This window comes from Papaver somniferum, chromosome 7, assembly GCF_003573695.1.
Source record: "Papaver somniferum cultivar HN1 chromosome 7, ASM357369v1, whole genome shotgun sequence".
In the NCBI taxonomy this organism is placed as follows: domain Eukaryota; kingdom Viridiplantae; phylum Streptophyta; class Magnoliopsida; order Ranunculales; family Papaveraceae; genus Papaver; species Papaver somniferum.
This window is the reverse complement of record NC_039364.1, coordinates 113088837-113160731: the sequence shown is the minus strand read 5'-3', so window position 1 is coordinate 113160731 and position 71895 is coordinate 113088837. Positions and strand designations below refer to the sequence as shown.

At 37.0% G+C, this 71895-nt stretch overlaps 4 protein-coding genes and 3 long non-coding RNA genes across 12 annotated transcripts; 5 read left to right on the top strand and 2 right to left on the bottom strand.

Annotated features, from left to right (window-relative positions):
- Positions 1 to 15150: 15150 nt before the first annotated feature.
- Positions 15151 to 17897, top strand: LOC113298167. Its single transcript, XM_026546857.1, has 4 exons — positions 15151 to 15876; positions 16009 to 17023; positions 17275 to 17356; positions 17528 to 17897. The coding sequence occupies exons 2-4, from the start codon at positions 16182 to 16184 to the stop codon at positions 17735 to 17737; spliced, it is 1134 nt and encodes a 377-aa protein (XP_026402642.1). The 5' UTR covers positions 15151 to 15876; positions 16009 to 16181; the 3' UTR covers positions 17738 to 17897.
- Positions 17898 to 18843: 946 nt separating this feature from the next.
- Positions 18844 to 22149, top strand: LOC113298166 (kelch repeat-containing protein At3g27220-like). The gene is made up of 7 exons (XM_026546856.1): positions 18844 to 19244; positions 19343 to 19531; positions 20170 to 20399; positions 20863 to 21033; positions 21213 to 21318; positions 21486 to 21692; positions 21806 to 22149. The coding sequence occupies exons 1-7, from the start codon at positions 19056 to 19058 to the stop codon at positions 21968 to 21970; spliced, it is 1257 nt and encodes a 418-aa protein (XP_026402641.1). The 5' UTR covers positions 18844 to 19055; the 3' UTR covers positions 21971 to 22149.
- An 850-nt stretch (positions 22150 to 22999) lies between these two features.
- LOC113297262 lies at positions 23000 to 25071 on the top strand. The gene is made up of 3 exons (XR_003333411.1): positions 23000 to 23049; positions 24399 to 24446; positions 25008 to 25071. It is a non-coding gene; the product is annotated as an uncharacterized LOC113297262 (long non-coding RNA).
- Positions 25072 to 29382: 4311 nt separating this feature from the next.
- LOC113298165 lies at positions 29383 to 32811 on the top strand. 5 transcript variants are annotated; one of them, XR_003334039.1, is made up of 8 exons: positions 29383 to 29557; positions 29669 to 29695; positions 29964 to 30449; positions 30550 to 30647; positions 30987 to 31052; positions 31196 to 31936; positions 32053 to 32208; positions 32567 to 32811. It is a non-coding gene; the product is annotated as an uncharacterized LOC113298165 (long non-coding RNA). The 5 variants fall into 5 exon arrangements; XR_003334037.1 differs by having other exon boundaries at positions 32053 to 32811; XR_003334036.1 differs by having other exon boundaries at positions 31196 to 32208.
- Positions 32812 to 40487: 7676 nt separating this feature from the next.
- On the bottom strand, positions 40488 to 41580 carry LOC113295090. The gene is made up of 3 exons (XM_026543444.1): positions 41086 to 41580; positions 40793 to 40975; positions 40488 to 40631 (listed from the first exon to the last, which is right to left on the bottom strand). Exons 1-3 carry the CDS (start codon positions 41578 to 41580, stop codon positions 40488 to 40490), a joined length of 822 nt encoding a protein of 273 aa, XP_026399229.1.
- A 4815-nt stretch (positions 41581 to 46395) lies between these two features.
- LOC113298164 (ribulose-1,5 bisphosphate carboxylase/oxygenase large subunit N-methyltransferase, chloroplastic-like) lies at positions 46396 to 50133 on the bottom strand. 2 transcript variants are annotated; one of them, XM_026546854.1, is made up of 13 exons: positions 49603 to 50133; positions 49399 to 49474; positions 49023 to 49228; positions 48850 to 48936; positions 48638 to 48730; positions 48230 to 48384; positions 48031 to 48115; positions 47846 to 47932; positions 47630 to 47749; positions 47252 to 47353; positions 47000 to 47170; positions 46831 to 46927; positions 46396 to 46628 (listed from the first exon to the last, which is right to left on the bottom strand). In XM_026546854.1, the coding sequence occupies exons 1-11, from the start codon at positions 49966 to 49968 to the stop codon at positions 47003 to 47005; spliced, it is 1545 nt and encodes a 514-aa protein (XP_026402639.1). In that variant the 5' UTR covers positions 49969 to 50133; the 3' UTR covers positions 46396 to 46628; positions 46831 to 46927; positions 47000 to 47002. The 2 variants fall into 2 exon arrangements, with proteins under 2 accessions (XP_026402639.1, XP_026402640.1); XM_026546855.1 differs by having other exon boundaries at positions 46396 to 46572.
- A 1323-nt stretch (positions 50134 to 51456) lies between these two features.
- On the top strand, positions 51457 to 53413 carry LOC113292908. The gene is made up of 3 exons (XR_003331943.1): positions 51457 to 51692; positions 51813 to 51865; positions 52907 to 53413. It is a non-coding gene; the product is annotated as an uncharacterized LOC113292908 (long non-coding RNA).
- Positions 53414 to 71895: the final 18482 nt, after the last annotated feature.

Here is a 71895-nt window from a genome sequence, read left to right as displayed (position 1 = left end):
TACCCGTACGCGTACTTAAGTGGTTACTTTCTAAGATCGGTTGTACATGAACCTAAAACATTTATCAATAAGGAACGAAATCTTTGCAAACCGTGGCTATAATGTTCATGTATCGATTCGAGTGAATCAAACCGATTTTGCTTCAATTGTGTTCTTTTATAGATCCACGAGAATATAGCAATTGAACAACTCTTTAACTAGTTTCATTTGAGTTATTTGAACTAGTTATGGTTAAGATGAATAAGGTTGATATGAGAGTAAATCATATGGCTAACCTCGGTTAACTATTTGTGAACCAACATGGTGTACACGTTTGGGTACGGTTACATAAACCTAAATGAGGGTACATTTCATTTGTGTGTAACAAGCTAAGTTCGATCTAACGGTTAAAAGATATTATCTTGGTTGAATCAGGTTTTTCATCTGACAGTGAATATTGAATGCTTTGTTACCAAGGTAACTTGGATTGCAAACCCTGATTTGAAAACTATATAAAGGAGAACTCGAGCAACTGGGAAACCTAATCCCCACATCTCATGTATGCTAATAGTTGCATAACTAGAGTCGATTCTCCTTTAACCTTAGGCTTCTTCTCGAGACCCTGTAGGTTAACGACTTGAAGACTTCATTGGGATTGTGAAGTCAGACCCAACTATTCTCTTTGTAGTTGCGTGATCGGATCTTGCTGTTTCTATCGTGATTGAGTGCGATTGTAAAATTGGCTTGAGATTTATATCTCCGATAGGCAAGATAGAAAATTAATCACAAACACCTTCGTCTCCTCGTTTGTGATTCCACAATAACTTGTTTCGCTAGTCGATTAAGTTTATTGTGAGATGATTGATAATACTAGGTTGTTCTTTGGGAATATAAGTCAGGTCTATCAGTTGGTTCCTGTTCACCTTGATTTATCAAAAGACGGAACCAAAACTCTTGGGTATTTATGTGGGAGACAGATTTATTCAATCCTATAGACTTTTCTGTGTGAGACAGATTTGTTTATCAAGTCTTCGACTTTGGGTCGTAGCAACTATTAGTTGCGGGTGAGATCAGCTAAGGGAATCAAACGCGTAGTATCCTGCTGGGATCAAAGACGTAAGGAGCGCAACTGTACATTGAATTAGTGTGAGATTGATTAGGGTTCAACTACAGTCCAGTCTGAAGTTAATTGGTAGTAGGCTAGTGTTAATACAGTGTGGTGTTCAATCTGGACTAGGTCCCGCGATTTTTCTGCATTTGCGGTTTCCTCTTTAACAAAATTCTGGTGTCTGTGTTATTTCTTTTCCGCATTATATTTTGTTATATAATTGAAATATCACAGGTTGTGTGTTAAGATCAATCAATTAGAATATCTAACCTTTGGTTGTTGATTTTTACATTGATTGACACTTGAACATTGGTCTATGGTACCGTTCAAGTAATTACTCTTATATTCAATCGGGCTCGCAGATTTCCATTTGATGATTGCGGATTGAATTAAGAGTTAGAGATATTAAACTCTTTGATATACTTTATTCTAGATTGAGTCTGACTGTCCAGTTGATTCTCTAGAAAATGTTTTGGAGTAAGTACACTCAGATTGCCAAACGAATTGTTGGGTGTGGTTGTTAGACCCCCGCATTTTCAGTTAGTACTATTTATACCTGGCCCAAGTTAGGACTACAATTTTTTATTAATATATAGAGTTTGATCAAAGATCATATTAAAGTCTCCTATAGCTAACCATGACATTTCCTTAGCATTAACTTGTATACTTATTTTCTTTAGGAAGTCCCATGCTATGTTCCTATTGGAAGGGTATGGACTTTCATATACGCAAGTTAAGACCCATTTTGTTGAGTCAAAAATTGTTTTCACTATGATATTAATCATATATAGGTTCCATTGTATCACATCAAAGAAGAAACCATCTAGCCAAACTATCACTAAACCTCCTGCTTGGCCTATGAGTATACTATATAAAAATTTGGATAATATGAAACAAGAGATTTGACTGAATACTCTGAGATTTTGTTTCAGATAAAAATAAGATTTATGGCTTTTCTTGTCGAATTAAAAAATTTAGGTGATTTTGTGTAAAGGGATTCCCACATCCCTGAATATCATAGGCCAATATTTTCATGCTAATTGTTTGATGAGAAACAAACAAATTGATGGTGTGGATGTAAGAAAAACAGGAAAAAAATTATCAATTAATTTAAACTAGTTCTAGCAAATAATATTGTATAAACTAAGGTAATAACTATGTAAGTATAAATGCAGATTATTAGTCAGATCGAATTCAAAGGAATTAAGATAGAATGGAACGGAAATCGGTTCAGATTGAGATTTTGTTCAACAAATTAAAATGAAGGGGATCAGAAATGGGGGAATACATGTGTCTCGTCATGTTGTACTGTTGGGGAATCTAGTGAGAAGGGTACTAGGAGATATGATTCGTTTCTTTTTTTTTGTTTTGTGATGTTTGATCCATGTTGGTTTATTTAGAGAAGCTTACTATTATCGGTTGCAATAATGCATAGACCTTCAGAGGATGAAGAAGATGTAAAATCAGGGATTGAAATTTTGAAAGCCGATTTTGGTTGAGTAAACGGGGATGTAAATGATGTTAAGATGCAGTTATGATTAAAAAGTAATGAAGATGACATCGGGGTTTGAAAGACAGACGAACAAATGCATTTGAAATTGGGGATCTGAATGAGTCCCTAGCATTTTCAAAAGAGTGGAAAGAATAAAAGGAAAGCATTCTACGAAGATTAGCAGATTTTGGTGCAGTTCGAACTTGAATCAGATTAGTAATATCCTGAAGTAATTCAATAGCTGACTGTGATTTAGGATCGACCGATATGGCTGAGTCTAAAACTTGGAAAGTTTCCGAGTTTGCTGATCTGAATGACTCAGAATCAGATGAGGGCAAATGAATGAAATTTTCCAGCAAGTTAAAAGGGAAAGATCTTTTCCTAAGACTGAGTTAGACGCTATTTGCATATCTTCATCGATAATCACAGGTCTTAAAACTTCATTAGATTGTTCTACAGATGGGGAAAATATTGTTTACTTTTGATTATTGATGCGTGTCATAAGAGCAACAAATTAATCAAGATATCTCCCACTAATTAACTAGTAATATAGATGTAGTAAGGATCGTTCACACAGATAGCTGTGTAATTGATAGGTTATTTGTATCAGCAAAATAAAGTAAATAACAAAAGGGGGATTGGTTGTAAGATAAATAAAAATATAATAATAAATAAAAGATATGATCAAGGAATCTTTTGCCGTTACCAAGCGTTAACTGGATTAGAATACTTAAATTTATCTTCCTTTAGAACCATCCATCACCAACCGTGGAACAGAAACAAGCTCTGCTATACCCAAAGCTCCTTGTGTCACTGGATACGGAAGCGCTCGACTACCAGATTTTATCCATCTGAGCCACCATAAATAATCTCTCAAGGTGTAACCCAGTCGAATGCATTAGGGCTTGTCAATTTAGGTTCATCCTAGCATCATACGCATAAGCTCGGTAAGATTACTGGTGTTGTCTTCAGACACGATGGCTCCATAGAATCCCTTTGCGAGGTCTCACGTTCTCTACTTGTGTAGGAGGTGTTCGACTATTACACGTATATCACAACTCTCTGCTATCAATAGAATGATGAATAAAATAATCCAATTATACACTTGAACAATCTAGAAATAGTGAAAACAAACAATGATGATTAAAACTTGAAATAAATTTATATAACTAATAAAGTTCCATGCTTAGAACATTGAATTCATCCACGACAAAGTATTTAGCTAATCATATTAAAAAGAAGATGAAGAAGATGAATAATTGTGGTTTCCCTCTAAAGGGGTAAACCCTAGGTTTAAGTTGTAGAAATAAACTTTATCTTGTGATATATGATGTAGATATTGATCTCTTCTTTGCAAGGACTAATACCTATTTATATAGGTTTACAATGCTTGGCCTCCAAGTATCTTAGTCAGTTAAGGAACCCGACCCTAAGCTATGAAAGAAATACCTAAAAGATATATAGTTCATGAATTTTAGCCTTCATGGTACACGTACCAGGTATGCATACCCTCGTCTAGAAAAGTGTCCAGGAAATTTTTGGTATGTGTACCATGTATGCATACCCTCTGCCCACGAAATTCCTGAGTTACGATGGTACACGTACCCAATATGTGCACCCTCCAGTCTTCGGTATTTGATAAACTTGTTTTTCCGGTAACTTCTTCGTCCAAACTCGGAATGACCTCATTCCTTTTGCATTATATTTGTAATTGAATTCTACTCAAGCTGATGATGAGAAATCCTTTGTTTAAATGTGTTAAGCTTGGTCTTTGGCCTGTCTCTTGATTTTGAGCATCTTTGCTCCTTTTCGTCGCACTTCTTCCACTTCTCTTCGACTTTGGCGCTTGGATACTTGGAATACTTCTCTTCTTAGCTTTTTTTTAGCACTTTTTAGATCCTTTTTAAATGATTCACCTAATAGAGACAAATAAGAGAAAACAAGAGTAATAACAAGAATACATGCAAAAATAATATATAAAACAAGTATGGAATGGACATGAATTAAAATCATATGAATTATATGCACTTATCAATTATGCTCTCTGAATAACTCATTGAAAGAGTCTCTTACCCCTGGAAATGCCAAGTAAGCTTCAACAGACTCAGTTTTGTCGTGCCAATCCACATTATCTTTTGGATTTCAGATTTGAATTAAGATGTCATCTAACCAGAAGATATCATCCTCAAGATATGGAGAATTGACTGAGATATCGTAAATATATTTTAATGCTCTACCCTGAATGAGAGTACAGTTACTCACTTTGTGAACAAACCTTAGACAGGTAGAGAAGAACTTTGAAGGTAGATTAAGGTAGTTAAAGAAAATCTCGGTGACAGGGTATTTATCCACTTTGACTAGAAACTTCTCAACGAGCGGTTTTTCTATATTAATCCAAACTAGAACTCTAGGAAGACAATTTGCGGCAACAACTTCACTTCCCAAACATACATTACTTACTTTTTCTAGTTTACTAGCTACAATTCTTAGTCTCTCCTTTGTTCTATGCTCATGTTTTGCATTAGAGATGCTTGCCAAAATGGGTATTTCTTTCACTACCTCAGTAGAGATGCTCATACCAGGATACGTAGCTGTTACAGAAAGTACATTTCCAAAAGGATACCAATGACCATTCAGATAAATCCATTTTAAGTCATCAGAAGAACGAAATTGGTGATGAATATATTTGGGTATACTTCTCTAAGTTGGAAGGCTTTGTTAGTTCCCAAATATGACCTAGCACTCCTCTTATCTCTCGGGTTTATAAATATCAGTTAAGAAAACCCTTGCTAGTATGTTATTTTCCTTAATTCCAAAATCTCTAATAAATTCAGGAGGTGTTGGTAAAAGTCCTACATTGCTATGGTTTGCAAATATTTGTGCTAATGATAATTCACTTAAATGTCTATAAAGCTTATAATTGTCTCTCACTTAATGGAAGGAAAAGGATAAAGTAAGGAGTTTGGGGAGCTTAGCAAGCTGAAGAGAAAGAAGAGATGAAGAGGTTGAGTAGCTACATTTATAAAACTTATTTTAAGATGGATTAAGGTACAAGTATCCCGTTATTACTCTTCTGATTGGAATTTAACTTATAAGAAAAGTCATTACTCCTCCGATTTATTCGGTTCTCAATTATACTTGTATTTGTTCTATGTCGGTATTCATTTTTCTTCTCTTGTCATATTTCTCGGTATTGTACTTTTACCGTATGTGTCTCTGTATCATATTATTTTTCATCTTAAACCCATTGTATTTTTGAATTTTCACAAATAAAAATGTACTTTGTTATCAAAAATAAAATAAATAATAATTTTTTTTCAGAACTACCAAGTAAAGGCAGTTCTTAAGGGAATTTGCTAATATAGTTTTTTACACGGCCACGTGGATGAACAAACTCGTTTTTCCATTATGAGAAGTCTGCTCAAAATAAACAAATTTGATCATTATATTCCACTACTTATTTTTTTTATATTAAAAACAAAAATAAGGAATATAATCCAATAAAAAAGGGAAAAAACGGTTTTAAAGTGAAGTTAAAATATAATATGTTTTATTTTTTTCATAAAAGAGGCGTACCTTAAATACCTGTTAATATAGGCGATCTCAAATCAGAGTCGTTACAGAGTTTGTTTAAGGTCATCTTACATTCACCAAACTCAAAATATTTCCGCTGGTTCTTAACCATCATCAATCTTACTTTTACAAACATATCAACCACTACAGAGCTTCAAGTGGATAATACCACATCAATAGTATTAGAGCATACCGGTTGAACCCACCAAGCGTTGGTATGTCAAGTTTGGTTGTCACATTTTAGTGAACCAAAACTCATTTAAATAGTCGCTTGATTATATACTAGAGTCAACTTCGTATAGGCTAGCTTGAAAGTATTAGGATATGAGACATTACAAGTATTACATGAAGACTTGAAGAATGTGAAGAAGTAAGGAGTTATAACGACGACATCATCCTTCCACTTGAGGTTAGTAATATTTGACTTGAACTATTTCATTCCCTAACGTATCTTTCAAGTCGTGCGTATTAAAAACATAACTGTGAAGATGTGAATGATTATACTCTAGTTAGACATAGTATTAAGGAATATAATACGAAGTATAACGCTTATATTTCGAACTTCGTATATAAGACATCGACATAATCGTTTGAATGCTATTATGATTATGTATGGGTATGAGGTGAATATTTCATCCTAGGAAACAATGTTTTACATTCGTTTAAAGGAAGTAAATTCATGAACTTGTTTTGTGAATCGAAAGGGAAATCGCTAGGCTTATTGGTATCGTTATTCATTGCATATCTTTTGAACTACCAATATGTGTGATTAGTATAGTCACTCATGACTTGCTTATGTTCTTGGTAAAACTATTCACAAGGCTTGACTTTTGTATTGGTATGACTTTTATTAGTGAAACCGATCTTAAGTAATCACCTGAGATGGTATGATCGATTTAGTGTTATTGGTATGACCAAATCTAGGCAAAGAGGAACCGATCCTAGTAAGAGGTGCAACCGATCACAAAGAGGGGAATCGATCCTTGTAAGAGGTGCAGCAAGTTTCTAGTTATTAGGAACCGATCCTATGAACATGTGCAACACGTTTTTAGACATTGGGAACCGATCCTATGGACATGTGTAACAAATACAAATTAGATACCACATATATGTGGGAATCGATCCTAGTACCCAGTCAACCAAGTTTTGGTAACTAGCGTGACTAATTCTAGTACCCACATGGAGGTATAACCGAAACTTGTTTTGGTAGAACCGTGAAACCCATGTTTGATGATTTGATAGGATAATCAATCACATAGTTTTTGGAAGTTAGATGAACCAATTCTTAACTTGTTTGGAAGTGTGGCAAGTCGATTCCAAGATTGTAAGTATGAAATAGGACTTACAAAGTAAATATGTCGACATATTTTGAACATGTGCAGTAACGTTTATCTTTTATTGTTCAAAGATATTCCTTAATAGCTAAAGGAGAATCCCGGATCGAAAATAAATTGAGAATCTTTTAATTAAGTTTTAAACTTTATATTTGGAAAATAAAAATTAGTAATGTGCATTTACTAGTTGGAGATTTTATAAGAGATTTCGGTCAATATTTGGACAAATATTTTCCAGGAATTATGGAAACCGAATTTGGAAATATATTGCATATATTGAGAATATTTTCGGTTTTGGAAATTCCTTGGTATCCAAACTTCTTTGGTCTATAAATATCAAAGTTTGCATTTCGAGCAAACTAATCTTCAGAGCCAGCAAAACTACCTAGTTGTGTTGTTACTGGTGGAGCCGCCTATTCGAAGAGGAAAGTAACCTAATTAGGCGAAATCTCTTACGGCCGCTCGGTTTAAAGACTTCTTTGGGATTGAGAAGCTCTATTAGTACCGTTGGTGGGAAACTAGATAATTGCGGTTTATTATTAGTTTTCGATTGATTTGATTGACTAACAGTTATTGGACTTTGACTGCACCTAGTTTGTTTATGCTTGAGAATCTTCTCTTCTGATATAAGATTCACTCAAACTAGATCGAAGTTTCGACGTGGATCTTTAGACTGTTTATAGATCTACAGACGTCTTGCGATAATCCATTGTTAACAGACTCCGTTTTGTGTGTGATTGATCACAAGAGATTCAAGTTGATTGTGTGAAGGTGTTTATTGAAGATCTAAGAAGATTTGAAGACGAATAAGATTTCTGATTTGGGTTCATAATCTTTGTTGTGCACAATAATTGTTTCCATTAAAGAGGATCCAACTATAATCGGTTTATCCTTGTGGCAGATTGGATTGATTAGTTGAGCAGATCGGCATCAATACAATTCTTTGTGATTAAAAGTATTGATTGCAAAATCTTGGCAATTACTTTGGTAGTTGTTATTAGATATATCTAAAGACCTGATCATAAAGAAGTTTATTGAGATAAATTGAAGAGCCTTTTGTCGAACTCATATCACTTGGTTGAAAAGATTTGTTACCGAACAGATTTGTTGTTCCTTTACTGTTTGAATACGAACCAAAGGAATTGTTCCAAGTACGTGACTTACTACAAGTCGGAGGCGTGGGAATACAGACGGAACTAGGTGAACTATAGGTTTAGTTGCTTGGTCTCAACTATAAGAATTTGGTTTGATTTTGTATAGGGTCTTAATCCAGAGAGTATTCAATTCTGGACAACGTCCCGGTGTTTTTCTGCATTTGCGGTTTCCTCGTTAACAAAATCTTGATGTGTCTTTTACTTTTCTATTTCGCAATTATAATTGTTTTTATTATAATTAGAAGTAAAATACACAAACGTTAATTCCTATTTACTTGATAGTAATCCTATTGTGTTTGGTTAAGTCCGCACCATTTATTTATTGTCTCGATCTCGTATCCATAGACGATCACACGAAGTGTGAACCGATTAGTTGCATTGTCTCGACTCAGTCTATAGACAATCACTTTCGGAGAAAGGACTTATAGGTGGAAATTTTTTAGATTGAGGTATATTTGGGTACCCTCATCTTTCCAAATAGGCCAAATTGGTTTTATTTATAACCAAACTAGACTGATTTGCAGCACTGGACACATCAATGATCGAAACTTGAACAACCAGATATTTTAAGAACATGTAATTTAGAGGACGGATCCATATCAGGAAGCCAAACAATTAGTTTTTGTTTAGAACCAAATAAAACATATTTGCATCACTGCACATACCAATGACATGATCTTGTAAAAATCCAACCAAGTTTTACCTAATACATGTAAATCTAAGTAACATGAGCCAAAGTAATCAAATTTACAACACCTAAAGTAACAATGGCCTTTTGAATCGGTCTGAGTCGTTCCGATTCAGGAGGAGTCTTGGTAACACTTGTATCATTTGATGAACTTGATCTTGAACCTGTTGTTGTTTTTGTTGCTCCTGTAGTTGATGTAGAACTTTTAGTCGCAGTAAGTTTTGTTCTTTTGACAAGAACTAAAACCCATAACTTGATAATCATCTATTTTGAAGGACCTCAAAACACCATCATATTTAAAACTTGCAAACCCTCTGAGAGATCCGAAAATAATTGAATAAAAACCATTGGATATTTAAAAACTGATGCAAATAAGGTGAATGAAATAAACTAAAACTAGATAGGGTTAGGATGATTCAGATCTGATCAGAGAGAGTTTCAAAGTGTTTTCTCTGTTGCCGTCGGAGAAAAAAAGAAGAAGAAAAATAATGGATTTTCTCTGTTATTTTCTCAGTTTAAATACAAAAAAAAATAGATGAAATGGGATAAAGTACGTAAAGTATAATACAATAAGTATTGAGAAATACAAAACGTAGTCTGCGGCTGAAGAAAAACCCCTCGCGGTTGGGGAAGAAGCACCGGCGGCTGAAGAAGAGTCGCGCGGTTTATGATTAAATTGCATGGCTCTTTGTCAACCGCAGTTCGCAAAAGCAATAATTTTGATCATATATATTTTTTTTTTTTGCTGTTAGCCCATCCCCTAATGGGAGTAAAATTGGCAAATCTCTACGTTTTGAAGTTAATATTTTGTGGATACGTTCCTCTTACAAATCTCTACATACCTAGTAAAAATGAGCAAGTTCCCAAATATCAAACCTTACGATCTTAATTTCAACTGTTGAAAATCCACCAGTTTTTAACGACTAATGTTCAACGTAATAAATGATAGTATTAAAAGTCTCGAAATATGCTCATTTCTGGTGTGAACATAGATTTGTGTAAGGGGAACATATCCTTCAGATATCAGTTTCAAATCCGACACCGTTAATATTTTACTCCATCCGTTCTTAGAAAAGTGTTACTTTAGCTTTTTCAATTTGACTTATTTTTAGGCCAAATTAAAAAAGCCAAAGTACCTCTTTTTTAGGAACTAAGGCAATATTATTAAAAATATAACTCAAAATGTGAGATAGTGTGATTACAAAAGAGTGTGGATAGATCCTCCCTTAGAGCAACCACAGTGGACGATCAAACTTATAAATATAATCCAGCATCGAGACACAGTGGGAAGGAGTAAGGATCAAAAGCCGGACCAAAACCAAATTCCAGACTATATTTGGTCTGGGACCAAGACCAAAACCAAATATAGTCGAGCGAATATATAATCTTCGTTTGTTACTAGGCGTGTATATGAACTACGCTTCACATAAAGCGGATGTATAATCCTCGTTCCACGATGAGGCGCATATATAAACTACGCTTCAATGGAGCGTTGCTAAAATGTTCTCCCGGACAAGCGTTGCTGAAATGTATGCCCCATGACAGGCGGTGCTGAAATGTTCGCCCCAATCAGGCGGTGCTGAAATGAACGCCTCAATCAGGATTCTCAGTAGGTACTATATTTGTAATCCAGTTACCAAACAATGGGTGTCACTACCTTCTCCACAAGCAGCTGTAACATATTATCCGCGTGGTATAGAATGTTTGTCATCGACATCACTTGATCACACCAAGAAGACTACTTACAAGGTGGTGATTATCCCATATTTTGATCATCCAAAAACCGAATTCGACCTTCAAGTATTCTCTTCCGATACATGTGAATGGATTATGTACCGATTTTTAAGCGCAGAGGGAGTCTGTACATCTTATCGAACACATAATTGTAATGAGCATCTGTTTTGGTTAGATAATGACAAAGTAAGAATTTACAATCTCAACAACATAGATGACAAGAAACTTGGTAGTAGTGGTGGTGGATGGATGCAGTCGATCGAATTTCCTTCTAAGGGAAGTAAGAATGGTCGTTACACTTTTCACAAACTTGGGATTTCAGAAGGGTTCATTGTGTACGGTGCTGAAATATTCGCCCCAATCATGCGGTGCTGAAATGTTCGCCCAGATAGTGTGTGAAAAGCTCAGGGTAGAGTGTGTGAAGAAGATGCCGTGTTATATTGCCCGCCTAATTTCAGGCGTGTATAGTATACAACGCCCCATACGGTGTGGACTATATCCCCGTCCCTTGTTCGGGCGTGGACTATATAAACGTCCCACACCAAGCGCTTATATTTCCAACGCCTCACAACGCGCGTTTAGTAAATGTTCGCCTCTGTTGGACGAATGTTATACCACCGCTCCACAGCAGACGAATGCTATACCACCGCTCGATTAAATATACTCCACTATGATAGCGTCACACCACAGACTAAACACAAAATTTGGTCTTTTTTTTGGTCTTTGATCTTTAGTTTTGATCGCACCACTGCAGTTGCTCTTAGGAATCAAACAACTAAATTTTATTGGGCCGACCGACCGCGCGAAGCGAGGAAGGGAGGATTTTCTATATGGTCACTTTTTTGTAAAATGCAAGTGATCAACTGACATAAAAAGATTGGAAATGGTCTGGGCTGAAAAACCAAAAATGCCCACCTGAATTTATTTTTTATTTTTTTCCTTTAGACATTTTCATAAATAAACCGAAGAGGAAGGGCAAATAAGTATTATACATTTTCGTAAATAAACCAAAGAGGAAGGACAAATAGGTATTAGACATTTTCGTAATGAAACCAAAGAAGAATGACAAATATGTATAAGTCTATAAGAGTCAAATTGTATTATAATTCTTTATGTATCCTATTTTTTTCAGGGGTATAATTAACAAGCAAACTAGAATATAACATATTTAAATATCTGTGTCTTGGAATTTTACAAATTTTATTTCGCTTAAAAATTGTTAAAGAGATTTACACAATGAGTACAAACAATAATATCAAATTTAGAGTTTTTACGAAAAATTCGGAGGTGTTTATCATTTTAAGCACAATTTTCAAAAATTGAATGCATAGCCATTAAGCAAACCACCACAAAGGATGCATAACCCATTATGTAGCATACTTTGGTTTTATGCATCAACTAATTTTCCGTTACAACTAATAAAATGATGTCCTCTCTCAGTTTCAGAAAAAATGATACTTTCACTTTATGCAAACTACCACAGAGGATGTATAACACATCATGCATCCATATTTTGGTTTATGCATCAACTAATTTTTTGTTGCAACTAATAAAACGATGTACTCTATCCGCTTCAGAAAAGTGATACACTTCTGGCACAAAATTTCTTTTACAATCAATTGCAGCGGTGTTTTGTTTCTCTTCGGTCGGCCCTCCCCACCATGACAACACTGTTCTAGTCTAAAATGCTGATCTAAGAGCAGTTCCTATGGACTCAACAAACTACAAGTTTGTTCATTTTGCTCCCACTATGGACTCAACAAACATGAAAAATGGATGGAAAAACCAATTTGTTGGTTTATTGGGTTTGTTGAGTGAGGCAGTAGATCAACCGGGCGTTCAATGGAGAGACGCGCGGGCCTACAAAATACGCGCGGACCAATAAAATCCCCGGGCGTTTCTACCAAAATCGTCTGTATTTTTCCCCAAAATGCTCACTTCAAATTTTGTTTCCCAAATATTATTTTACTAATCTTTATCTCACTTTATCTTATTTTATCTCACTTTATCCTATTTTATCTCACCTAAATCCGATTTTTTAAACTTTAATTCTACCCTACCAAAGACTACCCTACCAAAGATTTTATATTAAAAAGAAATCGTAATGGGACCCTAAAAAAGAACCCACGATTGGGGATATAAATTACTTCCCCCAACCAATAATGTCTGCTAAGGGGTGTTTTTGGGGGGCAAAAATACTAGGATACCCTTCCCTCAAAATAAAAATCAAAAAACTTAAAATCAAAAAACAAAATCATATCCTCCATTTTCATCTTCACTTCTTATTAATCTCTTTCAGGGTTAGGGTTTTGAAACCTAAATATTTCCTATTCCCTTTCAAATTCTAAAATTTCCCCACTCCCTTTCAAATTCTCTTCTCCTTCTCTGTCGGCTTCTCACTTTGATCTTTTTTTTACATTCGGAAGTGATGAAGACCATGCAGGTAGTGATGAAGACCATACCGGAAGTGATAAAGACCATGCCGGAAATGATGAAGACCATGCCAGAAGTGATGAAGACATACCGGAAGTGATGAAGACCATGCCGGTATAGATGAAGACCATGCCGGAAGTGACGAAGACCATGCCGGAAGTGATGAAAACCATGCCGGTAGTGATGAAGACCATGTCGGAAATTTTTTTTTTACATCGCCAGAAGTGATGGAGACCATGCCGGAAAATGGTGCCGACAGTGCTTGGTAACTAACATTCAATGCCATAACTAAATGTCGGCATGCTCGATAGAAATCTATCAATGCCGGTGGTCAAGTGAATTTTTTTTCTCATTTTCTGGATATTTCACATCATGTGCCGGAAAAGAAATTTAAGCAACATACTATGCCGGAAAATGGTGCCGGCATGCTCGAGAACATCCTATCAATGCCGGCAGTGGACTGATCAAAACCAGAAAAATTTCAAAACGGAATAGGTTTTGAATTTCCAAACCAGAAAAAAATTCTACGAGGCGCTGCCCCTAGACCCCCGGGACCTGACCTGTCAAGTCGAACACAGCCGGGAGGGGCTACCCCCCCTCCCCCCGTATAGTTTTGTACCGACATAGTTTTTTGGTTGAATACCATGTCGGATATTGAGTGCGCCGGCATGAACGTAGTATGAATACCATGCCGGTATGGCTGCTTACCACTTCTATGCCGGCACCGAGCTTTTTCAGCTGCAAAAATAGTGGATTCAAAGAAAAAAAAATCAAATTATCAACCTCTTAGCAACAATTCTCTCTTCACAATCATCTTCCATTTTCACCAAAAAAGGTTCTCTCTCAAATATTTTTTCCCTCCTTCTACCATCACCTCACTCACCCAAATACAAATAAAAGTACACACTAATCTTTTAACAAAAACTTAAGATTTTTCCTTATTATAATTATGCACTAAACCTAAACCTGATTAGTAAGGGGTAGATTAGGAATTATGTAAAATATTAAGATAAGAGGTGACCCTGATTTATTATTTGGATCCAGGTTTTTTCTTTTTCCACTATCCCCAATTAGTTTCAATATCCCCGATCTTGGATTCCTAAAAAACAAAATTTGTTGATTTTATTCTGATTTACCACAGTGCAAAAACGTGTTTGTTCATCCACATGGCTCAACAAAAAAATCTTCGTTTCTTGATTGTCATATGATTAACCTAAGATCATAGCCATGAAAATCAAAAATCAAAATACCATTAAACTCATGAGTCATGACCCATAAACATAGTACTACTAAAAAGTCTAATTTAATATGGTGAATTGTATGTTGACCCAATTAAGGCTAGTTGGTCAGATCAGACAGGACCATTTTCGCACTCTCACAGCCTCACTCCCATTTTGATCTGAATTCTTCTGCCAGAAATCTAATTATTAAGTAATTACTTTAGACAATCACAGTAATGGACCCATCAACTCCACGTGAAGTACGCAGAACTGTATACACACAAGTAACCACCATACACGTGTTATTTATTAACGGCCAGTAGCTGTTACTGATATTTCAAAAATATTTGCATTTTCTTTTCCTTTAATTTCTCTCCCTCCGTTTTTTCATTCATATGGGAAACAGAGCTGGTACAGAGTACAATATGAATCTTTTTCATATTTACAGCAACTCTTTTCAAGATTCTTCATCGTGGGTTCAATCTTCAGTAAAAAAAGAAAGAAAATAAAGGCTCACTATTTCCAATGTGTTCATTTTTGGGCCCTTTATTTTATCTTACTGTAAATGTTCATTTTATTTTCTGGGGTTTTTTCCAGTCTGATAGATCTTGTTTTCACATCTTTTAACACTTTTTACAGTTCTGTAAAGTGTAACATGGGTTTTTAAGGTTTTTCATTCACTGTATAGAAACTTTTTACATTTCTGCAAAAAAACCCTTTTTCTTGGATTTGTGTTTAGTTGGCTGGTAGTTCTGCTCTGTTTTCTGTCTGGTTGTGTGTACAGTGATTCCTTTAATACATAGTGATTCCTTTCTCTTACAAAAATATTCATTGGTTTTGTTATCAGTGATTCAACAAGATAAAAATACAATCTGGGTCTATTAAATTTGCGTGGTTTGGCGATTCATATTAAGGATTTTGGAATTTGTGGTTTGATTATGCAGTGATGAGCATATAGTATTTGATTTAATTTCTGAAAGAATTTAAGAAGAGACCCTTCTCAAGGTTTCAATGCTTGCAAATTCTTTTCATGTTTTGTGCTTTTGTAACTAGTTGGACTTCGTGAGATCTGAGTTTGGGTGTGTTTACATTCAAGAATATTATATGGGCATTTGGTCGAGGATAATTGGTGTTGAAGTAAGCAATTCTTGAATCTACAAGGTATGTTGGTGTTAAGATTTCATACTTTCTCTGTTTAAGATCTTAGATAATTTGCGAGTAAGATTCACAATAAGATCTGTAACATATCTGTTCCATTGTCTAGTACTCATTTATTTGTCTATGGTAAGTCAGAACTTTATGCATGATTTAAGAGACAATGGAGGTATAGTTCCAATCTGACAATGCTATAGAATGATTTACCGAAACGGGACGGGAAAGTGGAAGAATGTTATACACCAAGTAGAATTTGAGTAGTACCAGTATCAAGTGTTGTTTGTTTATTTCGGTCAGATCGGTGTTACAGAATGAAACCTATGGGGGTGAAACCGATGGAAGAGAATGGATGTATTTACGGATCGAAAGAGGTGGTTTTAAGCAATAATAATGCTACTAATTTTGAGTTTCATAAAGGAAATAGAGTGAATCGCGGCAGTTCTCATCATCGAATGGCTTTAGGTAAACCGACTCCGTCGAAATGGGATGATGCTCAAAAATGGCTTAGTGGATTGTCAAGAGGAGAAAGAACTCACTCAAAAACCAAACCACGTAATTCTAATGCTGATGACAGCAGCTTGATTGATTCTGTCCCTCAAAGGGAGAAAGATTCTTCTCATAGTAGTGATGATGAACGGTGTGAAGATCCAAGAATTGCAATCCAAGATGAAGGGGAGACAAAAAATGTTGATTCGAATCAAACTATCTGGCGAATTAATATGGCTTCGGAAGAGGCAGCATCAGCTATCCGGTCGATCTGTGTGAGAGATATGGGGACGGAAATGACTCCCATTGCAAGTCAAGAACCTTCTAGAACAGGTACTCCAATGAGAACTCGGACTCCTGCAACTAGAAGCCCTGCAGCTAGAAGTCCTATCTCTTCCAGATCATCTACTCCAGAGAGATGTCAAGTAGGGGTACAATCTATGGATAGCTACCAATCTGCTCTTGCATCAACAGATACCAGAACTGATCAAGTCATGCATTTTGGTAGGGATAGCGGCGCGAACAGATGGCCAAACAGAGTAGAAGAAGAATCTCATGCGTGTCAGGTATACGAAAACAAGAATGTAGAGCAATCAAGAAAGCCTAATCCTCTAGAAACTCGGGCGATGGCTTGGGACGAGGCAGAACGTGCAAAATATATGGCAAGGTGATTTATCAGGATTTTTGTTCAAATAGTTTTTTGCAGCAACTGTTTCGACCATGTTCTGTACAACTGCTTGGTGAATCTATGATCTATCTAGTAGCGTTTCGTTCACCATATGGTACTACCCGCTGTTTTCTAGATTTGTATGGTTCATAGCTTTCGAAACTAATATCCAGTCAGACATCTTTCATAGCTAATTCCAGATTCCTTGTTCCAGCTCTGCAGACCTTTAGTTAACAGTGTGTAGTTTACAGGTGCAAGCGCGAAGAAGTGAAGATACAAGCTTGGGAAAACCATCAAAAACGTAAAGCTGAGATGGAAATGAGAAGGGTTGAGGTATTTTCATTTTACTTGCACTTTTACTTATTGTTTTTAATTAGACGTAAAGCTAAAAACAGTTCTTTCCTGTAACTCAGTTTAGTTTGTGCCCCAGACAAACTAAGAAAACAAGTTTTCGATGAAACTTCAAATAAATTCTCATGTGGCATTCTTATTCTGTATGTGTAGGTGAAAGCAGAACGGTTGAAATCTCGAGCCCAAGAAAAGCTGACTAACAAACTTGCGGCAACAAGAAGAATTGCAGAAGAAAAACTGTCAAATGCGGAGGCAAAACTGAATGAACAAGCTGCAAAAACTGCTGAAAAGGCTGATTATATGAGAAGAACTGGTCACTTACCTTCATCATTCTCCATTAAACTGCCTTCACGCTGCTGGTAAAGATGAAGTGTTTGAAAACAATGTAATAGTCAGTCATCTAATCATGTAATATCAACTACTAACTATTAATTCTTGTTTCTGTATTATTACTTTTCTTCATCTTTGTCTGAAAACCTTGTTCTTTAATTATTAAAATTTTGATTTAGTATTTGTTTGTTCATCATTTCTAAGAGCCGGTCATTATATTTATGATGATAAATTTTCACGTTCTTCCTCAACTATTCAGTACGAAATTTTAAATTTGATTCAAAGTTACTTCTTAAACAAATGTCTGTAAGAAGCTATTTATGTGCTTCATAAATCATAAGGTTTTTCTTCAATCATGAACCTTAAAGTTAAAATATCACAATCTGGTGTTTTTGGCATTCATAATGATTATGATGAATTTGGATAAATTGGATTAGATATGCTCCGGTCTCCCACAAAATCGGCAATGCCTTGGAATGAATCAATGACTTATGAGCAATGCATTGGAATCCTGAATCTACATCAAGGAGAAAAACGAGAAAATTTTTGATGGGGGCATTTTTTGAAGGGCAGAATTCATGGAAATCAAAGACATGTGTCAACACATTATTCGTCCCCCATGCCCCCTACAAAAAAACTCCCCCATCAAAAAATTTCTCGAGAAAAACCATGACTTCAACAAGGGTTGTGGGAACTAATAACCAAGGTAAATAAGTTAGCCACAAAAGAAACCACTATGGAGTAGTTAGTACCCAAAACTCCCATCTCATTCGACTTCTGTTTTAGATGAGAATAGAAAACACACAAATAATCATTTGTCTCTACGAGGCATTTTGTCTGCCTCTGTTAAAATATGGGCATCGACTCAAAACTTTATGACAATGAGTGGAGTGGCCCTCGCTAAGGTATAAACCGCCCCTCACGTTTATATAATGCAAGATTTAGATAACTCAACTCAAAACCAGCTGAATAATCTCAACATCCCAAGTAAAAAAAATTTTTACCCAAGCGCTCCCAAGTAATTTTTTCAAAAGGGTCTTGTATGGCTGTATATAACGTATATGGGCACTGCCGCACTGCGAACATGATAAAAACAAAAGAGAGGTCATTAAATAACATCTCTTTATTATTTTGTTAAACATTTCTGGATCATCTGAGAATAAAGCAGGAAAACAGAGAGAAAAAGAGAAAAATTTGGGTAGCGAAGTGGGATTTTGATTTCACCGACCGACATCAAAATACCATTAGCGCCCGCGCTTTCCCCTTACCCAGATTTATACTCCTCGTCTTTCTTAAAATCTCACACCATTTCTCTCTGGTTCATTCATTTAGGTATTCCAATTCCAATGAAATGGCGAGACCTAATAACAATACAAAGCATAGTTCAACATCAAAACTCATCATTCTCTTAGCTTGTGCAGCTCTTCTTGGTATTGCCCTCATCGTCGATTTCTTATGGGCTTCATCTACTTCTTATTTATCTAATTGGGTTATTGATAATGAATCGCCACCAAATATTATCATACCCAATTCCCCAAAGGTAAATAAATTTCTGGATCAATCAAACCCCATGTTTTTTATTGTTGTTTAATTTATTGTTTCTAACTGTGTTTTCTTTTGGGGTGGATTTTTTTGTAGAGTTATAAGAATAAGAATTCTACTCATAAAGATCCAAAAAGATTTCTATCAGCAACTTTTGCTGATATAGATGCACCACAATTAGAATGGGAAGAAATGGCATCAGCGCCGGTTCCTCGGCTCGATGGGGCAGCTATACAGATTAAGAATCTGTTGTTTGTATTTGCAGGTTACGCTAACATTGATAATGTGAGCGTTCTTACTTATGTTTAAATTTTCTAGGAACCAAGTAAAAAAAACATCATTTTTTGGCTTATTCATTGAGATGGTTTGATATAATTGTATTCGATGAAATTCCTCTTAGAAATATCGTTGTTTGATGGTTAAATTGACACACCATTAGTGATAACTTTGTCGTCTTGCATTGCTTGCACTTGTGATATTGTGTTTAAACATTTCTTGTCAATTTCTTTTAGAGAATAATATGTTTTAAAGGACATGTGTTGATTCAGAAACTTTAAGTTAGCTACTTTTTGTTTGCCGTTGCCACAATGCTTGGGTTTCCTGCTATTGCACTTTTCTTTGTATGATGTTGTTTATTTCGAGGTTTATAGATATGGAGGCATAAAAGATGTAACAACTGCAATGAGTCACCTTCCTGTTGCCTGTTTAGTCTCCAAACTGAAAATCGTGATACTTTTGTAAGCTTTATTAAAATTGAGGAAGCTTTTCTTCATTTTTTTTTTCACTGGTAGCAAGGCATGGTGAGACATATAAACAAAGTTAGTTGTGTTCGAAGCCCTAACACTTCTTTGACACATTATAAATTTGATTTGTTCCATAGTTCATACTAATCACCTGGTCTTACATTTCTTTTTATATTGCAGGTGCATTCCCATGTCGATATTTATAATTTTACAGATAATACCTGGGGTGGAAGTTTCCCAATGCCAAAAGAAATGGCACATTCACATTTGGGAATGGTAACAGATGGCAGATACATTTACATAGTCACAGGGCAATATGGTCCACAATGTAGAGGACCTACAGCCCGTACGTTCGTGTTGGATACAAAGACCAAAATATGGCGAGACATGCCTTCTTTACCAGTACCTAGGTAATGTCTCGATCGATTCCTCAAAGCACATTTAGTTCCTGGTTTTGAAACATTGCATGGTTTTAAGTAAGCACATCTAGTCTCACTATGAAACATACTTTAGCTTTTGCAAATATTTACAAACATTTATAATAAATCCAAAAGTTAGAGACACATATTTCAGATAGTATAGTGTTACGGGTTTCCCCAACCATGCTAATTACAAAGACTGCGTTCTTCAAGAGTAGGCATATTCTCATAATATATGTAAGACTTGGCAGGGTATGTTTGATCTGGTGATGCAAAATATGCGACACCTCCAGTCCTCCCTTAAAGACTGCTAAAACTATTACTGGCTTTGATTCTATTTCTTTATTGCTATGAGAATTTTTTACTAATAAGATTATAAGAACTAGTGAGAAGTATAATTGTTAAGTTTTGAAGTTCACTATTGGAAGGGAGAATTCTAATTTGATAATTTCAGATATGCCCCAGCAACCACACTTTGGCGAGGGAGGCTGCATGTGATGGGTGGTAGCAAGGAGGATCGTCATGAACCTGCACTAGAACATTGGACTATTTCCGTAAAGGATGGAAAAGTCTTAGAAAAAGAGTGGCGAACTGAAATACCTATACCCCGCGGAGGCCCTCACAGGTTTGCATTATTCATTTTTCCTGCCGGTCTTTTTTATTTTGCTGAGTTCTTACTCATTGTTTAAAATCTGTTTGATGGTATAGACTCTATACAGTATAGGCATGTAATTATTGGATAAAAATAATGATTCCTCTGGCGTTATCAAACTTATGTTATTTCATTTGAAATTCACCTTGCAGAGCTTGTGTTGTAGTTGATGACCGGCTGTATGTAATTGGTGGTCAAGAAGGTGATTTCATGGCCAAACCTGGATCACCTATATTTAAGTGTTCCCGTAGGCATGAGGTATGTTTTATGATGCCTCCTGAATTGTTAAATGGTTTGTGATGGGAAATAATATGTTTGGCATATAACCATTTCAGTACTCAGTTATATCATCTGCTCTACCTTCTCCTGTGATCTTACATATTTCTTTAGCTTTCAGCTCTCACCTATTCTTATGTTGTATCCAGGTAGTGTATGGTGATGTTTACATGTTGGATGATGAGATGAAGTGGAAGGAATTGCCTTCCATGCCAAAACCTGATTCCCATATAGAATTTGCATGGACTGTTGTCAATAATTCCATTGTTATCGTGGGAGGTACAACTGATAAGCACCCTGTTACCAAAAAGATGATCTTGACTGGTGAAGTGTTCCGATTTAATTTGGATACACAGGTATGGGAATCTGCAGTAAAGTTGTTATGTCCCTTTTCCTCCTTTTTCCCGCCTTTTATTCCCTCGTCTTAAATTTTGTTAGAAAGAAGAGCTGATGTTTGTAATTTTTACAGAAATGGAGTGTGGTTGGGAAGATGCCTTTCCGGGTAAAAACCACTCTTGTGGGTTACTGGGAAGGTTGGCTGTACTTCACATCTGGGCAGCGGGACAGAGGACTAGATGATCCAGCACCACGAAAAGTCATATCTCAAATGTTTCGAACAAAATTGAACTTTTGAGGATAATGGTCCCCATTGTTGTATACCTATTTTAGGTCCTCATCCATTTTTTTACTAGTGTTACCAGTCTAGGATATCTAGAGTATTAAATTACATCCACATTGATCACTTTGAGTTCCTGTATCATTTTTGTATAATACATGTAAGATGAAATTTATCTGGCTTACTCGTTCATAAAAGCGTCCGAGGCTCCCAGTAACGTCTATTTTTGTCCAAACCGTCTCGAGAAATGGGACATCTACTCTTTTCGTATCCTTTTTCTGTTTGTAATCCTGTCGCTCGAGACTTAACGAGGTGTTACGCAAGATTTTACACCATATCGATATGGGAATCATCAAATCAAACCGCGCGGTGAGAATACCCACCTTTGGGTGAGCGTCCCCGTCCCCTTGAAAATTCGCCATTCCATTTTTCCTCAAATTATACGAACGTAATATTAAATAACAATTTCGGTTAAAAAAATGGCATAAACACTTCGGAGAAAAAAAACATAAAATAAAATTTCATATCACGCCGAAAAGAGAAAACTGAAGAAACTAAAATCCTAATCCTTTAAACCCCTAAGTCATATAAGCCTCCACGTCGTGCGGTGAGAATACCCACCTTTGGATGAGCGTCCCCGCCCCCTTGAAAATTCTCCATTCCATTTTCATAATAAGTGATAAAACACCAAGGTGAACATAAATATGATATAAAATCTCCGGCCATAAGTTGTGATCCGTTAAAACTCCATACTAGACAAAATTGATACAAAAACCCCATATTTTTTATAAACTTTAAATTAGATCATTCAAATTTTCTATTAATTCCATAGCCACCCTCCCATGATTTTTTATTCTTCTTCTTTGTCGTCTCCTCCTCTTTTTATTTCATTTCTTTTTTCCACCGCCTCCTCTTCTCCGACCACTAACAACATCTCTTCTTCTTCCTTCCTCACCATCACCAAATCAACGATATCCTCCGTCTCTTTATTTTTTTCCCCACCACCAACACCACCAACAGTAGCACCTCATCCTTCTACTTTTGTACCAACGTAAATAAAATACAGATCGAGAATGCGAATCAGGGAAAAGAAAAAGGTGAAATCAAATTAAATCTAGAGATTTGATTTAATTTTCGTGTAAGATTAATGTAATTTTTATTCTCAATCTATCTATTTTTGAAGTTAAATGTCAAAAAATTGGTCACGAATTTCAATCGGTTTGTTGATTTGATGAATTAGATCTAGGGTATTGAAGAATGATGAAGATTCAAACTCGATCTTCGTTTTTTATTGTTTATAATCAATGAAATATCATATGGAGTCACCTTATGCTAGTTTTATTTGATAGAAGTGTGTGGGCTTCCAACTCAAAACCAATTGGCAATGAGTGGAGTGGCTCCACACCTTATATATTAGGATCGTAAGGAGGTAATAAGCAATGTGGGACTAAGATGTGACTAAGAATTTCCTTAGTCTCCACTTAGTCTCCATTATGCCCCCTCCACGTGTAGGGCTCTTGAGACCTCTACAACGTGGATCCCTGTATGGTTGCCCGTTTGGCTGCCCTGCCTTTTAGGTCTTCCGGGTCTTACACGGGTCTTACGTCGCATTCAGGGCCTAGCTCCGATACCATGATAGAAGTGTGTGGGCTTCCAACTCAAAACCAATTGGAAATGAGTGGAGTGGCTCCACACCTTATATATTAGGATCATAAGGAGGTAGTAAGCAATGTGGGACTAAGATGTGATTAAGACTTTCCTTAGTCTCCACTTAGTCTCCATTATTATTTAGTTGGTTTATTCCTGCATCAAATAAACAAAACCTACTGGAGATCAAATTAAATACAAAATCACGACTATGATCTCTCTATTTGGTTGTTCCAATTTTATGTATCCACGAATACCGTGGGTATCTCGTATTTTTCAAAGTGATAATTGGGTTTTAACAGGTTCATTCAGGTGGAAATGTATGAAAGTATTCAAGCACTTGTAAAAAAATGAGGATAGTATAAAATAAGTAGAGTTATATTTATTCGAAGAAGGATTATAACCATACATTAGGTCACTTGGTAGTTTTGGTACTGAAAAAATGCAACTACCATGCAATCCATGATCCATTTTATGCATAAGAAGCCACGTTTTATTAGAAATTTGGTCATCTCAACTTGATTATTCACTTATATGCAAATAAATCTAATATCTTTCCAATATATCTTATCTTCTTATATATATATATATACAAGCTCTTATTTTTGGTATTACTTTTCTGTTTATTCCTATTAACTTTTGTGTCTAGTAACTTTTGTGTGTAATTATAAATATATATATATATATATATATATATATATATATATATATATACAAGCTCTTATTTTTGGTATTACTTTTCTGTTGTGTCTAATAACTTTTGTGTGTAATTGAGTACTGCTTTTTGCATTTTCTGCAGGTAGATTGGTAATTGGGTTGTACGGCCAGACTTTCCCCAAATTAGTTGGTATGTCCTTCATTTTATTTGTTACTTTAGTATCTTGATCCTAATGTGATGCATTTGATGTTGTATTTGAAGTTGTACCTAAGGAATCATAGTTTATTAATTTCATTGTTTCCTTTTTCGAGCTTATGTCGATGAAACCAATCTTGTTGATTATACTGTGAATAGATACCGAGAGTTAACTTAGGGATCATTTATGTGTGAATTGTAAGGAAGTAAACTAAGGCAACAAGAAGGATGTTGTCGTGTAAATACTAAAAGAAGTAAAGGCAATAATAAGGGTTGGCTTCCTTTTAAAATGTGAAAAAACCGTGAAGGAAGTAAATGTTTTTATACTGTGTAAATAGTAAGCTTATGTTGTTATTGTTAAAATAATTTCCCAACTGTTTATATTAGTGTTCCATTTTGTTGAAACCAATTCTTGTTTCATCTAATTTTTGTTAGTTTTTGTGGACGAAACCAATCTTTTTGGTGATATGATTTTATTTTTTTTGCTGAAACCAATTTTGGTTTCATCTAATTTTTATTTCTTTTTTGTCAACCAAACTGATGTCATTGTGATAGTCGCGTTGGCATCAATAGGGATGGCGGCGTTGAGGATGTCGGTTGGCGGAGGCGATGAGGATGCTGGTGTTGGTGGTGGTGGTTGCGGTGCTAACAAAGGATGTAAAACCTCATTGGTAACATCTTATTCTTTACCCTCATGATATTAGACGAGATGGGAATGTTGATTTTGTGTTTGATATTTAATGAGCTTCCAAAATGTTGATTCTAAAGATTCACTTTCAGTTGGAACTCCTCCTCCTATCTCAATAAAGATAGTTATTTGATCACCTAGTTTTTGCGATTTTTGAGTTTATGAATTGTGTGTGTCTCGACGATGGAATACATATACATAATGGATCAGGAACTTATTGATCTAGTTTGGAAAATGAATAGAGAAAATATGGTGAGAAAAGATGGAGAAATTTAAGAGGAAAATAAAATGCAACAGGAAGTGCATGGCAGGTGACATTTTTATCTAACCCCTCATTGTATTTGTCGTTTGTCATCCAAACGTAGAAAGTAACACGGTGCGGGACACTTTACATATTTTAAAATGATGATAAGTTGCAGAATATGTATGTTGAATTATTTGGCGGAAACCAATTATGGTTTCATCTTGTTTATGATGAAACCAAAATTGTTTTCATCGTATTTATGATTTGGTTTCATCTAATTTTTGCTAATTTTTTCGACGAAACCAATTCGTTGGTGATATAATAATATTTTTTTTTTTGTTGAAACCGGTTTTGGTTTCATCTAATATGTACTTTTATGTCGACGAAACCAATCTTGTTGGTGATACTGTAATTTATGTTGAAACGAGTTTTGGTTGCTTCTAATTTTGAATTTCATTGCTTCTACTTGTTGTTTCTTTTACGACGAAACCAAATTTTGGTTTCACTTGATTTTTTCCTAGTTTATTTGGCTGACTTGGAATTCGGCGTGTTTGGTTTCATAATTGAAGTTTGTGTTGGTGAAGTGTCAATATGGGGAAAAATGATGAAACCAATTTCGGTTTCATCATTTTTTCTGTTTGGTTTCATCATTTTTTTGTTGAATATTTGATCAATTAAATTCATTTTTTGTGGCGGTGGCAACTGGTTGGTGGTGGTGGTCGGCGGCAGCAGTAGTGGCGCGACGGTGGTGGTGGTGGCACTGTGGTGGTTGGCGGCGATGGTGGCGGCGCGATGGTAGTTGTCGGTGTTGGCGGCGGTGGTTGGAAGAGGCGGCGGTGGTGGTGGAGCGATAGTGGTTGGAGGCGGGCGGTGGCGGCGGCAATGGTGGTGGTGGTTGGCGGCGCAGGTGGTGGTGGCGCGGTGGTGGTTTGCGGTTGTGGTGGGATGCGATAGTGGTGGCGACGCGTTGGTGGTTGGCGGCTGTGGTGGTAGGTGGTGGTGGCGCGGTGGTGGTGCTGCTGGTGGTGGTCGGCGGTATTGCTGGTGGTGTGTTGTTGGTGGTGATCATATAATAAAAATTAAAGGTGGGGTTGATTTTTGTTTTTATTAGAGTGATTTAAACTAGAAGGGTAATATAGATAGTTTATGTTAAATGGGATTTTTGTGAACAATTTGTTTTGTTGGAGTTTTTGTGCATGGATAGTGACACCTAGGGCTGTCAATGGGTACCCATTACCCGGATCCGGAACCGAACCCGGTATATTAGGGTCCGGTTTCGGGTCCTAAAGTTGGACCCATTAGCTACTTAGGACCCGGCGGGTAATTACCCGATTGGACCCGAATTTAAACGGGTCCAAACGGGTAATACCCATTGGGTACCCGCGGGTATCGGATACCCGTTTATTCATTCTTTTATTCATGTTTTTAGCAAAATTATAAGTATTTTTTCTAGTTTTAGCATTGATATTTTACTCATTTAAATTTTTTCTCTTACATTTAATCTTTACTTAGTACATTCATAAGAAATAATAATAATTTTTTATAAAAATTACTTAAATCCAAGCTAAAAAGAGAAATATATTAAGTTTTTAGGATTTCTTAAATAATTTTCTTTAGACCCAATGGGTACCCGGAACCGACGGGTACCCGGGTATTTAAACGGGTCTGGTTCTGTGTCCACAAATTTAAGAACCGGACCCGGAACCGTTAGGAACCGGACCCGACCTTTATAAGTAAGGTCCGGGTCCGGGTATAGTGATACCCGGGAGGACCCGGACCCGTTGACACCCCTAGTGACACCTTTGGTGTCGCGGACTATTCCACTTTTCCTCAAATTATATTATATGAATGTAACATTAAATAACAGTTTCGGTTAAAAAAACAGCATAAACACTCTGGAGAAAAAAAACATAAGATAAAATTCCATTATCACGCCGAAAAGAGAAAACTGAAGCAAACTAAAACCCTAACAGGGGGTTAGTCCTCGAGTGATTTCGGGGGAGTTGAGTGTATTTTAAATCTCAGGGATTTTGAGAGAGTTTGAGAGAGTGTAGGGAGTTTGAGAGAGTTTTGTGTTTTTGAGTTCAGGGAGTTTGGGGGAGTGTAGGGAGTTTGAGAGAGTTTATTAGAGAGAGTTTGGGGGAGTTTGAGAGATTTCACTCCTAACTCATTCTCTTTTAAGAAATAATAAACCCTTATTTGCAAATAACATTGATCTTTAATTAAAAGAAAAAAATAAATGAAAATGATCATATCTATGTATCAATAGTATGTTATTTTGTGCAACGAGATAATTTTTTTCCCTTCAATTTAACGGTCTCTATACAATTCTAACTCCCTTTGTTCACGAACATCCACTAGTGTCTTTCTTCTTCTCAAGTGTAGCTTTTACCAACAGTTCCAATAATTTCTCAGTCTCTCGAGTTGTCCATTGTTTGTAATTCGTAGTCACTTCCGTTTCCGGTTCCGTATTCTTATTCTTCCTAACATTCTTTTTCTTCTTGTTGTTTTCAGCAGGTTGGCTGGATTTTTCCATTCTATGGTGTGACATGTTAGCTACATTAGTACTTAGACTAATACTAGAACTTAACAAAGTAAGGATAGTAATAACACCAAACAGTCTAATGTAAACATGATAAAAAAATGTGATACTAGATTACACAATACTAACACGCGGAGCTACTTAGCCAAATTGTTAATCAAAGAAAATCCCTTAGCAACTCCTTGCAACAAAAGCACCGTATGAATTGGCTAAAACACGCCAATACGGAATGAAGTACGCCACTGTATTGAACTTTGGCATATAGAATAGAAGAGAAGTATGTGTCTAAATAAGATGACTTAACAAGTGATAGTGATTCTCAATGACACCCATGCAAAGTAGCAAGCCAATTAATGAATGATGACATAACAAATTATGAAGATAGCTGTAAAGGAATTCTGTTTCACCAAAACACAGTTTCAGATTGTCCAATCTTTGCAGTACTAATACTTACCTGATCCTCTTTAAATTTTTATGGTACACTTACAACTCAATATTCCATAACACACTCAAAAATCATAGCATTCCAACGGTTCATTAAAAAGATACATTACTCAGAACCCGACTACTTTCAATACGTGCATACAGAATTCAGTTCCGGATTTCTCACACTTTGGTGTACCTAAAGTGATCAGAACTTCATGAAATTTCTACAGTAGGTAACCTTCATATATACAAACATCATACTAAAATTTTAGCTTTGTCCGATAAGCGGAGAATGAGATAAATAGGAATCAGTCCCCTATTCGGGATTTAAACTCAGCAGACCATAGTCATATATTGTGCAAGCTTTGCAGTAGCAAACGTGACCTGATCCGCGTGAAAATTTTACTGTACTTCTATAACAAGGTAAACTACGACATACTCAAATTCATCATATTCCAACGGTTGAATTTAAAGATATCATTATAATCAAATCATGCAATTTCTTACCAAGATCTTTTGAACCACAAATTAGGATTTTGACAGAGAGAGAGTACCCACAAAAAAAAACTATACACACAATCAAAATAAACAATCATGGAGATCAAAGATATGAAAAACAATCAAAATAGTACACAAATCAAACTATTATAAACAATCATGGAGATCAAAGAAGAAAAAAAACATACCTGGAAAAAAACGTTTCCTCTTCTTTCTCCTATGGTTTTCTACGCACCAAACTCCTTCCCAAATCTCTACTCTTTTGAGAGATTTGTTGTGAGACCAAAATACACTAAAAACTCCTTCGAACTCTCTAAAGCAACCAACTCCCTAGTATTGTAGGGTTTTATGACTAACAGGGAGTTCAAGAGCTTTTTTTAAATTCCCCAGCGACTAACAGGTGTTTTCTAAACTCCCCCACGACTAACGGAGATTTGGAGAGACTCCCTCAAACTCTCTCAGGACTAATAGGAGAAAACCTAAATACATTAAAATCTCTCGAACTCTCCCACGACTAACCCCCTGTAAAACTCGCCTCCGCCTCCGCCTCTCTTGGTTCTTTTCTTCCAGAGCAAACTTCGTGTCTGCCTCTCCACCACTTACACATCTTTGTTCAAGTTTTACGGTAATCTTTTCATTGATTTACCCTTTTGATGTTACTAATCTCTTCTCGGATTTAATTTGTGAAACAAATGGTAATACGAATGGTAATCCCCAACCCCTATTCTCTTCCGCATTAAAACAAAAATTGGGTTTGCATTTCTTCTTTTTCTCGATTTTGATTTGTCTGTGTTTGGTTTTTTGTGTTTTTTATGTAGGTGCGATTTTATTCAAGAGATCAACCTGTAAGTTTTTTTTTTCCTTTAATCCTAACCCTTTTGTATATCCTGTAAGTTTTTCTGCGTCTTTTCTTCTTTCTATTCTAGCTGCGTCTCTTCTTCTTGATTTTTATGATTCCGTTTTTTTTTTTTTTTTGTTCTAATAACGTAAATTATGCATTCGGCAGGATTAGGGTATGATGATCTTTACTACAAAACCCTAACCTATTTTTCTGCCTTTATCACGATTTTATCATCACTCATGATATTTGATCTGTTTTCTTTTATTTTGCAGGGAACATTTGTTCTGCATAGGAGAGATAAATGCTAAGTCATATTAAAACCATTAATCTGTGTTGCAGAAGAATTACTTTCAGGAAAGATTTTGTAATCCGAAGCTTATTTTTTCACATACCAGTCTTTTTTTTTTTAACGTGGATCTAATTCGAAGTTGTTGCTGATTATCTAACATCATTGTGCATCTTAATCTTTGCTCAGTTAAAAACCCTGTCTCATAAAGAATTTAGTGCTTTTGTCGGTGACATTTGGTTAATCAATGGTATGATTTGGATATATAGCTGGATCTGTGCCAGGTGATGGATCCAGAGCTGTTGTGGGTTGAATTTGGTGCCATGAAAATACGTCTTACGCAATAGGAAGCTCAGCAACAAAGGAAATGAAGCGTCGTACGATTGCAGTTCTCTTGAATGTTATGTCATCATCTGGTAGTGTGAACAATTAATAGTGCCAATCAGTTAGTTGGTCCTGGACATGAGTTTAGGTATGATGTTTTTTATCTACATGCAAAAAAAAAAATAGTGAGATCTTAGTCATATTAATTTCTCTAGACTAATATATATCTGCATTTGCAATTTTTTCAGAGAGAGACCGCATGCTGGAGCTACCCTAGATGCTGCATAATCGTCTACGTATCTCTTACTTTAGCATTACATTTAAAAGGGGACTGGACGTGCTGAAGGTAACCATTTCTGCAAGTGGTTTTTGTAATTCATACAAGTTAAGTAGTCATTGTCGCATTCCACTGTTTCCGCAGTCCATTGTATCTTATACTTTAGCCATTCCAAAAGAGACCATAACCTTACTTTAGCCATTCCAAAAGAGACCATAACCTTCTGCAGGTTAGCCTCTCATTATGGGGATTGTGGGATTCAAGTTACACTATATGTGTTATTACCAATTTATCTTTCTCATTCAAATTATAAATCCTAGGTTATTTTAGTTTTCTTTTTTCATTTGTCTTTTTTTTTCCGATGCCTGTTCTATTTTGTTATTGATTTAATTTTTTTATTTTACGTAGGTGATGATAGGTTCTTATATGTAACATTGGTTTAAGATGCAAAGTGTAATTTCAAAGACAGACAAGGTAAACGCGTGGACACCCTATTTAATTTGGTGCCTACAAATTCGGATAACTAACATGCAAGCAAGTAAATCAATGTGAATATTCGTAAGAAATCATTGTGAACATATGAAAACACTATTTAATTTGTTTTTAATATGGTGTAGGATGATTGTCTAAAATCGGGATGGGTATTCAAGGAAAGTACGCTTCAAATTAAACTTTGATTTGTATGGATGATTATGAGTTGCTTATATTTGTTTTCTTTGAAGTATTATAGGATTATGGAAGCTCGGTAAAAGGTTTTTATAGACTCGCAGGGGTTAAATGGAGAACATAGTCTTCGGATGGCAAACCTGCTGGAATGTTCTACAACTTTCCTAACCACCTCCATATCCTATTTTTTTCTACCTAAGAAATATCAAATTCTCCACTTCACAGTACATCTATTTTCTCTTTTACTGCTACTGATGCACATAAAATTTGATTTGTTGCTTATCTGTTTTTTTTTCATGAAATGTAGGAGGCAGAGTTTTGCATCTTAGCATCTTAGGAGCACTGCATTAGATTATATTCGGTTTAACATTGTTTGTATGAAAGATTCCATATGCCCGTCAAACTTCAGGTCTAAGAACTCCTACACTAGGAAAGTCGTTGAAGTTGTTGCATCTACTGATGCTCTAGGTGAAATCTGAACTAGTTTTGAGCCTTTTTTGGAAAAATACTGAGTTTCAGGCCTTATTCATGTACAGATGATCATTCTTTGGGGACAAAATTTTGTATCTCCGGGCTACATTGTTTCGATCATTTGCTTATCTCCAGTCATTGATGCTCTGATTCGAGAAACTATAAGATTCGTCATGAGCAGATTATATTATGTAGGCATGTCTTTAATTTTTTTAACCTAGGTGGGTGCCTCGGCATTGCTCAATTGAACCAGAAATAAGATATTTGCATGTTGGTTATCTTTCTTCACGTGGTATTGAAATTATAATTGGTGCTTTTATATCTTATGGCATTGAAGTCACTCGGAATCATGAAGTTGTAATGCAAGCACGGAAGATCATCCAAAAACACCAACTACAGAAGCAAAAAAGATAAATAAAAAGTGGTACCAAGCTGTGGTAAGAATGCTGGTGTTGCCAAATATGGAGGCAGCATTCTAACTGGCGGTAATATGGTCAGTAAATATTAATGATGTATTTGTTGTCACATTAGAGATTAAAAGGTTAATAAATATTGCTTAGGCTTACTATTTTTTCATATTAGCGGAGGTCTAACATCCAAAATAAATGCTAAAATTGCAGAGATACTACATAGGTTTCAAGTATACATACCAAAAAACTAGTCTTTTCTTTCTTGGTTTGAGGTTATCTCATCTCAGTTTGCTTCTTATTTATGATCCACACTATTGTTGTTTTTTTCTCTTTTTGGATCAGCAATACTGTAGCATCCTTATTTATTTTTATTTTAATGAATTATAAAATTAGCAGTGGGCAGAGTTGTTGAAGTGTTCTACAATGCTACGTCTATTACAGGTGGTCCAAAACCAAACTTAGCACATCTTTCTATGGTGGAGCACATTCGCAAAGGTAATTTAGTATTCAATAATGGAAGGATAGCTTCAAGGCATGGACTACTATCCGCGGTTGAAGGCGTAAAGCCATAAACTACTGTCGCCAAATTTGGTTCAAGTTGAGTGCATAGATACCGTTTGGATTTAATGATGTGCTCAAGTGTTTTTAGGATAAGAACGAAATAAAAGAAGTGATATTTTTATCCAGTTCATTTTGTTCCAAAGATTTTTTTTAAATGTATACATACTATGTGCGGTTAACAATCATTCATCCAAAAATTAATGAAAGGCTAATTCTTATTGAAGCAAAACTACTGGGTTTTTGGTCTGAGCATTTGAAATAATTATTTGCAATTTCACTAAAATTTACTCCGTATTGAAGCTATACAAAATGCTCAACTAAGAATTAATCAAAGTTTATCCATTCTAAATGACGATGTACAACATGAGTCCGGTTTTGATTGTCTATAAAAGAGAAAGAACATAAATAAACACCTACTAATTTGCACACTTAGTACACCAAAATAAAAAATGCATCAGAAGGCGGCGAGCCGAAACCGCATGACACCAAATTAAAAATGTATCGAGAGGGGGTGAGACGAGACGAAGTCGAGCCACACCTAATCAAAAAATGCATCGGGGCGAGGCGAAGCCGAAGCCGAACCACACATAATCAATCATGTATTAATGTTAAAGTTGCGACAAATTATCTATCAACTAAACTATTCACAGGTAATTAATAAGGTTATAGTGGAAGGTTTGCAGAGCTGCCGGTGCGTAACACGAGCACAAAATCTAGTAGTTTAACTAAATTCAGGAACGACCTATTCTACCCGCATTTGGGAATGACCTACTCCTACCTGAATCTCCGTTTTACAGGTGAGTTGCATACTTTGTTAATGCATATACATCCAAATCTACTTCTATGAAAATGTGCTTGAAAGTTATTTATTCGTATTGTTTTCTAATTAATTCTTCTCTATCTCGCAAGAACAATATTACAATGTAAAAGTTGGTGTAAAAAAGTAAGGGTAGAAAGTGATCTTCGAGTTGTTCAGGATATTGGTCGACTACAATGAACCTACAAACTCTTGCAAGTGTGTACTCTTAATGATGGCAGTATGTAATGGTTGGAGGGACATGGAATGCCAGATGTTGTGGACTAACTCTTATTGTGGCGTTCACATGCTTCACAACTACGAACGTAAGAAGACCAAGATGGAAGTGCAGGGATTCAAGGACATATTACAGAAATCTCTTGAGTTTCAAGAAATACTTGTCAAACAACATCCTAAAAGGCTTGAAGGAGTTAACACTCTATTCATAAATCATATGTTCTGATGCCTATTGATGACAGTGAGTTCGGGAATGATGAAACTCCCAGTAGGATTTTATTCTTATTGTTTAAGGAGGAACACTAGCTTTTGGAGTAGTTTTTATGTGTGACATTAGCTATTCCAATAATATCATATTGCATGTTTAAAGTTTATTTAATTAAATTTTATTTTGGAAGATGACTCGCAATACCTAATATTCATGGATTATATATATGTATTGCTTATTTTATGAATTTGACCTTCTTTGCTATCATATTCTGGTGATTAGAACAAATATCTCATATGTTCTCACAGGTTAAGCTCTTAACTCTTGTCAAAAGATGAGTAAACTATTTTGAGAATTGCAGTATTGATCTCTCCACGATTACACTTTGTCAATATACTGCTACAGAATTTCGTAAGATGTTCTCTAGGAATCTGCTTTCCTCTTTAATTGCATAACTGTCAGGGAATAAGTGGTGAACTTTAATCTCTACGTTCGTACATGTCTAGGAATTTCTAATTTTTATGTTGAAGCATGCCGCATTAATTGCTCTCTTTATTCATAACTGGCCTAGATAATAGTTTTTGTCGATGATTATTTTGCTTGAGAAAATTTTGTATCTTAATGCCTCTAACATTAAGATCACGATTTTCAACTTCTTCTTTCGTAACTGGCGAGAAGAGAGAAAAATATTGGGATACCAATCTACTTTGTTCGTAACTAGCGAGCAAATTTGTAAATTTCCAATAAAATCCTTCTCTTGTGATTAGAGTAAAGGTCGCTCATGTTGTTCTTTCGGGAATGACATCAAATGGGGAGAGTTCTTTTGAGGTTGTGCCTAATTATCATATCTTTGTGGGGAGAACAGATATGGAAGTATAGGAGATGCTTGTAGCTATATATCTCCTTGGTGAAATCCCCAAGTTTCTTGGTGAAATCGTCCAAACTAAAAGTTGGTATGTGTTCTTTAGTCTTGATACTCTATTGTTTAAATCACTGCGATCCCTGTTATTCGCCTTTGCCAATTTTGTTGACAAAAAAGGGGAGAATTATTAAGTAGTATCTTACTACAATATATGACTTCTCGGAGCATTATTGTAAGGGGAAGTGGATTATGATTTATAGGTTTTACCTATTTTGCAAAAGATGTAATTATTGACTAGGGGGAACACCGCAGTATTGCTTCAAAGTTGTGGTGCAATTGAACTTTCGGGAAGGTAACAATATTATATTTCTTTAAAACAACCAACAAGTAGAGTGTGATTACCTCATTCTAACAAATCTCACTTTGACTATTCTTATAAGTTGTTATTGCTACGGAACTTCAACGACAAAGGTGTTGAATGAACACACGCATAACTATAGAAGAACTTGAAGTACGAAGAATTCAAGAGTTTGTTGAAGAACCAATGAAATCAAGTAGTAGATTTTGAGCTGAAAGATTAATTTATTTTGAATCCATATGTATTAACCAGGGATGTCAATGGGTACCCATTACCCGGAACCGGACCCGAACCCGACCCCGGTGGATTTGGGTCCGGTTCTGGGTCCTAAAGTTGGACCCATTAACAACTTAGGACCCGACGTGAATCTTAACGGGTCCAAAAGGGTAATACCCGTCGGGTACCCGGATATTCATCCTTTTATTCATTTTTTTAGTAAAATTATAAGCATTTTGTTAGCTTTGGCTATAATTTTTGTCATTTTTCATTTTTTCTTACATTTAATCTTTATTTAGTACATTAGTAAAAAAACAATAATTAATTTTTATAAAAATAATTTAAATTCAAGATAAAAAAAGAAAGAAATTAAGTTTTAAGATTTTCTTTATAGTTTTCTTAATACCCAACGGGTACCCGGGACTTTAAACGGGTCCGGTTCTGGATCCACAAATTTTGGAACCGGACCCGGAACCGTTAGGAATTGGAACCGACTTTTATAAGTAGGGTCCAGTGGTCCTCGGAAAGACCTGGACCCATTGACACCTCTAGTATTGACTAGTTTTGTCATTAAAATTGACAAATGGGGAGATTGTTAGAGCAATACTCGGTTGCCCCATAAGTTTTGCTATCTCAAGCTTGTTGTGAATGTTAGTTGAATAAAACTATATCTTGATTTCTAGTCTACTAAGTCAAGTCTCGGACTAGGTTAGGATTTGGTAGTTAAGTATCAGACATCACCCTTGAAGACCGAAGATCGACGAAGACATTGGGAAAACTTCATCAACAAGGTATGTGAAGACTGAATCATTCTATTTTACTCACTATCTTACCATTCTATCTTATGAGACTATGTCGTATGACTTCGAGTAGATTTACAAAGAAGAAATTTCGAGTCAAGCTTGTCTAGTTAAACATCTCGAAATATGACTCAAATATTGGATGTTCAAAGGTCATTAACAATATTAGTTCCAAAAAATTTATTGTTCAAGAATTATTTTGTGGATCAATTTGAAAATAACTCAAGCAATGATTTTATCATTTGGGAAGGTTCAAACATCAAAAGAGAGAAATTCATAACTTCTGATATTTCGACTCATGGTAGGTTGGCGAACTAGTTCACAAACCACGAATATCCGAGTTTCTGAAATACAGGAAGGTTGGTGAACCTGTTCGCAAACCTTAAGTTTAGAAAAGGACTGTTCACGAACCGTGGTGATCTAAATTTTTAATATTGGTGTAAAAGGCTAAGCAGGTTGTGAACCGAGTTCACGAACCATATCCATATGAGTTCACGAGCCAAGTAGGGTTGGTGAGCCCGGTTCATGAACCTTTGCACCCTGACTCGTGAAATGCCTATACAGTTCACGAACCATTTCACCAACGGTCTCAGTAAAAGTTTTGCAGATGCTTAAGGACTTATCTTTTAAATATGTTTAGCATTGCTACAACTCTCATAAACACCTCTAAGACATCATTGATCATTAAAACACTTGTGTACGTGTATCATGATCAAATTATTAAGTGTTTAAATGAGCATCAAATTGCTTATAGTTCATAAGGAATATTTGCCAAAGAACATTTATAGTACACGGTTCACTTACCCGGACCACTGTGTATATTCTTCTATGTGATTTCAAGACTAATTCTCACATGCTTACTTGAAATCCTAATTAGAGTTTCATCTAAACAAAGAAAGTGTTTGCTTGAATCTCAAGTTAACTTAGCTTGAATTTCAAGCAACCCTTAGTCTTAAACATCTATAAATAAAGACGTTCTTTCAATTGGAAAAGTTAATCCCTGAAACTTATGTGTCCTAGTTGATAGCTAGAGCCGTCCTCCATTGACCTAAGTTTCCTTTGTGAAGCGTTATTAGGTTTTACGACTAAAAGACTTTGCTTTGGGGATTCGTGAAGCCAGGTACGACTATTTCTTACCTTTATAGTTCGTGTATCCTGATCTTGCTTTTCTGTTATCGAGGTTATCATAACCTCTTTCAGGCAAGATAGATAATAATCATAAAGTTCTCTTCGTCTCAGGCTTGGTGAGTCCTTAAGATAGATATCTAAAAACTATTCTTAATTGATTAGTTGAAGATTGTTCTTGAGAGGTGGTAAAGAATCTAGGCTTCTCATCTAAGTGAGTGTAAGTGTTCCAATTTGTAAGGTTTACTAGATTATATTAGACTGGAAGAACTTCCAATGATAGCATCAAGTGAAGATAAGAGAATATGGACTGGCACTTTAAGTGGAGTTTTCACAGTGAGCCGTTGAAAGTGTTAGAAGTCACTATGATAAAGTGGACTGGGAAAAAATGGTATGGTATCCAGTCTCACATCCAACTACTGCTAGTAATGTTTGGAAGATGTTAAAGGGTATTTGTGCTACAGATGAAAAAAATGCAGGAGAGGGGTTATTGCTTAGCTTCTAAATGCTATCTGTGTGGCAAAGCAAGTGAGAATCTAGACCATATACTTTGGTACTGCAATTTCAGTCAGTTAATTTGGGAATGTCTTGGAAATATGTTTTTATTCTTGAACCCACTATCATATACAAATATAATCAATTTTGTTAAACAAAAGAGTAGTGCAGTTCAGGAAGTATGGATATTGGTTGCTTCAATTACAATAATGGAAATATGGTTCTTGAGAAATAAAATTGTTTTTGAGGAGGAGAAGCCAGATATTGACCGGTTTAAAAAAAAATCATGAAATTTACTAAAAAATGTGCAGTGAGAATGAAGGGAGTAATTTGGGAATGTAGTTATGATTTTCAGGTACTTAAAAACTTTGAATTGAAGAGAAGGCCAGTGAAAATGCAGAATATTATGGAGTTAAAGTTTTATCTTCCTGCTTTGAACCAGATATTATTGTGCTGTGATGGTGCATCAAGGGGGAATCCAGGGAATGTTGGATTTGGTTTTGCGTGTAGAGGTAGTGGAGGTGAATTCTTATTTGCTGAATCTAGCGGATTGGGAGTTGCTACCAACTTCATTACATAGATAATGGCAGTAATGTGTGCTACATAATGGGAAGTTCAAAAAAGGGTGGTGGATTTACTAGTAAACTCAGATTCTTTAACTGCGATAAGTGCTTTCATGACTGGAAACTTACCTTGGTTCATTCAGGCTAGATGGAGTAAGGTGAAAAGTTTTTCAATAAAAATTAGTTTCAGTCATTGTTATAGGGAAATAAACTTTACGGCTGATAAGTTGGCTAAAAAGGGAGCAGGTTTGGGGAGGGGGGGTTACTCAACAGTTTCAGAATAAACCAGACTTCATAAGTGCTTTGGAGAATCCAGAGCAAAAATATTATAGATTCTGTTAGAGTCTAGGCTTTCATTACTGGGTCTTGGACTATCTTTTTGTTTTTCATTTGATTTTGTCTTGTATTTTGAATTCGTGTAAGTTTGGAATTCCTTGAATAATAAAATTTTGTATTGATCGAGCAAAAAAAAAAGTGAGGTTTGCTAGCTTTGTTTATTGCAAATATATTTTCAAGCCTTGATTTTTGATCTAAAGGGAAATCAAATAGGCTTATCTATTAGAGGCAGATTGATATGAAACGTATTCACTTAGGTTGAAGCAACTCTTAGGCTGTAAAGGATGTCAGCTAAGGGAATCAATTACGTAGATCCTTGCGAGGTTCAACAAACATAAGGAGCGCGGCTGTAACTGAATCGTTTGGAGGGTGGATTCGGTTTCAACCACATTCCAGTCTGAAGTCTGATAGTAGGCTAGTGTCTGTAGCAACTTAATACAGTTTGGTTTTCTAATCTGCACAAGGTCCCGGAGTTTTTCTGCTATTGCGGTTTCCTCATTAACAAAACTTCTGGTGTCTTGTTCTTTTCCCTTTCCGCATAATATTGTTTATCTTTACAGTTGGATTTACACAAGTAATACGTATTCAATCTTAGTAGATAAGTCCGTATAATTGTGATCGATTACGAGACTTGTTTCTTGTAGAATTCGTATCTTGAAAGATAGATAACAAATTCATTACTTGGAAAATTCCAACTGAATTATTTTGATACAACTAGATTGATCTTTGATATTAATTTTGAGATTGTCCAAGTACTTTTCTTAACAATCAGGTTCACGGACTCCATAGTCTATACTTTCTGATTCATAAGAGATATAGATATAAACTCTATATGCATATTGTCAAGGATCAATAAGTTAGTTTTCTTGTGTTTGTATTAGATTTTGTCCATACAGGTTGCCAAACAAAAAAGTTGGTGGTGTACTTGGTGCCCTCTCCCTTTCAATAAGTTTTGGTTTCTTATAAAAAACAAATAAAGATAAATTCGAAGAAGGAGTTCTCTCATAATTTAAACACTTAAAGAAACTAATTTTGTAAACATCCAAAATATTTTATAGCAAAAACAGTTCTTGGTTTTAACTTACACGCATGTATACGCACATGTACTCACAGTTGGGCATAAGCTAGACCATGTGCCATTTGCCCTCCCGTGCCAGCCCACCTGTATTGAAAATTAAGCCCATTAGCTTATATGGATGATATTCCTTTTTAGAATATCCAATGTGAGACTAAATTTTTTATTTCATTCACTAAAAAAAATATAAGCAAGTATCCAACCAAGACCAATACATTTATGTTAAAACTCATTTTTTTCGACAAGAAACCCATCGACAATGATTTGGGACCACGCAGCCCCATCTTGTAATAAACCAATTTGTTACAGATGACTCTTTTTTTTTATTTTTTTATTTTGATCAGACAACCGGGGTTAAGGGGGACCCCACCCCAAAGACAGACACAAAACAAAATAAAAACAAGAATAAAAAGCAAAAAAACAGACAAGCGACTAAATACGAGGGTATAACTTCTCCTCTATATCCTCCCTAATTATCTCCTGCAGCTCAGGGGATAATTCCTCAACACTAACAACAACCCATTTAGCGGGGGATGATAACTTGCCAGAAGGTCAACATCTCTATATATTTCCCTGTAAATATGGGAAAACTTTAAAACCTCAAACTTAGATCTCAACTTTTTCACTCTTCTCCATATCTGAATCAAGATCAAAGGTATACCACAATCATCCTTAGTAAGCAAAAGATGTATAACCATAGAGTCAATATCCAGGTGAGCTTTCTTAATACCTATGACAATGGCCAGATTAAACCTAGCTCCACTCCTTGAAGCTCATGGGCGTTAACTGAAATGGAAGGACCACCTCCCTTGGCAGCAACAACAATTTCACCAGAATTAGTTCTCAGAATAGCACCCCAACCACCAGTAAAGAACTTTTTTGATCCATCAACATTGATCATAATAAAATCAGGCTCACGAACAAGCCAGGGCAGAAACATGATGGAAGGCAAGAAAAAATCACAACTGATATTTAGTCTATCCATGAAGCTTCTAGTTATGGACTATCATTCACTTTGCAGGAGATTGAAAGCACCTTGAGTCTCACATCATATAAAATAGTGTAACCAGCTTGATCAACAGAAGAGTACTTACTTGTAAAAATTCTGCTATTCCTGTCCCTCCACACATGGTACACAAAACAATTCAGAATCAGTTTTTTAATTCTAGAAACAAGACCTTGCCCACTGAAAGCATTCAAACACCATGCGATCTCATCCTTCCAGCAACTGCAAACATTTTTACTATAACCCATTTTGATAAGAAGTCCCATCCAAATAGCAGAAGCAAAAGAACAAGAATGCAAAATATGATCTTCGAATTCCATACCTTCCTCACCTCACAGAGAACACAATTTGCAGACTGCAATAAACCCCACTTGACCATTTTATCTCTAGTTTTAAGTCTCCCATGTAAACTTAGCCAAGTAATGAAAGAGTGTTTAAGAACATGAGAAGAAAACCAAACAAGTTTAGTCCATAGAATAGATTCCTTTTCCCTAGCTAAGGTCTTGTAAGTATCTTTCATAGTATACATTCCTAAGGAACTTGGCTTCCAAACAATCATATCAGGGACAGACTTATCACAATTCACTTCTTTCAGTTTCATAATTGTCTGAGGAAGATCATCTTCCACACTATCTGGAAAGTACCACCCTTCCTCATCCATAAAGTCAACCACCGTACAATCAAAACTATAACATAATTCATCGATAACATCCCTACTAACCCATTCAATCAACCTTCCATTAGGATGCCACAAATCAGTAAGAAAAAAAGTGCTCTCCCCATCACCAATTATATGCATAAAGAAATCATTAGCCATTTATCTTTGTTCAAGTATTCTCCTCCACACCAAGAAGAATCTTGGGGGATATTGAGAGTCCAAAAATCCCTGCCTCTAATGAGATATGCCCTTACCCAGTCAGTCCAAATAATGCTATTTCCACTCACAATATCCCACATGTGTCTCAGATTTGCAGCAAAATTTGTGATCTCCACATTTCTAACCCCTAAACCCCCTTCATTATAAGGGCTGCATACCAACAACTTATAAGATGATGTTTCTTCACCATTTCAACACCTTCCCATAAGAACCTCTTGCAAGCAGAATTCAACTCTTCATGGACCTTTTTGGCAAAAATAAAACATGACAACCACAAGAATATCATTCCACTAAGCACCACTTTAATCAACAACAATCTGCTAGCATAAGATAATTTCTTTGATTTCCAAGATTTAGCTCTTTTAATAACTCTAGATATTAATGGAAGGCAATCTTGGTAGGAAAGCCTGGAAGTAATAAGAGGGGCACCAAGATATATCACTGGAAGATCCCTCGTACTACAATCCAAACAATTAACAATATGGCTAAGATCCAAATCATTCACCACAGAAGAATATAAAGTAGTCTTATTTTTATTAATCTCAAGCCCAGAAAACTTACAGATAATATCAAGAGCATACTTAAGTGAAGAGGCAGCAGAGATATAACCCTTGAAGAACACTAACACATCATCCGCAAAACAAAGGTGAGTGAGTTTTGTAATTTTACACCTAGTGTGCATGCCATAATTACCAATGTCCACTTGATGTTGTAGAGAGAGGCTATGAATTTTCATCACAATAACAAACAAATATGGTGATAAAGAACACCCCTACCGAAGGCCTCTACTAGAAAAAAAATACCCATAAGGTGATCCATTTACAAGCACAACGAATTTCGCAGAATAAATACATATACAAATCCATGAAATAAAGATATCAGGGAAACCCAACCTCTTCAAACACAACAAAATGGCATCCCAACTCACAGTGTCATAATCTTTTCTAATATCAATCTTCAGAGAACGTCTAGGTGTGCCTTTATCCCTATGATAGTTCCTAACAATCTCATGGGCAAGGAAAATATTGTCTTGGATAGATCTACCTGAAATGAAAGCAGATTGATTAGAATTCACTAGGTCTCTTAAAATATATTTCATTCTTATAGCCAAAATTTTAGTTATGCACTTGTAGATGAAATTACAACAAGAGATTGGTCTGAAATCAGTTATGCTAGTAGGATTTTCAACTTTTGAATCCTAAGTTAAAAAAGTACTATTTACCTCCCCAAGAAGCTTGAATTTATTGAAGAAATTCTGAATAGCTTTGACAAAATCAGCTTCAATGATTGACCAACACACTTTGAAAAAATGACTAGCAAACCCATCTCGGCATGGGGCTTTAATAGAGCCAATGCAAGAAAGAGCATGCACAATTTCATCTCTGGATATATGAGCTATAAGTTTAGCAACATCACCTTCACTAACAAACTTAGGAAAATTAATAAAGTCAGCATCAAAATCATTAATAGCTGAAGAAGCAGACCCTTGAAACAAACTAGAGAAAAAAAGAAGTACACTCAAGAGAAATTTCTTTATCTTCATCCAAAATAGTACCACTAGCAATTCTTAAAGATAGGATATTATTTCTGCATCTTCTCTTTTTTAAAGAGCTATGAAAAATTGAGTATTAGAGTCTCCTAGGTCCATCCATTGAACCCTAGATTGTTGTTTGGGCATCGACTCCTCATGTCTGGCTAATCTAGCATAATTACTCACATCCCTTTTGTCGACAACAACAACTCTAGCACATAAAGGATACTTTTGAACAACAGCTTGAGCAGTTAACATCTCCCTCTTTGCCTCCACTACATATTAAGAAATATTATTAAAACTCTCTCTTCGTAACACAATCAATTTCTGTTGTACCTTCTTTAGCTTAGAATCAAGAATAAACATCGGGGTTACCATTCACTTTTTCACCCCCGTACTTCTCTCACAATATCCAGGAAATCAGGTTCATCAGTCAAGTATTTAAAAAAACGAAAAGAGGGAGGACCATGAAGCCGTTTCTCATACACAGAAAGAACCATAGAAGAATGATTAGAAATTCCCGGAGCTAAGAAATCAACTTTAGATTTAGTAAAAACAGAGATACCCATTCAAGATTCACCATCACTCTATCTATTTTCGAAACAATTCTACCAGGGCCTACCTGCTTATTCGACCAGGTATAAAAATCACCCGAAAAAGGCAAATCAAACAACCGCACTTCCTCGGTGCAACAAACAAAATCATTCATGGAGGATATATGATTATTGTTATTGCTACCAACTCTCTAATTAAAATTTAGTTTCATTAAAATCCCCTAACACAACCCACGCATTATCATAACTGCCGGAAAAAGCCATTAAATCATTCCAAAGGGCAACTCTCCTACTGCAATCATTATCCCCATAGACAAAGGTCGCAACAAATTTAAAATTTCTACAAGTAATTATTTACAGAAAAATTGCATGAGAGACAGAGTGCAACAAATTAATAGACATTTCCAGGGGATTCCGCCCCACCCAAATTATCCCAGAGCTATCATTATCATAATTGTCTAAAAACACCAATTCTTATTAATAGAGAACCTAATTCCACCTTTATTTTGAGCTTGAACATGAGTTTCTACAATACCCACCATGGATAACTTAATCAAACTAATAAACCTATCTACTTCATGTTGTTTTAGGGGGTCATTATGCCCTCTAATATTCCAACATCCAACTTTAAACATTTGTTAAGAGAGCAAGAGGCCTCTTAGTAGACCTAGATTTCTTAAGACTAGATACAACTGAGGATGTACTCCCTTTAGAGAAAAATTTACCTGTAGAATCTCCCACAACTGTAGAATTAAGACCCGCAGAAGCATTCCCAGATGAAATATTAACTCCAGAAGTATTAGCTGAATTTAAAAGCTTGCCAGAACTGTCCACTGCAGGAGGTTGAGTTGGCTTATCTATTTCAATCAGGACATCAAACTTATTTCCAGTAGTTATAACCACACTATGCTCCTCCTCCGTAAATACATTTTCCTTATTACCCTCTGGAGAGATAACTCCTTCCTCCATACTCGCATGATCAGAATTAAAATCAACTTTCCTTGAAGTATCAATAGTAAGCTTTGATGCAGACTTCCTATACCCTTTCACAACCCAAGCCTGTTGATTCCCAGCAATACTAGGTTGTTTAGGCACTTCCAAGACAACTTCCTTTGGTTTAACCCATGGACATTTAACTGTAATATGACCAAATGAATTACAACTAGTACATTTAGGAGCCTTCCAAGGATACTCCACATTAACATCCACTGCATGTTTACCTTCATAAAAAATTGGAACCAAAGAAGGATACTCACAATCAACATCAATTTCAATCGAAACTCTGGCAAAACTCATCCTAGCTTTAGTAGCTGTAAGTTTATCCATCATTATTGGTTTTCCAATTACACTAGCAATCTTAGAAAGAGCTTTAGAATTCCACATGTGTAAAGAACCTTCCTAAGATTAACCCAAACAGGAACTGATTTCATCTCTGCAATTTCTTGCTCAATTAGAGGATGTCATGGACGGACGAAAAAAAACAATTGTTGAGAAATATAAACATGACCATATTCAATAGCTGTAGTACGATCAAATTCATCATCAAACTCAAACACATACAGAGACTCACCATGGATTGTCATATGCATTAAACCCTTTGTTCTCCAAGCCCTCTGCAATGTATCGTTCACTAACATATAAGGTAATTTCCTACCCACAATAGTTACAATCACTAAGTCCTTACATGAGCAAGGTCCTCTTCAACATCATCAAAAACAATATCATCTACCTTCTTACCTTCAGCCGATCCAGGGTCTTCAAAATCCAGAGAAGAATCAGGGATTAACTCCTTTTTAATAAAAAATTCAGACCAGACAATTTTCGCGCTGAAAACCCTAGAAATTCCAGAACCAGAGCCTCCTGAAACATCTGCCTCTACCTGGCGGGAGGAAAAAGGTAAAGAAGAACCCCCTTTAGCATTAATAGAACCTCCATCCTCATCCATGGTGAAAGGTAAAACCAGAAATCGATCGAACACAAGGAAAAAAACGAAACCCTAATTTTCCGCAGATAAAGACTTCGTAATTTCAATTTCGTGACTCATTACAGATGACTCATTGGGTATGACATACTCACGTGTAATCACAGTAGTTTAGTAGCTTAATAATAGAAATGATTGAGAAAAAAAATCTCATTTTCCTACCACCCAAAAAGTTAAAAAGTACAAGAAAACTAGGGCTGGTGAATTTGAGATATGTACGAAAATTTTCGCACATGAACTGTCCTGTGCCTTTGAAAGCTATATGGGAAAATTCGAACACACACCCCTGAGGATTTGCCTCCATGTCATGTGTGCTTAATTTGGATTCAATGGCGCTGTTGCAGATAGAAATCTGCATAATCATCGAGCTTGCATCATGATAACTGCTTTGATAAATCCATTGTTTTTTTTTTTGTTTTGATCAGTGATGAATCCACTGTTCTTGATAATTTGCCCCTAACCAGTAATCTGATATTTTGGTTTCATTCTTTTCCTTGACTAAATAATCTTTTTCTCACATACCTCTCTTACATGGTTCACGACCAAAAAAGAGGACAGCACATTAGCCAAATCGCCTTTGTTACAAGGCAATCATAATCACCAACCCGGTCGGTTTCAGGGAAAAGATACTGCACTTACGATGTCAGATGTCAGTCATGTAAGTGTTACTAAACTACCTTGCTCGAGCATGAGAGAAAAAACTTAATTTATAATACAAATCAATTTGTGTACAGATTGAAAGGCGAAGGATTAACAGCCATGGCAAATTGACAAAATCATCTGAATATAATGTTTTCGAAGTTCCGGCCCAAAGTTCCATGACTTCCCCCTTCACAAAATGAAGTCAGACGATCTGCTAGTTGACCCTATTAATTTGGCAGAAAACCATTTGAAGCATTTGGCAATGTTAAAAAGAAAAGTCCTGTAAGAGAAGTGAGATCAGCTTGCATCTAAGTGTGAATGTCTACCGCATAAAACAAAGCTAAATAGGAAAAAAAAATCCTATCAATAAAAATAGAGAAAGCTCTTTCTTTTTCATTTCACTTTCCTCTGGTCATTTGTGGCAAAAATCAGAATCAACTTTTTTTCTGTTTTGTTATGAATTTCTAAGGTGTAAGCTTTACCTAGTTCATGCCCACTTTCAAATCGCCACAAAGTTACAAAAGCCTGCTCTTTGTTTACAGGATTATTCACAATTAGGAGCTTGATCGTCTGACATTTCTGAAATCCAATTATAAAGGATGAGAGAGGGAGAGACAGACATAAATAAATTACCTAAGGGAGAGAGAGTACCTTTTATTTTAGTTGAGGGGCGTATGGAGCAGGGCAGGGAGATATAGTATCATCGGGTAGCTGCTTTATCAGTTCAACTGTAGCATGAAGGCAGGCAGTTAGCATCTTCTTTTCTAGTTTGACAAGCTGGGTAGCAACTCGTTTCTTAGGGTCCAAGCTGGAATCTGTCAACTGATAAATACAAATAGATATCAGTGAAGGTTCGACAAAGGAATAACATGCTAACATTAGAAAACTCAACAGGGTCATTACCAAGGCTTCATCTTCACTTAAGGTAGTGGGATAGCCAGCTAAACGAGCTGTAAAATAGTGAGAAAGTTGATCCAGAACTGCACGTTCCATACATGGGCTTATCTGTCAAAATAATTCTTCTGGTTAAACTAAATCACCGGATTCTAGTGAGCATCCACAAGAAAGAAACCTTATTCAGAAAAATTGGGTAGCTTACAAAACCGTATTAATGTTGAATAGTGGGGATGAGCGAATAGGGTTGCTTCTAGAATGTAAGTTGATTTGCAATTACGACCCCAACATTCTTACAGAATGCTATTGTAGGTTATTATTCAGGGAAGTTGGGCTACATAAGAAAGTTTAACAAACAACAGTCTGATAGAATCATAGTTAACTTACTGGACATACAGGGCCTTGAGAAGAAATCACGGACTCCATCTCGGACGGATCTGAAACATAGCCTAGTCGAAGGTAAGGAAGCATATCGTAAACTGCTTCTTTTTCTTTGCCAGCAGAGACCTGTGACAGGTTAGGAAATAGTCTCAAAAATAAGTTCAAGCGTGCATGGATTCGCTTAACGAAGAAACAGAAAAGGGTAATGGTTAAATCCCACACCTGAAAGACTTGTATGGCCAGTTTTCCATTTCGCTGCGCAACCATTCTCTTATCGTGGTATTGAGGATCCTCAGTGCTAAGGGATGCCTGGTTCAAAAAAAGCTTGTAAGAACCAAGACCTACAAACTCTTAATGTACAAAAAGAAGGCTAACGACAAAACTATCAGGATGAACTCAGTTTTCACCTCAACCAAAATGCGGTCATAGGGGTTATCTTCATCAACAAAGCCATAGTTTACTAAAAGCTTTGAATTAGGCTGTGGTCCACACCTACAGGACAAACCAGCTTCAAATATCAGAATAACACCATAGAATAACCACTACTAACAGAACTGACTATAATAAAGACAGAACTAAGCAATCATGTGAAGGGAGATAGCATACCAGATAAAAATTGGCTCCCCAGCCTTATATGGGCGGTCAACCATGAGCTGAACAGCACCTTCCCCAGCAGTAAGCATGGCCTTGCAATTGCTTTTGTAAGCCAACAGTGGTGGCCCTAGAGGAACCAAAGCAAATCTTCGTGCCAAACTAACTTTCTGCTCCATTAGAAAGTTAAATCTTAGTTCACGAACCTTCGCTATTCATTCCACTAAAACAAACTCATCATGTAAAAAACTTGAATAAACGTCCCTTGGGTGTTGTCATGGTTGTTCTAAAATAGTTCAGATAAATGAATTATGTAGGATGGCTGGACGTAAGAGATGTAACAACACGACTTAAACCAATATAATACTTTGCACTGAAGCTATGAAGATCTTGAATATCTCAGCCAAGAACACAAAACTTTACCTGCAAATGAACTACACAAGACTGAACAGCAACAAAAGCTTGCTTGAAAATCTCATATGGAAAGGCCTCGGTAGGTATATCATATGGGTATTGCTGCAAAATTGAATTAAAGCCACATCAGGTTTAAGGTATTCAATAACATTGAAACAAGCACTACGGAGTAGTGCAAATTTGAAAGCAAAGTGACTTTTGTGAGGAAGCTACAAAAAGACCTGAAATAGTGATCCTGACATAAACCAGACAGTGTCAAGCTCATTATACTCTCTCTTAATCCCTTCTTCCCGTTCAAGAACTGCCGCCTGAAATTTTATCACCATAAAAATCTCACCACTTTCAACCTAAGCATTTGTAACCAATGTAATATCATGAGAACAACTAATTATACCTTTGTAGGGCTCCCAGTCAAGTAAGCCAGTTCATCTTCTGACCATAGAAGTGGAGATTCCGCAGCTAATTGACCCCTCCCTCGTTGGCGATCAAGCTCCCTGATGAAAGGATACCAGAAAGATTTCTTTTTCTGCTTCTTCTCATACATGAGATACAATGCCAAGCAAGCCAATTCTGACAGCTTGTTCGTTGTCAACAATTCCGCTACATGAAACAAACAAACAGACATTCATTCAATCAAAAGCAAGATATCTAATAAAACAGTAACTGTTAAATTTTCAATTCACAAACATCCAAAATTCATTATACATTGCTAATAAATCGTCAAAAATCTAACTTTTCCATCAATTGGCACTTAAAAGGGAGTACTTCACCAATTGTTTCGTTTCCAAGAACTCTCTCAAGGGTAACAACCAATTCATCCGGAACCGAAAACACCATATCTCCTTTCTTCAAACATAGACAAGCCAAACCACATTAGAATAACACACAACCATTTCTGGAGTATAAAAACAATTCTTGTTGTAAAGTCAGCAGCCACCCACGGCCACTTGTTAGTTTTGCAAACAAGAATTTACCTCAAGATCTTCACTAGCAGCAACATAATGGATAGGCCTGTGTTTCTGAGTATGAAACTTGCAATCTTTTTCATCAAGAACAATTTTACAAGGGGGTAAACCTTTACTATGCATCCAAGATTTCAAATCTTCATATTCATCAATTGATGTTGATGATTTCTTAATAGTTTTCCCATTGTCTTCTTCTTTATGTGATCCAGCAATCAAAGTATCAGAAGAAGAAGCAACTAAACAAAGATTTCTCCTTTTCCTTTGATTGTTTATATAGATTGATTTTGATGAAACCCTATATGGATGAGGAGGAGAAATGAAACGAATTGGGGATGATGTACACCTAATTTGATGATAACAAGTAATATCCATCATGGGTTATGGATGAAAAACCCTAATTCAGTGAGTTTTAGAGTGAGGGGGATTTTCTGGGGGAGTGAGTGGTTGTTAGGATTATTGTTGGAGATAGTTTGTACAATAGAGGGAATAAGAAAGTCTTGGACTTTACCCTGGGGAGGGTGGGAGAGAGAGGGAAAACGATTGTTCTCTCACCTCAACTCGAGCAATCTTCTTGAGTAGTTGAGTTACAGGCCAATGTCTGATTTTTAATTGGATCGGGCTGATGGGCCCGGTTACCTGTCACGACTCACGATGAGAACTGGTTAGTGAAAAGAGAACTTTCTTGTTTAGTCCAGTAAATCCGACCCGGATTAATGGCTAGTCCAGCGAGAAAACATATTTATTCGCTAGTCCAAAAAAGTTTTGAAAAGAGTAAAATTACTCTGCTAATCCTAACATATAATATTATGTATATTAATACATATGTTATGTCATATGTAGTAATAACATATGTAGTATATTAGTAGTAACTAGTATACTAGTAGTAATATGTAGGAACTAGTATACTAGTAGTAATATGTAGTATGTAGTATACTAATAGTAATATGTAGCAACTAGTATACTAGTAGTAATATGTAGTATGTAGTAATAACATATGTAATATGTAGTATACTAGTAGTAATATGTAGTAACTAGTATACTAGTAGTAATATGTAGTATACTAATAGTAATGTGTAGTAACTAGTATACTAGTAGTAATATGTAGTATACTAGTAGTAACTAGTAATATGTTATATATTGATACTACATATATTGATACTACATATCAATATGTTATGTTCAATACTGTTATGTTATGTATTGATACTACATATCAATATGTAGTATGTTATTTATTGATACTACATATTGATATATAGTATGTTATGTATTGATATTACATATCAAAAAATTGTTATGTATTGATACTACATGTTACTACTAGTACTAGTTACAAGTATACTATAGACTAGGATACTAGTTACTATACTAGCATACTAGTATAGTATACTATACTAGTATACATACTAGTATAGTAAAGTAGTTACCTAATTTACTAGTAACAAATTAGTAAGATATTTTTGTTACTACTAGTATAGTAGATATTAATATGTAGTATCATCGTATTGATATTACTAGTATGTAATAACATACTACTAGTAACATTTACATGTGTTGATACTAATTAGACCTGGAAGGGTGTTTTAGGTATTTAGAAAATACACTTTATAATTTCCACGAAGTTTTTGGACTCGAGAGTAAATAACCTAGTCCAAAAACATGTTTTTGGACTAAGAAGTAAATGTTTTTCACGGGTGGACTAGCCATTAACTGGGTCATGAAAAACTGGACTAAACAGTAATTCCTACTAGCGAAAACTACCACCACACCCATTTTCAGATTTTTCCCACCCTTAAACCCACCGTCAGAAAAGTTAACAGTCGCACCCATTTTTCTTAAACAAATTTACGAGAGGCCCATATTTTCTGAAATTGTGTTTTTTTTTTCAAATGGAAGTAAAGTTGTGTGTTTCCTCTTCAGGAAGAGAAGCAAGAATTTAGAGGTCTGATTTTATCATAGAGAGAGGAACTTACTTTTATATAAACAAGGAAACTCTAGGACGACGACGACGACAACGTTAACATCCTTCTTATATTCTTTCTCTCTGTTTTATTCCATACCCTATAATCATAATATCGTTACCTAGAATCATCAATCAGGTAACATTTTGATATCAATTTTCTGTTTTTTAGTTGTGATTTTGAGTTATAGCTTCGAAATTTGATACATTTGGGTTTAATATGAGGATCTATTTTATTTATTTTAATTGATTCGAGAAGATCAGGAAGAAAGAAAGAAGGTTACAAACTCTCTTCAGATTTGTCTCATTCAGGTATAAAGAATTATCCACATATTTTTTTGTCATCTTCAATATACTCATATTCTTCCGATTCGGATTCTCCCTTGCACATATCGGAATTGGGAGTGCTTATGTAGATATCCACTGGTATCAAAAAGTTGATTTAGAAGGATCATATTCTTATTATCATTTATTGCAAGTCAATTTTCTTAAGTCGATATGTTTTGTAATGCAAGTGGGATCCAATTACGAGAGTGGGACATTTTTTAGCTTTCATTTTCAATTGGATCCAAGCAATTTTATCTGTTTCAATGCATGAATACTATATGTTTGTCATTGGTTCTCTAAGAGCAACTGCAATGGACGAGTAAACCCAAATTTTCAGTCGAGTGGGCTGGCGTAGTGGGACGGACCATCGATCAAAATTTGATCAAAGAGTAAAATCCAGACCAAATTTGGTCTGCGATCAAGACCAAATCCAAATATAATCGGGCGTTGATATAATCTCCGCTACACATCGGGCGTTGATATAATCTCCGCCATTCATCGGGCGTTGATATAATGTCCGCTACACAAGGGGCGTTGATATAATGTACGCCTGAAACGGGGCGTTGATATAATGTACGCCCGATGGGGCGTTGGTAAAGACAACGCGCGAAATGGGGCGTTCATATACTTAACGCCCCACTTTCACAATTTATAAAACTTGCATGAGGCGGGCTTTATACCTCCGCCCCATTTTTTTTTTTTTTTTGTTTCTGAAGCGTATACTATACCAACGCCCCACTCGCACGTTATCTTTATCAACGCCCCATTCGGGCGTTATCTTTACCAACGCCTGATCCCAGGCGTAATGTTTATCAACGCGCGACCAAATATATTTTTTTCCCACTACGCCACATGACGGACTAAACCCAAATTTGGTCTTTTTTTTAGTCTTTGGTCTTTGGTTATACTCGCACCACTGTGGACGCTCCAAGGGAGTTTATTTGATGCTTAAGATAATAGTTAGTTGCATACAGTATATGAATATCATAGCTTATTATTTATGGTTATTTCAATGTAATCGTGCAGTTAGTCATGGCTGAAATCGATGAAGGCAAATCGGAATCGGAGAATTTCTCGATGGAATTTTATATCCATGATTACATACTTATATAGGGGAAGGTGACTCAGAAACAGAAATTGCTTCTCATATACCAGTATGTCCAGTGATTGTGTTTGTCAATTCTAGAAGTAGTGGACAACTAGGTGGTGATTTGCCTATAACTTACGACAACCTACTAAACAAGCATCATGCATTTATTAGTTTTCAGCCTGTAAACAGGTGCTTGCAGATAAGTGGAAAACGACATTGATAGTTGTTTTTACTGTTCATTTTCCTTTGGTTGTCATCTTTATAAAAGTCTCTCTTTTGTTGACACCTATATCAAATTGTTCAAGGCTCTCTTGTTGTTCCTGTTGGAAATTTAATCTCTTGTCTTTGTTGGGTACTGGAATTGTCACTTGCCTAAACTCGAGAAAGTCTTCTGTTGTCAACATTATAGTAAAATATTTTTGAGAATGTCTTTTTCTGATCTCAGAGCTGGCCAAATGGAACCTTTTTCTTTCATGGAACTATGATAGTAAGTTGGAGAAAGCTTATTATTTGCAACACTAGGCATGGTATGTTTCTGTGGATCAGTGGAGTGAGTTAGGAATGGTGGTGTTGATGTTGGTTTCAATGGGTTATGCATTTAAAAGAAAATTGAGCTAAAAGGATGCTGCAGTGGCAAGGCAAAGGAGATGGAAGTGCAAATGGGTTTGCTGTGCATGTGACGTGCATTTAAAAGAAAATGGAGGTGTGAATAGTGATGCATAACAGGTTATGCATCTACAAAATTTGTTGCATAACTTGTTATGCATTCTCGAAATTGGTTGCATAACACGTTCTGCGATTTTTTTTTTTTTTTTTTGCATAACTTGTTATGCAGTCCAGAAAACGGTTGCATAACACGTTATGCAACTACTTTTTTCTTAGTATTGAAACCAACAAAAAATAAGGCTGCATAACTTGTCATGCACCTACAATAATATCTACATAACATGTTATGCAGTCGTGAAAATGGATGCATAACCTGTTATGCATCCGAAAATATGAATGCATAACACATTATGCATCGAGAAATTGTTGCACAATCTTTTATGCATCGAGAAAATAGATGCATAACCTGATATGCATCCGTTAATATGGATGCATACTGCATTATGCATCAATTTTTTTATGTACGCACTAAAATCAACCAAAACAATGGTTACATAATTTGTTATAGATGCATAACTTTGTTATCCAAATGCATAATTTGTTATGCAGTGGAGAAAATGGTTGCATAATTCGTTATGCGTCTGCAGAATGTGTTATGCATCTTTTTTGGTGGCTGCATAATGGTTATGTATCAAGTTTTCGAAAAAATTTCCTAAAATGATGATTACCTCCGATTTTTTCGTGAAAAAAAAAAGTTTGATATTCTTGTTTGTACTCGTTGCGTAGCTCTCTTAAAAAGATTTCCAACGATATAAAAATTTGTAAAATTTTAAGGCGCGGATTTTTAGATATGCTATATCCAAATTGCGTTGCCAATTATATCCCTGATGCATAATCCGTCATGCAGACATTTTTAATAATTTCATATAATTATGGGTGTCACATAAATAATTATGCGTGTCACGATACCTAAAATTAATTGTGAACCTGACAATGAGAATATTATTTTTTTGGGCCTGCGCCTAATTTTCCCAACTGGTTAAGAGTCTTAAGGCTTGAACTAAAACCCGTTTTGAGGGGCTACTATGATATTTTTTCTTTTTTTTTTGTTCTATTCTAAGAACAAGAACAGGTTTTTTCGTTGTTGTTTTTTTCTCTTGATACAAATAGAAATTTCATTAAGATTAAATCATTTCTTCATGTATGTCAGAAGAAGTTGAGAATACAATTAGGTGGATTATCAGTCCATTCTTTAGTAGTAAGTTTTTGCGTTCTACCCACCTTAAAAAGCAATCTTGTTATAGGGGAGGCAAGTTTTATTAGAGGGGCAACAAGCTAATAAGACAAAAAAGGGTCATTACATGGTAATTCAAGTGCCCCTTATCAAAAAAATCTGGAAATGACCAATTAACCCTTATTGTTGATAATCAAGATTAGTGATGATAATCAAGATTAGTGTTGATAATTAATTTTCACTTATAATAACTCTAAAATCAGATTTTTAGAGTTAAAAAAAAAAGTTTAGAGGAGAAGAAAAAAAAAACTTTTGTGATATTTGTGAAACCCTAGATTTTGATTCACTCAACCAAAATGAGTGATTCCAGTGGCAAATTTGAGATGGGTGAATCTCTATACGGTAGAGAAAACAAATACTACATACCTCTTGATGGAGATCCTGATATGGAGTATTTTTTAGATGGTAGAGATGTTTTAACCCAAAGTGAAGGTCAATCTCAACCTATTGAAGAAATTAGCCAACAAAGTGAAGAACCAGAGCCTGAAAATGATCAAGTATGCTTTTAAATTAGTTCCCATTAGCTTTTTGTCACTCAAAATTATCTAAAGTACGTAAAAAAATCGAAACTTTAAAATTTTTCAGAAGAACATACGGTTGGCTTTTAGCTAGTTACCAACCGTAACTAACAGTTACGGTTCGAAAAGTATCAAATACCAACCGTAACTGGTTCAATTTGGGTAAAAACCCAATCGTAATACCAGTTACTGTTGGTATAAAAATTTCGATACGAACCGTAAGTGAATTACGGTTGGCTATGTCCTTCAGTAGTTACCAACAGTAACTCATCATGTGCATGGCAGTATTTACTGCACCTTTTACGGTAGGTAATATGTGAATCGAGACCAACCGTAACAGGAGTTACGGTTTGTTGTCTATGTTTTTCATCAACCGTACATTTCTCTGTATGTTTTCATTTTTATTTCACCCTATTTACGGTTTGTTACTGGAAGAACATTACCAACCGTAGATGCGTTATGGTTCGTGAATGATTGTAGTTACCAACCGTACCCCTGTTACGGTTTGTGTTTCCTGTGTCGTAACAAACCGTAACTTTATATATATTTTCGTTTTGTTGCCTCGTTTAGACTAATGTGGGTATATTGTTTTCCAGATCGTGGAAGTACCTCCCCTAATGGATGAACAACCTTTAGCAAATGAACTTCTCACCGAAGATTCTAGCTTTCACTATTTAACCAAGGAGACATGGGAGGAGAAAGATGATGCAAAGCACTGGGCTAGAGAACGAGGCAAGTTGATTATGTGTATCATAGTTTGTAATGGTACCACTAGTGAAAATGCCTTTCAAATGGCTTGTGAGTGTAGTGGACAACATAGAAGTCACGCAAAAAAGGGTACCGTGCATGTAGCAAAGGCAAAGAGGAAGAATACTACTTTCACTAAGAAGACCCGATGCCCCTTCAAGCTTCAATTTTAAAAGGAACGCGGCAAAAAGGTGGTTTTTGGAGAAAGTTGTATGCGGTAGTCATAACCACCCTATACCGGACAGTTTGCTATCACATGCTTATGCTGGACGCCTTACCGAAGAAGAAGAGAAGATCGTAGAGTCTTATTGTTATCTACACCCTAAATGCTTATATGTAAAACTGAATGTGAAAACAGTTCAGTGAAGAAGCAAAGATTGTCTATCTGCCAATAAAGAAATAATATTTCGCGTAAAAGATAAATGTGCCATGAAGAACAAGAAAGGTTGGGATACTCAATCCTCAGTCATGATCCAAGAATATATTAGTAAAACAAAAGGAAGAAAATGTCCAAATTACTCATACTCTGAATACCAATGACACAAATTCGTATGAAGCCCATTGATATCCTCGCTCACTTAAAGGAAAGAAACCCACAAAATGCTTCTACTTTGGCTAACATCTACAATGCAAGAACAAAATTGAAGGCTAAGAAATGGGAACAAAGGAACGAAATACAACAATTAAGGCATTTGGGGGAGTCGCATAACTACTCGGTTTTCCACGATGAAAATGAGAAAGGACGAATAAGACATCTTTTGTTGGCTCATCCTGAGTTTATGAAGTTGGCACGATGCTCTCATCAAGTGCTTCTAATGGATTGCACATACAAAACCAACAAGTTTGAGATGCCGTTGTTGAACATTATCGGGCAAACTTCTACGAATGCTCCTTTTAGTGTTGGTTTTTGCTTCTTGAAAGATGAGCTCGAAGAGAGCGATGTGTGGGCACTAGAACAAGTGAAGTTATTCTACGTAGAGGGATATACTCCAAAGGTGATTATTACCGACAAGGAACAAGCTTTGTTGAATGCAATAAGGAGGGTTTTCCCGGAAGCTCATAACCTTCTTTGCACGTTCCACTTGTGGGAAAGTATTGAAACTAAGTGCACGCGCCTTGTCCGTCCAACCAAAAAAAGCGAAATGGATAGAATAAAGAAACTACTGTTACATAAACAAGAGGAAGCCAAAGAGAAATTTAAGAAGGATGACAAGTTGGAGGAACTAAAATGGGATAGTTTCAAAATGGAGTGGAGAGCCTTGACCTATTCTATCACCGTGGATGAATATGAGGATAGAGCTCGTACGTTAGTGGCTCATTGGAAGAGAAGTTATCCAAGTATTGTGAAGTATTTGTTGGATAATTGGTTGGATCCGCACAAAGAGAAGTTTGTAGCGGAGTTCACTAACCAATATAGGTACTATGACAACCAAGCTACAAGTACGGTGGAGTCATCTCACAATCGGTTGAAGAAGAAACTTCATAGTTGTAATGGTGGGTTAGTTACGTTATTCGAAGCCATGGATTCGTATTTCCACCGTGATCACGATAGAGTTACAAAGTCTTTTGAAAAAAGCCGAAGCAAACAACACACCAAATGGTTAGACAATGAGTGGCTAAGGGGAATTACATATCAAGTTTCGCACCGGGAAATTGATAAGATAATGTATGAGATACAACATTATGAATTGGGGGATTATGAAGAAGAGTGTGTTTGTCCAAACATGACAAGTTTGGGACTCCCATGTCGGCATGTTATAGACACATACCAAGACAAAGTGATCCTGATTCAAGATGTTGATCCCTTTTGGCAACAATTAACATCTTGTGAAACAATTTTTGATCAAGAATTTGAAGGAACGTTTGCCGATACCGAGATTGGAAAATCTCTAGCCGAGAAATATGCTACACTAAGCCGAGGCCAAAGGAAAATATGGTTGAGTAACTTGAGAGATTTCGTATATCCATAATTTAGGTATGATATCAACGAACCACCAAAGGGGAAGAGTAAGGGGAGGCCTCCTACCAAAAAAAAGAGGTACGCAGGAAATAAAAAAGCAAGGGAATTGGCGGAAGAATCAAAGAAAAGAGATCCTTCGGGTTATGAATGGTTGAGAAATGAATATGAATCGGAGGATGAGATGGAATAGGATGAGATGGAAGAGGATGTTCAAGGTAGAAACAAACGGAAAAGAGGTCAAGCGGATAAAGGAGAACCAAGCCGTCAAAATGTACGTGAAAAATGTATCGAGCTTCCTACTCAAGAAAGCACAACAAGCAAAATTGATATTAAAGGAAAATGTCCGGTATTTCGCTCTAAAGTACAAGAAAGAATCAAAGTTGTTGTTAAAGGAAATGGTTGCAAAGAAAGTGGAAAAAAAGATGATGGAGTTAAAGGTAAATATTCCTATGTCGGTCCCGAGGTTTTCTCCCAAGATAGTTCAATAAAAATACTTGTTGGTAAAGTTGGTGTTAAACAATTAGCAAAGAACAATGGAAAGAGTCCGATGGTTGAAAAAATTGCGTCAAGTGGTGAGAAGGACAAGGAGACGATTCATCTAAAAGGAGCGCCTAAACCACCACCTAGAGACGAGAATAGTCGATATAGACGGAACCATTACATTCTCTATGAATATTACCTTCGTTTTTTCCCCGACTATATTCGTGGTTATATCAAGGCTACGGAGGATGTTCATGGTGATGGGAATTGTGGTTACCACGCCTTCGTGGATCAACTTTGACCCTTTGAAGACGCGAAAGGGTGGGGTTGTGACCAAGTTACTTATGTAAGGCAAAAATGCTTAATGGAACTACGTGGTTACCGCGACTTCTATAAGCCGATGATGAGAGTTGAAAGAGACGAAACCGATGAGGTGCTAAATGAGAGCTTCGTGGAAATGGAAAGGCGGTTAACCGACAATATATGTTTGACAAGCCAATATTCGATGTGCATGCCTATATGTGGCCAACTACTCGCCAACGCATTCAATTGCGTCATTCATTTAATCTCCAGAGACATGAGTCATACATTTGCACCAACAAGAATACCGTTTGACGAAGATTTGTCAATAACAAAAGCAGTTTTCATGGGGCACGTGGAAGGAAATCATTACATCGGCCTCCGATTGCATGAAGGAAGCCCATTACCATCATTGTGGAGGGAATTTGGTTGTGACGGTGAACTCCCCAAGACTTGGTGCAATCGATTTGAGAAAAGGATTGAATTATGGAAGGCCATAATGTTGTCTATGCCGAAGCAATTCATAGTTATGACCGAATGTGATATGATTAAAAGTGACAATATCATATCTATTTGATCCACATTATGAATGAAGTATTTTCTTCAATTAATATATATCAAATCCAAGTATATTGAGTTAATATCAAAAGGAGGAAAGGTTTCAGGGTTATTTACGGTTGGTAACTAGATTCAATTACCAACCGTAACTATCTTCAGAAACAAATTTTAACTGCCATTGCCATTTACGATTGGTCTCGATAATACAGTTACCAACCGTAACTAACTCTGACACCAAATACAAAGCAATTATAAGTAATTTAATAATACAGTTACCAACCGTAACTAACTCTGACACCAAATACAATGCAATTATAAGTAATTTAAAACCATTAAACCATGTTCATTACTAAACCAACACTACAACCATTAAACCATTACAAATATAAATGACATTACAACTCATTCATTCATGCGACTTAAAAGGATACTAATATCCGGGTCTATGAGTGCGATAGAAGTCTTTAAGGATGTTGAAATGAGGTAAGTATTGAAAATTCGACCTTTTCCATCGTCTCCATTCTTGAATAGAGCTCTCTAAAACTTCAGCGTCAGTTTCACCCCTTAATCGTATTTCACCCATAATACGAACTAATGCCATAAATCCTTTAACGCTATCCCGAATAGTTCCATATCGAACATACAACATAATTCCATCGCGGTTATACGGGTTACCTGTTTCGGAACAAAAGTTTTCAAAAAGAGTCCTCAAATAACTTGTACTCACAAAACTACATCGAATTCATTCTTCTCCTCTCTTTGGATAGCATAGAACAAAGTTGCGGCAAATACATAAATCTTCTTCCAAAGTGAATTCAGGGTTTAGATCCATAATATAGTTTAAGGTAAGAGATGATTCATGTGGAGGTGTAACTTCTAGCAAGGAGGATAAGCATATATATTTAGCAAAAAAAAAAATCTTCAATAACGGATCTATTTTTTGAAAATGAAGCTGTTGATGGTCTCAACGGCTATATTTTCAAATTGCACAAGGACATGTCAGTGCAAACAATTATATTTTTTGTGGGGAAAGTAAAGTTACGGCTGGCAACTATAATCAATATACGAACCGTAGCTCTGAAGAATTTTGAATTCCAGAGTTGCGGTTGGAAACTATTTAGAACTTACAATCCGTAACTCTGAAGAAAACTGAATTCCAGAGTTATGGTTGATTACCCGTATAGGTTACAAACCGTAACTATGCCAAAAAGAAAAAATACAGAATTACGGTTGGTAACATAAATACTTACGAACCGTAATTGGTGAGATCCCAAAATTATAAGTTACGGGTTTTTTTACGGTTGGTTAAGGTGAAAGAGTTACGAACCGTAACTGAAGATACGGTTGGTCTCGATAATTGGTTACGAACCGTAACTTATCCATAACTTCAAATTCATAGACAATATCCATAAGTTCAAATCCATAACTAACACAAATAAGTTCATAAGCTAAACTCCATAAGCTAATATCCATAAGCTAAATTCCATAAGCTAATATCCATAACTAACACACAACTATTAGTTTGTCATAATATCCATAAGTCGAAATTCATAGCTAACCACACACAACTAAGATAAATCCATAACTAAGCATGGCGGCCACCACGACCCCTTTTATTGGTGCTACCACCACCACGAGTTTTAGGACCATCACGACGACCAGCGCGACTTCCGCGACCACGACCACCTCTTTGGATAGTGCCCACACCGTGCACCTCCTCTTCATCATTTGTCTCTTCGCTGCTAGATGAAGGTTGACGACAGCTACTACTCGCACCTCCAAGAGAGTTTCTACTCCTCTTTAAGCCTCTTTCTTCCGTGACCAACCCCTCATACAATTCTTCCATGTTTGGATTATGCATGTTCCTTATTTGCTCTTGCAAGATCTTTTGTTGAGGAGCTTTAATCACACCATTACGACGGATGCATTAAGTCATGCTATTTGCCAAAGCTTGTCATCGTTCTTTCTATTCACATATCAAAAAGAGTGTTAAGAGATTATTTCATAATAATCATTAATCTTAAAATCCAAAGTCATGAGGATAACAAAAATACGTACCGACATGAAATATAGCTTCTTCCAAGTCAAACCAAATAGACCTTTTTTCTCTTTAGTCTCGTTGACCGCCTTCCTTTGAGATATAGCCTCTTGAATATATGGCCAGGCCTCCGGATCACTATTGATCACATATGGATGACCAAAATGAGAATACCAACCCATGTAATCAGCAGCGGCTTCTTTCGTATTGTTATAAGGAATTGCCTCTCCCGCTGTGAGTTGGTATCTTTCTTGATGGCGGTTGTTCCAAACATCAACCGTTGGAGTTGGTCTATAGTTGAGTACAATGGTGGGCCCTTTTGTCTCGGATCCTTGCTTGGATAATTTGAAGTTTTCCTTGATAACCCTTTGTTGAATATGACCAATTTGGCGTAGAGTTCGACGAGGATTGGTCATAACGTAACCTGTGGGATGATACAATGGCCCGTTGTAGCCTGCGGTCTCTGTGAACCTACGAACATCAACTCCATTTTCAATCCTCAAATAAGGGTCAAAGATAACATCTTCATCACTGAAAGCATCTATTTGCTCCCTCATTTTAATGAGATTCTCCTCTTTGTTCCTTAGTTGTCTGCCAGTGAACTTGAATTTCTTTCCCGTAGGGCCATAATCATGTTCTTCCCATTCAGTAGGAGGTCTCAGGCTCGGAAAGTGGTCATAAACCCGTGCCTACAAAAATAATTAAGTATAAACAATTGGCACATGACTAAAAATATAACAAACTAATAAAAATGTAACCAAACTTACCATCAGAAGCGCAACATTCCCGACAATTTCAGTAGCTCCAACCCTAAAGGCCTTTCTTAGGCTGTCAAGTAAATATGCAAGGGTTGCAGTGGCCCACGAATAGTTTTTGATGTTGTCCAAATTCTTCAACAGTTGTAGTTAATGAACATTCACCTTATTTCCCGAGTTATCGGGAAAGAATACGGTCCCAAGAGAATACAACAAATACGCTGTGGCTGTATGCCTAACTCTTGTTTCATCCATCACCTCACCTTCCCTTTCCTTTGTTGTTATTCCTTAAAACTTGGTCTTCAGATTCTTCAACAATAGGTTTTTGATGATTTTTGGTTTATGTGGTTCAGCAGGGTCATAACCACCAGCCAACTGAAACTCCATCTCAGTTTCATCTTTCTCCCACCCAAGTGTTTCTTGAACAAGGATGTAAAGGTCAGTCCAAGACATGTTGTTGTCGAAACCTTCAAACACAGATTGTCCTTCAACTTCAAGGTCAGTATTTTGCTTCACATCGTCCGGTGTTATTGTCATCTCTCCAAATGGAAGATGAAACGTATCGGTTTCAAGCCAATATCGTTCCCTGGAGGCAGAGACCACAACACTATCATACTCCGATAGGCAAAGAAGAATTCCAGGCCCTAGTCTTGTACTAGCCACTAGATTGCGAACCGAAGCACATTCTTGACTTAATGGCCAATGTTTAGCCCTTTGACGCTTCAACAATTTTATGCATCTTGCGTGGTCCTAAGAAAACAAATATACAAAAATATAAGCATATTATGGTGAACTGAAATAAACAAACAAAATGTATCAAAATAATGAATGTTTTAAGAAAAATAACAAAAAACATACCCTTGTCTGACAGACTTTTGCGGACCAGGAACCAGTATAACCAAATAAGATTGAAGACTTATATGGGGCCTCGCCCCAAGGTCTTTTATTCTTCTTCGGTGGAAACAACAATTCTTTGCCTTTAGGAATATGCATCCCTTTGGGTGCGGGCTCCTTTCCCGACTTCTTTTATTTCTTTTGCCTTGGAGGTGCAACTACAACTACCTCTTTTCCCTTGGTATTTTCTCCCTCTTCATCATTTTCTCCCTCTTCATTTTCTTCATCATTTTCTTCATCTTCCTCCTCTTCATCATTTGCTTCCTCTTCCTCCTCTTCATCATTTGATTCTTCTTCCTCCTCTCCATCATCATCGATTTCTTTAGATTCTTCTTCATCTTCATCATAATTAGTTTCTTCCTCTACAATTTCATTTTCGTTGCCTTCACGGTTAGTTTCGACTCCGACCTCTTCTTGATCATTATGTTCCACTCCTTCTAACTCAACTCCAGATTCAGCCACAGGTTTTCCTCTCAACTTAATTTCAAACTTATTCTTCTTCTTATCATTCTTGTGGATACCTCTATCGGGGTCAAGTCATTTCCTCTCTTTTTCTCCATCAATGGGGGTTAAGTCATTTCCTCTCTTTTTCTTCACCCTATCAGGATTCCTACACAAGAATTACAATTGATTGATTTACTAAGGGTATAACAAACAATATAGAAAACAAATAACCAAAAAAATTGGTGAGCATGCATATTTACGGTTTGAAATATGACAACATATAGCAGCCGTAACTAGTCACGGTTGGTAACCAATGAATCGAGATCAACCGTAACTACCGTACGGTTGGTTTTTGGACTTAATTTTTCAACCGTAAGTTATTTCTGGGTATATTACTAACTTAAAGGATGTTCTACGGTTAATAATAAAGTTGGAGTTACAAACCGTAAAACTACGTCAAAACATCCAGGACTTTCTACGGTTGGTAATTTAAGTGTCGATACGACTTACGGTTGGAAAAAAAAAACGTAACTGATAATTTGTCTCAAATTGAAGAACTTACGGTTGGTATTTCAGTTACAACGAACCGTAGCATCAACCAAATCTCTAGTTACGGTTGGAATTAGAGTTATTACCAACCGTAACTCACATGCAACACAAATTTTTCAATTTCAATTTTGATACAAAACCCTAATTTTTGATACAAAACTAACTTAAATCAAACATAATAAACTAAACCCTAACTGGTTTTTTCGAAACATACCTCAAATAAGTCATTCCAGTTGATTTTGACGGTTGAGGAGTTTCAAATTGATGTTCTTGACCTAATGGAGGATGTGGTTCATTAGAACGGCTACAATCTTCGTCAACCTTCTTCTTCGGCATCTCTAAATAGTTTTCAATCAACGATTATCAATTTTTCAAATCGCCGATTAATCGAGGACGATGAAAAATCAGTTTGTATGGAGGAGGAGAAAGGGAAGAGAAGAGAAACAGTTTTGTAACTATTTTGATTTTTCTGATTCAATTGGGTTAAAAATGGGGAAGGACAATTAAGTCTTTTCAACCAAAAAGGCAAGGGTAAATTAGTTCATTTAAGGTGAAAAGGGTAATCTAGTCAATTTACACCCCCTATAGGACACCTCTTAACCAATTAGAGGGACATTTCTATCACACTTGCCGCCCTCTAATGGACATGCCGCCCCTATAACATGATTGTTAAAAAGAACATCCACCACCTTGTTACTTTCTTTTGGAACATAATAACATTTCCAATGGCAGTGATTAGATACAACCCACAATTGTGTTAAGTGAAACCCTCCCTTAAGATTTCTAATATGTTAAACCTGCTTTACGTGGGTAACCAAAACCCACATTTATCATTATCTTTCTTCTTATGTTTATATGTTTTAAGTATAACCCATTGATTGGATCTTCCAGTTTTCATTGGGCTTAACTGGATTATCAGATGATTAAAATATAAGACTCACTAAATTATAAACAAAAAACAAGGTCGTAACTTTTTGATTTGATATATCAGTTAGATAATCATATTTAGGTTAAGCTAATTCACATAATTTAGTGTAGGCTTTCTAGAGTTTGCAATTCAAAATCATACATTGGTATTTGAGAATATGCTTTCAACGTAAAACTCTTCGTCAACAGGTTCCTCAACGGCGGCCTTAGGGTCATCATCTGAGGCATCAAGATCAACCACGATCTTCATATTTCCCTTCCTCTGAGAAGACTGCAAAGAAACACATGCGACAGCTAAGAATCAGAGGCAAGGTACTAAGGAATATATAAACACAAAGGTATGATCCTTACCTCCGCAGGTGTACCAGACGAAGCCTTTCTCTTCCTAGTCCTGGTGGCCACGGAATTACCAGCAGAGCCTTGAGCAGTCCCAGCAGAAGAAGCAGGGGCATACTGGAAGCCATCTAAATAAAGACGCTAAAGTTAGCAAAGATACCATAGCAGACGAAGCTATCTAAGCAGGAAAAAGGCGCTACAACAAGGATACCTCGTGAGAAGCAGCAGGTTTGAAAACCCAAGGCTGATAACCATCATACTTCTCAGGTAGAGAACAAGCTGAGCGAGGAACCGAAGGGTCCGCAGTGGTAAAACCATAGGCCCAAGGACCAACCACACGAAGGGGAGTACGAGCCCAGCGGTCATCATGATCAAGACGAACACGGTCAGACTTTGGCAGAGACAGCCTAGCGGAGTATGGGATCGTAGTCAAACTGGTCTTGTCAATTTCCTCCAGCAAACGAAGGCTGTTACCTTCCCTAATCTTCCTAGCAGTAACATGGATGCGACGAGGGCCAATGCTCCAAGGAAGAAGGTTAGTCTTTTGAATAACATCAGCATAGGTGGCATTGAAGTTGGCGGGAGTATAGTCTTCTCGCTTAGATCTCCCCTCAGCAAAGAGAACATAAGACTCCAAGGTGGTCTTGCCCCTACTACGGTACCAGAATTCACGAAGGGCACGCCAGTAATTACTAGTATACTGATAGATTCCTCGAACTTGAGTCTTGTTCGCCGGGTCATCCCTAGTGGATAAGACATCATAATAGAAAGAATCAAATCTACTATAAAGAGGAAGAAACATACCAGCGGTCAGCTGACCAACACTAATCAAAAGGTTGTTCTCATCGTAAGGAAAATCTCGAATGAGAGACTCGGTGAGGACATCCGGGCCGTTAACAAAAAAGATCTCAAACTTGTGAAGACGAAAGTTCTTTGCAATCTCAGCAAGGGACAAGTGACCGTAGCCATCTTTGTCACGTAGTTGAAGCCTCTGCAGCTCATAATGAGGAGGAGGAGGAGGAAGATCTTCAACATCAAACTCTTCATCACCAGACTCTGCGGCCTCCTCAGCAACCGTAGATATATCAGCAATCGCAGGCACGTCAGTATCCTCAGGAGGAGGGGATGGAGTAGCATCAGGATGATCCATCCGCGAAGGAGGATCAGTCGACGAAGACACCCTCGGCCCTTCACGCGTAGGTTTCTTCGGAAGCCTCATTATACCTAACACTATCAGGAAAAACTTCATCATCAACAATGGCGGCAGAAAAATTACAGTACCTTCAAAAGGCAAACAAAGGGGCAGAAACGGGAAATTTTGGGTATGGGTTTTATAAACCAACCAAAAAGACCTGTTTGAACATATCATGACGCAAAAGCGAAAATCTTTGATCACACGACCAAACTGGCAGGCGAAGAAACAATCATGGAAAAATTAACATCAAAAGCCAAATTGGAACAAAACCCAAGTTCCCAATCATCACAAGCAGTTAAGAACGAGCGAAAATTGTCACATGCAAGTATAACAGTAACTACAAGAAGAAAATCATGATCGAAAGTGAGTATCACTTACTTGTACGATCGACACAGTGAAGCCAACGTACGAGGAGAATCGAAGAAGAAAATAGGAGGAAGAGCAGTTAACAGCAGAAGAACATCTCCACGAAAGTGATGGAGAGCGATAGTTCGGAAGAAAAGAAGGAAAGGGAATTAATGAAATTCCCTTCTCTTTGTTCTCCTCTTATAGGCGGCTGGAAAATCCAAAATTTTTTGGATGTCCCGAAATTCAAGGGGAAGTTATTGCATGAAAGGACATGCAGGGCCACCCAATCGGTACGTGCAAAATTTGCGGCGTAACGGAAGTTTCCTTCCACTTCTACCAAACGACAGAAGATGAAATAAAAGGGGAAAACTGTGAATACCAATATTTTGCAGAGCACGTGTCATGATCTTAGTGGCCGCATACGTGTCTAAAACTGTATAGCCTTCGCTAGACAGAGGAGCCTGAGTAGCAAGGGATACCTCCGCAAATCTGCTTTATATCATCCCAAGAGAAAGGAAGTGAACGGTCAAGATAAAGGAAGAAAAAATCTAGTCTACATAGGGTCATCTGGCAAAGGGACATAGGTAGATGACGCATCCAATCAACATTAAATGCTCTGTTTCTTATCTATACACATGAGTCAAAGAACGTGAAGAGAGGAAGCATGTCAGAACCCGATTGGCGGAAGCAAGCGGTGAACGAATGTACAACGCGCACTGAGGCTGGGTAGTTCCCAAAGGAACGTGGGTCAGCTGAGGTGGCGAGATACAACTGGAGAAGCATGCGGTGGACGAAGGTACCACTGGTACGGAAGGTATATCAGCAGATGGTGGACCCAGAGGCAACAAAGATATACCAGGAGCAGAAGGGGCTATAAATACCAAGCTTCACCAACAAATTAAGGACATTCAATATCTAGGAGAGAAGATCTAGTCTTAAGCTTATACCTCTTTAATGTTTAGAACTTAAGTAGTTACTTCAACTTGAGTTCTCTCTATTACTTTGGGAAGCATTTAAGATCTTTGTAACCACCACATACTTAATACAATTCTATCACTCATTACCCCGTGGACGTAGACAAATGTCGAACCACGTTACATCTTGTGTCTCATGATAACTTAGAGGCTTTTACATTACTCTTATGTTCTTTGTTATTATTGTGATCTTAGATACCATTTATTGCTTAGCTTAATCAGTTCAACAGAGGTATCGATACTCTTTAGTATCAGATCCTTTGAGCTGTACACATCACGTAGGCTACGGGAAAACGAGTAGTCACAGTTATATCCATCCATGAAGGAGAACATGCCATGTCCACTGGTGGCATCTACTAACATATCGATGTTAGGTAGAGGAAAATCGTCCTTGGGGCAGCACTTGTTCAGGTCTCTGAAATCCACGCAGCACCGGATCTGTCCGTTTTTATTTTTCACTGGAACCACATTAGCCAGCCAAGTCGGATGATGGATGGGTTTGATGAAGCCAGAAACTAACAACTTCTGAATCTCGGTCTTGATTTGATCTTCCACCTCGTGCCTGAATTGCCTCGGAGACTGCTTGATCGGCTTGGATCCGTGTATGACATGTAGATGATGGGTAACCAATTTTTCATCTAAACCGAGCATTTCGTCATACGTCCAAGCGAATATGTCTTGGTATTCTTTGAGAAGTTGCAAGAGCTTCGTGCGCTCATCCGTGGACAAAGTTGAGCTGATAGAGATAGGCCTGGGAGATTCTTTATTCCCAATATTAACGACTTCGAGCTCATCAGTCGTGGAATTGGTGCCGTCCTGCAGCTGTCGTGGAGCATCCAACACCTCTTCCTGTGGCTTGTCATTTTTGTAGCACTCCATTGGGCGGAGAGACTGGGCATCAGTCTCCCATGCTAATTGCTAACAGCGACGTCGGTGCACAGTTTTTCCTTTCTGATCACGGCTTGCCACAAAAGTTCGCTCCCTCTTAGTGTGAACGGGGATCATTGCTTCACTGGATGAAGAAGAATGCCTTGTTAGCGAAGATGCATCGTAAGGCTTAGCCTTCAATGCAAGTCGGTCTTCCTCCTGGATTGACACCCACGTAGGGAGTGGGATGCAATGAACCTTGTATGATTCTTCTCACAGAGCTTCTCTTGGTTCAAATAACTCCATTCCACATATTGGCGCGTAAGGAGACAACGATGCAGGAATACGAACGACTTCTTTATTCAGCATAGTCTTCAGGCATTGGTGATACGTTGAAGGGACAATCCTATTGTCATGAAGCCACAGTCTTTCTAGTATCATATGGTAGTCCGACTCCTTCTCTATGACTTTGAATTTCACCTTTGACTGAACGGGTCCTACAAGATAAATTCAGATTGACATACCCGTATGTGTTGGTTTGGTTTCCTTCAAAGTTTGTCATCGTGGTAGGCCGCCGTACGATCTTGCTTGGGCGGACCTTAGCCGTCCTGAGCGTCTTGAGAGTAATAACATTCGAAGATGCTCCTGTGTCGATGAGGGCCCGTTTGAACTCTGAATCCTTGATGCGCGCAGTAACGTGTAAGGCCCGGTTGTGACCCTCTTCCGCCATCATGTCTTCCTCCGTAAATGTAACATTATTCACAAATATCTCTGATGTGTTTGAGATTTTTGGACGCGAAGGAGTTAAATGCACGTCCAGGGCTATCTGGTTAATTGCGGCAAACGTCTCCGTCCGCTGATTCTTCGAGAGGTGTAAAAGTTCGCACAAACTTTCCACTAGAGAAGCTGCTTCCTGGTCCACTGGCCTCCGGTTCATAGTGAAACTGTTGATTTGAGGAGGATCAGTCCCCGGTGTAGAAGTCTCCACGATAGGGCCGCTCATCTCTGATGTCATCTTGATGAGGAGATCGAGTATGTCGTTTATCGTTTCTTTGATCAGGTCCATGTTCTTCGTGTAAACCTCATGCACTCGTGCTAACTCGATCAATGTTGGGATTCTTCCGGCTATACCATCTGATATACCGTTAGGAAGGGGGGTATCACCATTGGAGGAACTTCGACCAGGATTTGAAGTTGTTCGGGCAGTCCTAAGACCAACCATTTTAAAATCAACCAAATGAGATTGGGTATTGAAGAAATTGACTTCACAACCGAGAGATTAATCTCCCACTGTGGTCGCCAATTGTTTATGGGTGAAAACTGTTTCTGCGGTTTTTGGTAAATTTGGGTGTGTGGATGAGAAACGAATCTAAACCTTAAACAAATGCACTGCACGGGAGTGCTTTCTGATTCGAGAGATCAATCTATACAATTCTGGCCTAAACCAATAAATGGTCGTTCCAGACTTGCTTCGGTCACAAAGTGAAGGAGATGGGGTTGATCTTAGGGAGGGAAGCGAAGAAGGTGTTGAGATTTCAGAGGTGTTGGCTGTTTATGACTTGTATCAGAAAGTTGAACTGGCTTGCACAATATAAGCTATCAGTTCTGGTGTTTTCTGGATACGGATGACAACACTTGGTTTTTTTGTGCTTGTCTGTCTTCGTGTTTGGAAATAGGTGATGGACCTATTTATACAAGTCATAAATCACAAAACCTCGTCTCTCGTAGGAAGTGGAGGAAGTGGAGTGATGAAGTAGTGGGGTCGTGTGTGAGTGATTGCACGATCACGTCTTGGCCTACTTCTCCCATCATCGTTATCCGTCCATGTCTTCCTGACACGTTCTTGTAAGGGCGCGTTACACGCTGCACGATGTAAACCGCCATACCAATACCCCAGTAAGTATCCCCCAGTTTGTGACATGCTTGATGTCTCGAATGAGTGGATCGTGGGACCTACAGGGAGTAGCATACGATGCTAGGTTAAATAACTGAGTTATTTAGGAAATCGATATTTATGAAATATCGTGTATACTCTATGCATGTAATACATAGAATATAATCAATGTGTACGAAGCATCGTTGTTTTAAGGATTAACGGAGTAAGTCGCGGATTAAGCGTCTTAAAACAGATGCATGCTTAGCTATCTTCGAATGATAGTTTGGAAGCTGCACATGCAAGCCCTCCCTTGGCCGATCACATGATGTGGTAGAGTGACAGATGGTAATCACCACGACACCTTATTGGCCATTTAAATCCTAGTCTGGGCTGCCTAACCAAGCTGGTAGAGTTGGACGGACGAGATGATATATGACACTCATCTGCGACCGTTGATGAAGTTTTAGGGTTTTGAAGAGGTGCGCAAGCATCACTCTTCAGCTTGGTCGAAACCAAGCATGGGAGGCGTTTTTGGCAGGACCGACCAGGAATGCATGTAGACGGCTTGCCGGTGTAAAGATCACTCAATTTGACCGGTAAGAGGAGTGGACGAGATCAAATTTCGACAGGAATCCTATGCCGTAAAGGATTCTTAAAGGGGCGCGGCATGCCACCTTCAAGGCATACGAATCGAGGCATCCGACCATGGCTTGTCTTGGTCGGTCGGACATAGAGATAGATGGGCCCACAGTGATCACGTTGATACTCTCTGGACTTCCTTAGTCTATTCCTGCACACTTCATCCAAGCTGGCGAAGATGGACGCTCATGATTGATTAACGACACATGTAACATGCCGCAAACCCTAACTAGGGTTTTAAAACAGTCACGCACGCATGGTTTTGGCTAACAGGTTTTGCAGGTTAGGCTTCTCCTTCGGAGAGGTCGATCATGTGAGGCCCACATTGGGCCGACAGTGAACGTGTGTGCGCTTCTTCAATGGTCTTAGGCGCATTCTACGCCATCCAAACATGCTGGCGAAGTTGGATGGTTGTGATTGTTTTAAGACACTAGTGGAATTTCTGCGACCTTTTAAAAGCATCACGCCAGCCATGTTTGGAGCAAACGTTCATTGCTCCATGGCTTTGTCGTGAGAAAACCGATCGAGCAGGGATAGAGTGGGCCCACTAATGTGCTAGCGCCTCCTCCATCTTTCATGGTGGGATCTAAGCCGTCCAATCAGGCTAGTGAAGTTGGACG

Coding starts and splice junctions, on each gene's coding strand:
- LOC113298167 (XM_026546857.1), top strand. CDS start 16,182: ATGAAACCTATGGGGGTGAAACCGATGGAAGAGAATGGATGTATTTAC. Junction 17,024..17,274: donor CGTGCAAAATATATGGCAAG/GTGATTTATCAG, acceptor TGTAGTTTACAG/GTGCAAGCGCGAAGAAGTGA. Junction 17,357..17,527: donor TGGAAATGAGAAGGGTTGAG/GTATTTTCATTT, acceptor CTGTATGTGTAG/GTGAAAGCAGAACGGTTGAA.
- LOC113298166 (XM_026546856.1), top strand. CDS start 19,056: ATGGCGAGACCTAATAACAATACAAAGCATAGTTCAACATCAAAACTC. Junction 19,245..19,342: donor TCATACCCAATTCCCCAAAG/GTAAATAAATTT, acceptor ATTTTTTTGTAG/AGTTATAAGAATAAGAATTC. Junction 19,532..20,169: donor GTTACGCTAACATTGATAAT/GTGAGCGTTCTT, acceptor TTTATATTGCAG/GTGCATTCCCATGTCGATAT.
- LOC113295090 (XM_026543444.1), bottom strand. CDS start 41,580: ATGGCTAATGATTTCTTTATGCATATAATTGGTGATGGGGAGAGCACT. Junction 40,976..41,085: donor TTCTCTGTGAGGTGAGGAAG/GTATGGAATTCG, acceptor AGTTGCTGGAAG/GATGAGATCGCATGGTGTTT. Junction 40,632..40,792: donor TATATGATGTGAGACTCAAG/GTGCTTTCAATC, acceptor GGATCAAAAAAG/TTCTTTACTGGTGGTTGGGG.
- LOC113298164 (XM_026546854.1), bottom strand. CDS start 49,968: ATGATGGATATTACTTGTTATCATCAAATTAGGTGTACATCATCCCCA. Junction 47,750..47,845: donor TGGCCATACAAGTCTTTCAG/GTGTGGGATTTA, acceptor AACCTGTCACAG/GTCTCTGCTGGCAAAGAAAA. Junction 47,171..47,251: donor TAAGTGAAGATGAAGCCTTG/GTAATGACCCTG, acceptor TGTATTTATCAG/TTGACAGATTCCAGCTTGGA.